This window comes from Cibotium barometz, chromosome 32 (genome assembly GCF_041138505.1).
Source record: "Cibotium barometz isolate CiBa-2024 chromosome 32, ASM4113850v1, whole genome shotgun sequence".
Classification (NCBI taxonomy): domain Eukaryota; kingdom Viridiplantae; phylum Streptophyta; class Polypodiopsida; order Cyatheales; family Cibotiaceae; genus Cibotium; species Cibotium barometz.
Window position 1 is genome coordinate 42549403 of NC_141077.1, and position 72089 is coordinate 42621491.

Consider the following 72089-nt stretch of genomic DNA (forward strand, 5'->3'; position numbering starts at 1 on the left):
CTCACCGATGCCTTGCAGAAGCAGCGTGTGCTTGAATTTTCTCCTTTATTTTATGGCAGGAAAATGGTACATGCTATGCCATGGTTCCCCAATAAGGACTATCAAAGTCTCATACGACATCATTGTCCTGTCTGGGTGGAGGTGGTTAATTTCCCAGACTATATGCGAGAAGAATTGCCAGGATTGGCCGCTGCACTAGGCAAAGTTATCTGCCCCCCTCGCCCTGCTGGGAATCGTAATAAATTTTGTTTTGTGGGACACAGATACCCCTACCCTCCCCTCCATTGCAGTCGAGGTTGAAGGTTTGCCAATGGGCCAAAAGTACTTTGAATTGAAATGGGGAATTTTTGCAGGTGCTTGTTTTTCATGCCATAAGTATGGGCATCTGGCCTCTGAATGCCCTACTGTCTTGCATCCCCCTCCAGCCACTACTATACCTTCTCCCCTGGTTCAGCCCACTCATAAGCAAGAGACTATTGGGTCCAAGAATTTGGATAAAAATGCCTCCAAAGTTGGGAAAGTGGCTTCGCAAATGCTAGCCATAGCTAAAGGCAAGGACAAAGGTAAAGAGAAAGAGAAGGCCCCTGATAATGATGGTTTTTTACAGCCCAAGAGGGTGTTGAGGCAAAGACCCCTTCAATCTCGCCACTAGGATGCATCTACTCCTACTCCAAGCCAAGCCTCTACCTCCACCGGTTCTTCTCAATTGGGTTGGAGTTCTCAAAAAACACATTCCTGTTTGTGAGTCTGAGGAAGGGCTATCCTTTGACCCAGGGAAGAAGGGCTACAGCCCATGATGGCTGATGCTTAAGCACTCTTTGGTTGTATATTCTTGGTCTGTTCCTTTGTATATATCCTCATGCTTGACAAACTCCATTGTGTCACTCTTAATGTACAGGGTCTCTGCAATCCTTCTAAGTGGAGGCTAGTGTGGAATTATGTTTTAACCAGGCAGCCGGACATTCTCTGTTTGCAAGAACATAACCAACATTCTATGGCTGGCCAGGCTGGCTATTTTGGGGGCTATGATATCCACTATGCAGGTACTAAGCATTTCTTGGGTCTTTGCATATTGGTCAGACATGAACTGCAGCCCCAGCTTGCCTTCAATGATTGTGATGGCAGATGGATGGTGATTCAATGTGATGTCAATGGTGATATTTGGGAATTTGCCTCTATTTATGCCTTGCAAACTTCTGCTTCTAGAGCTTCCATGTGGCATGCCATTGCTTCTTACCCATGGCGATCTTGTGCTCTTCTTGGCGGAGACTTTAATAACTCTCCCATGCCATCAGACAACACTACTCATAGATCTCATATGATCCCTTTTGAAAAGCGATCATGGGAGGAGTTACTTACCACGACACATGCACAAGATTTATGGACAGCCATGCACACTGGAATAGTGGGCTACACCTATCATCATAATGCCTTTACTAACTACTGGGCTCGCTTGGATAGATGGTATTTACTGCATTCTCAGCAATATACAGATTTCAGTCTTCATATTGAGGTTGATCACTCTCTTGGTCTCTCTGACCATGCTCCTTTATGGCTGAATATTCAGTTTGGCAGCCCTGGGATGACATGCCTTTACATTCCATTCGGATGAAGCATAACAATAAAGGATACTTGCAGCATGCACAATTTCAACAATTAATCCGATATGCCATAATTCCTCTTACAGCCCATGTCCATTATGACTGTAATTTTGCATGGCAACGCCTTGTGTGGACAGGCTTCAGCATGCTATTCATGAATATGGGAGTAATTTCATGCCTGACTGGAGAGCTAAAGTTCAGCATGCCAAAGCAGTAGTTCAGTCCTTGACTGCACATTCCCAATTGCAGCCCCTCTCCTCTCAACAAATGGACACTCTCTCTCAACAGCTCTCTTGCAAGCTAATGACCGATGGAAATTGGCCAAGTGGCAGGTTCGGGCAAGGATGACTCAATTCATGGATAAAGGCTGCTCTTCAAAATCTTTCTTTCAAGGGTTACATGCTTCCAGTAGGAAGACCTCTGCCTCAGAGTCCGTAAACTGGATGGTGAATGGACTCGGTCTTTCTCAGAGCTCCAACATGAATGCTTTTCTTATTTTCAGAAACTGTTTGCACCCCCTGCTACCACTTCTTTGCACAAATTACAAGCTCGGGATACTCTTTTACAGCATGTTCTTCCCATTCTCAACCCACAAGAAGCTCTCAAACTTGATATGCCTTTCACTGATGTGGAGCTTGATGATGCCTTGTCCCATCTCAGCACTGGTAAGGCACCAGGGTATGATGGCCTCACGGTGGAATTTTTCTTACACTTTTGGGAAGACCTTAAAGATGTTATCGTGCAAATGATTAATGAGGCTTGGCATACAGGAGTACTCCCCCAATCATGGAAGCATGGCATAGTTAAACTCATCCCCAAGTGGAATTTGTGTGTGCATCTCATGGATTGGAGGCCCATCACATGGATGCCTGTTGCAAGTGCTTTATGAGGGTCTGCATCCCTTGCAATATGGCTTTGTTCCTAGGCGCGGCAGATCCATGATAATATTGGCAATGCTCTCATGGCTATTGAATATGCAAAATATTCTGACCAGGATGTTTTTATTATGCAAGTGGACTTTGCTAAAGCTTTTGACACGGTCAACCGGGATTTTATCTCACAGACAATGGCTCAGATGGGATTCAGGCCAAAAATGGCTAATGTCATCTACTGCTTGTATGCTGACTCTACAACCCAATGCATCCTTGGCAATCATCTTTCTCAATCTTGGTCCTTGGGTCGTTCGGTCAGACAAGGGTGTCCACTCACTCAGTGCCCTCTTATATGCCATTGCCACTCACCCACTTCTCAGATACTTGGATCATCTTACCGCGCAGGACCTTCTCATTGGTCTTCAGATTCCTGAGCCCCTCACTACAAGGGATCGGGCTCATACCCGCGCTCCTAGCCGCTAAAAATGACTTGTGAAAAAAAGTAGCGGGCCCGTGTATCAGCGCGTGTATCATCGCGGCCAGAGACATGCGTGTAAAAGCGCGTGTATGGGACCTCCCAGACGCGCTTATACACGGGTGTATACACGCGTTCTGTTCATTTCAGATGTACTCAGATGCGTTGATACATGCGTCTATACACGCGTTTTTTTAATTTAGATGCGCTTATACACGCGTAATTGTTAGTTTTGCCGTGTTTATACACGTTTTTTACAGAGTATCCGCGTATATACACGCGATTTTTAGCAGTTCTGATGCGTTTATACACGCGAACAGAGAGCAAAAAAGAAAATCTAGAGAGTGCTATTTGGTGCCTGAATACTGTTCCAGCATTCCAACACACAATAACATTCTCTGGATTTTTTTTTTGTGCATTAGACCATCCACGAAGAACAAATGCACGAGGGAAATTAAGACAAGAACGACATGAATGCATACATTGTCAATACACGATTCAAGACAGACATGAATGTAATACTATCGATTCACGATTCAATATTACTATCAAAATTTCACACATATATACAAGGGAGTCCATATCTCGAAGTAGCCCATGGCTTCAGTTTACAAAAAAATATATACAACCACATCCTCAATATGGAATGTGATACTATAAGTTTGAGTACTACTCAGACCCAGATGATGACTCGGTGCTCCCTCCATGCTCAGATGATCTCACATCGGTTGGAATGTCCGATGAGTAGTGCTCACGTCCACCCTCTGCAGTGGCGGCGGGTGGATCATCAGCAGCTTGTGCCTGTTCAAGTAATATATAGTATATAAGTGTATATATATGTAATTCAATAAACCAAAATCATTCGTTTAGAATTTTCAAGTACCTGTCGACCGTATGGTCTCATGGCCATCTCAAACTGCGCGTCCGTAAATACGTCCCTCGGCTCTGAAGATGGCCCACGTGTCACGTCTGCTATGCCAGCGAGCATACGCAGTATCGTGGGTTGTGGGCTTCCTCCCCGTAACCCGTCGTTGTATCATAATCAATACAATTTGTAAGATTAAAACAATCATAGAATCAATGAATTAAGTAAACAATCAAATAAAGTGGCAAGATACTTACGAACTCTGCCTCCCATGACTCGACGCCGCCAGATCGGAAATGCAAAGATCCAATGGTCTCCATCTGGATCCGTCGTGCCTCCACATGCTGCCTGCTCTTCACGCCACCCTCTGCTCGTTTCTGTGCCTCCTTCCACTCGCGTTTGTGCGAAGTGGTGGCAGGTTTCTCGGCAGGATAGCCACCTGCAGCTACATTTAGCCGGTCATCGTACGCGAGTTTTTTAAGGTGAGATCTTTTATTACTTAAGATCTCCCTTATTCGCGTCCTTCCCCATACATCCGAGAATGTAGCATGTGGGGGATTGGGGTACCGACTATGTACAGCCTCTATCACCTCCCCAACTAATCGACTATTTTGATCTTTAAATTTAATAAAATAATTTCTATATGAGTTTGATACTACCCCACGCATGTACTCCATTACCTCCCTCCCCCTCGCATCCATCACTATCCCACACCTATCCGTCACATCATAGCAGACCACTCTCTCCACCTCTCTCATCTCCTCCTCTTCCGAACTGTCTCCTCTAACTCTTCTCCCTCTATCTCCTCTCTCACCGCGTGCCCTACTACCTCCCCCACCTCCCCCACCTTCCCCACCAAAGCACCCGCCGCATCCTCCACTCCCACTCTTCCTACTGCTGCTGCGGGTGGAGTCACGACTGGGGGATTGTCTACGTGACGGTGGCTGTGAGCCCTGACGTGACAGTGGCTCTGAGGGAGCACGTGATGGTGGCTGTGAGGGTGTGCGTGAGTGTGTCTGGGACGAGGTATGTCTCCTCGGTGGACGTGGAAGAGGAGAAGCTGCATGCCGTCTCGTCGGACTCGTAGGCATAGACGGCACTGGAGTGCCCTGGATACTTGCGATAGGGGTATAGACACCAGGCAGAGAAGAAGGGGGATGGGCATACATATACTCTGTAAGCTCAACTGGACCAGGATGGCGCCCAAAATGATTCAGCATCTCCATCAGCCAATTGCTGTACGCAAATGGATCGGATGAAGAACTTGGAATATCCATAAAGAACCTGCAAAAATAATCCTCATGTACATCATGGGCTGTCTCTTGACTCACACAAATATCATCATTCAAGTCAGTTGTGTTGCCTGCAAACCATAGAAAGAGGAAACGCAGTCTCGTGTATACACCCATGTAGAAACGCGTGTATAAACCCGTCAAAAAACGCATGTATACACCCATCCAGAAACGCGTGTATATTCGCGTGAACATACTCTGCAGACAGGATACACGCGCTTTTACACACGTTCCTACACGCGACCTGCGCAAAAAAAAAAATTTCAAAGAGACCGACCTCCGACAAACTGTCCTTATAAAAGATCCACTGTCGCCCCTGTCAGAATCATTCACCCAATCGTGTGCACAGAAGCAAAAGGACGGAGACAAACCCAAAAAGCAAAGAGAAAATAGCATAAACAAATCTGAGGAAGGAGACAAGGCAAAGAACAAACTGACTCACCTCTGAAAAAGTGAGTCTTCTTTCTTGCTCGGTTTCCTCCGTGTGTGCTCCTTCTCTGCTCCCTCCTTGCACTTAGGTTTCGTTTCTGTTGGAAGAGGCGAAAACGAAAGCAGTGTTGATATGTTAGTTCAAAATCTTTATTTTGGGGAAGGCGGGCTATTTTTAGTTTAAACAGACCGTCGCGTTTATAGTCGCGTTTATAAACGCGTGTATCTTCGCGTGTATGACAATTTAGCTGCATTTATACACGCGTTTTGCAGGAATTACCCGCGTTAATACACGCGATTTTTAGGAATTAGCCGCGTTAATACACGCAATTTTTAGGAAACAGCCGCGTCAATACACGCGATTTTTATACTTTCATTAAAAACATATTATGATTTTGTGTTTTCTGGATTGTACATAGGATGTCATCAACCTCTGCAAGCAGTTCTGGAGAACATGAGACAATGCGTCATTGTAATCACGATGTGTGGTTGGGACAACGGATCAAATGTATGTGTAATCGATGTCAAGGATGCATTGTACGAGCACGTCGAATTACCTTGAATCATATCTCCATGTATGGAGAATGGAATCAAACAGGTTTAGAGGTGAGTAGATGTAAATTGATGGTATTCAAATGACTCATGGTATCCAAATTAAATTAATAGAGTTGTAATATATAAACTCTAATTGAAGCAGGATGCAGTACCACACCCTAACATGGTGCCCTACGCGCGACGAGAGCACGCAAAGCGTCGACGAGATGATGCTGGAGCTTCGGGATCTATTGTTAGAGATGAGTGGGAAAGGAATGACAATAGCCCTGCACCCCACAAAGTTGTGGAAGAGGAGGTGCTTGATGATATGGTGCGGAATCTTTTTAAGGATGATCCCAAAGATATGGACGACGATGATATGGAACAAGAGCATCTTTACAAGGCTTCATCGACACCGGTGTTTGAAGGGTGCACATTCTCTGTTTTACATGCTTCACTTGAACTACTCAATATACAAACAGTTTATGGATGGAGCAATGCAAGTCTTGACGCATTATTGAAGTAAGCATTCTAACTTACAAATTTGAATTAGTGGTTTAAGGTTTAAGATTTAAGACTAATTATAATTGATGATATTGAATGCAGGCTATTATCAAACATGCTTCCAAAGAAAAATAGACTACCCACCTCAAGAGACATAGCGAGGCGTTATGTGACATCTCTTGGAGGATTGGATTATGATCGCATACATGCATGCGTCAATGATTGCATTCTCTTTCGTGGGACGCATAAGGAGGCTCGACATTGTCCCACTTGTGGTGAAGGAAGGTATAGAACAGATATGAAGAGTTTTGATGTACCTCGTAAAGTCTTGCGACACTTTCCTATAATTCCTCGCATCAAACACATGTTCAAGTGCAAATCCATAGCAGAGCTCATGTCATGGCATTCCTCACATCGATCGGATGGCATGTGGAGAATTCCCGCAGACACTCCTGCTTGGAAGCATATTGAAGATGAGTGGCCCAGCTTTAAAACAGAGCCCAGAAACTTGAGACTTGGCCTAGGTATGGATGGAGTGAATCCATTTGGTTTCAAAAGCACCGCATACAGCGTGTGGCTAGTTGTGTTGGTGAATTACAACCTTCCACCATCAATGGCGATCAAGAAGGGACATCTTATGTTATCTCTTCTAATTCCAGGGAAACATAAAGTCAAGCATATGGATGTTTATCTTGAACCGTTGATTGATGAGTTGGAGGAACTATGGAGAGGTGTTGCGGTGGTGGACATTAGTAGGCCTCCCTCCTCTCGACACTTCAACTTAAAAGCAATGTTGATGTGGACAATGCATGACTTTCCAGGATACAGCGATTGTTCTGGTAAGAATTCTAATTACCTCCCTACTCTAATACTATTGGCTATATATATTAATTATACATATTGACCTTATTATTCTAACTTTTATTTATATTTTAACAGGTTTGAAAACATCGAGTAAACATGCATGTCCTGTTTGTGGCCCTTCGTTAGTACATGAGTATGCTGACGGTTTGTGTAAGACCATATTCGATAATCATCATCGATTTCTCCCCTCAGATCATCCTAAATACGTTGCTAGTAAGAGTAACATTCCTCCACAAACACTTCGATGCAAAAGATTGGAAGCGTATTTGGGAGTCTACAACTATTCTTCCTCCAGATGGCATGAACAGGTATAGTAATGTTTTTTCAATCTTGTTTTGTGTAGTCTCTAATTGGATTAAAGGTCACATAGAGTAATCCCTTGTGTAGGTACTCCATTCTTTTCGGCTGCCATATTGGACCCATCTTAAGATCAACCATCTGCTTGATCCCATGAACATCTTCAAGAATGTGGGATCTGGTATTTGGGAACATATTATTGGTAAACGAGACAATGTTAGCATACGTGAGGACTTGCGGGTCGCAGGACGTATGCGTCAAGCTTGGCCACGAGAGGTGGGTGGGCACATTCGTCTTCCGCTTGCACCATGGATTATATCAAAGAAAGAGGAGAAGCAGGTAAAGCAGGCCATCACCACTTTGCGTACTCCCACTGGATGCATGAGATCATTGAAGGGAGCCTTTACAACCACTAAGAAAAGAGGCGTTGAGCAACTATATGGGTTGAAGTCCCACGATTGGCACAAGATGCTTCAAGTAAGTGTTTTCCAAGTCTTGTACATTGAAATTAAATTTTGTAATGCCATAAACCATACATACATGTGCTCTTATGTGCGCAGTTCATACTACCTACTAGCATCGACCATTATGCAAATAAGAGTTTGAAAAAATGTATTTATAAGATGGGCGAGCTTGTGAGGTATGTAAAACCCATGTCAGATCACCCTTCATTATACCTTGCAAAATGAACGTGCATGAGGTATAACGTACTATTTATTTATTTTTCAGATATGTTAGTTCCAAAGCAATTGATCCAGCCACGTTGGATGATGCGCGTGTTATGGCAGTGGAGGTGGTTTGTTTGGTAGAGGAGACTTTTCCGCGAACCATTCTCACAAGTCAACTACATCTCATTGTGCATTTAGTGGACGAAATCGCTTTATGTGGTACTGTGCATGCACGTTGGATGTTCTTCCTAGAGCGCTTCATGAAGACCTTAAAAGACTTTGTGAGGCAAAGTGCAAGGCCTGAAGGAAGCATGGCCGAGGGTTGGTTGATACAAGAGTCTCTTGTATATATTTCAGAATTTCTTGTTTAGGTGGACAGCTCTTTGCCACGACTATGGAGCAATAAAGAGGACTTGAGGATGACCTCTATTGTGCCTCAAGGAAAAGGATAGAGTAAAGTAATTGACAGAACATTGATTGATGATCTCAATTTCACTTGTATCCTTAATAGTGATGTGATGAGCAGATGGGTTACAAGAAATGAGGATGCAAAGACAAAAAGGCAAGCAGAAAGAGCTCTCTTTCGGAGGCAACATGGCTCTCGAAAGGCGTACCCTAAGCATCTAGCAACACTTCCGAATGATATCCATGTTGATTGGTTGCATGAGGAAATGGAGAGAGCAGAGAGCGATGAGGGAAAGTATATCACGGCGGAAGAATGGGAGTATGCACGAGGATGCATGTTAAAGGTACATAGAACTAATGTTTTGCATTAGTTGTAAGTGATTTGCTTTTAATATTTATTCACATTGCTTACACAAATATTGCTTCTGTTTTGGTCCAGTGCACTATGTTCAATGCTATATGGTGTGAAGGCAAGCATTTTCGAACACAAAGAATTGATGAAAAGAGAAATACACAAGATTGCGGTGTCATTAGTAGCTTTGAGGGAGCTAGTGGAAAAATGGATGATTATTGTGGCATAATCCAAGACATATTTAGGCTTGACTTTCATCGCTTCTTTGTGTATGTTTTGGATGTCAAATGGCAAATGAACATGGTGGAAAAAGGGCCTGATGCAACGATAAAATGCCATGCAAGTGGCTATGTAACTATTGACTCTACAAAGTTTTGGCAAACAAAGAAAGATAGGCTCGTATTGCCACAACAATGTGAGCAGGTATGCTTTTTTTTACTAATGTGTTTCATGTACATATATATCTAAGCTCGCGTACCCCTTGACTTTTGATATGCTAATTAATTACTGTACTATGTGTATTTGAGTAGGTTATCTATCTACCAATGGTGCATGACATTAAATGGTGGTACGTCATCCCTATTGCACCACATTCCAAAGTGATGTATAATACATTCACTTATATGGAGCATATGGAGGATGTAACAAGCCGCAATGAAGATGATGTCGAACATGCCAATGAAGATGTTGTGATTGATGATCAAGAAATAAGAGATGATCATGATAATGAGGATGAGCGTGCCATTTCTCATGATCATGAGAATGACCCTACCATTGAGGATGATGGTGATGTTGATGAGGATGATCAGGACATCGATACCATTATCAATGGAGTACAAAATATCGATAGTGGGATAAATTTAATCGTAGCCTTACAAATTGATCAAATGGATATTGATGTTGATCATTTGGCAAGGATGGATCTTATTGAAGATGAGATCGAACCCTAACCAATCCGTCACTGTACGTTCTAAATTGATGACATTTCTATCATCTCATATGCATGATTTATTTTTGAATATATTTCATTGTTGTAAATGCATGTAGTGGGATTGTGTAATGATGTATACTATAATGTACTATGAGATGGTTTAAAGAAAATAGTTCTTAATTTTGTAAAGGAATTCAGTTTTTCTTCAGTTTTTCTTTACCATGCGTGTATTAATCCGTGTATGGTAGCGTGTAGTATTGATTCTTGTATAGTAGCGTGTATTAATCCGTGTATTGATCCGTGTATAGTAGCGTGTATTGATCTGTGTATAGTAGCGTGTATTGATCCGTGTATGGTAGCGTGTATTAATCCGTGTATGGTAGCGTGTATAGATGCGTGTATAGATGCGTGTATTACTGCGTGTATATAAACGTGTTTATACACGCGTTGATAAATGCAAATATACACGCGACCTTAAATGATAAAATACACGCGCTCGATTCTATTCAAATACAGGCACGACCATACACACGCTCGTAATTTATCGCGTGTATGAAACGCGTGTATGGCAGCATTGTCTTGTAGTGCCTCCCTTTATGGCTCAGGCATATGCAGATGACTCCTTCTTTATGCAGCATAATTCTCCACAGCAGTTGAAGACTCTTATGGACACTCTCTCTATATATGGCATGGCTGCTGGCTTGCATGTCAATTTTGACAAATCTAGCCTCATACCTCTGCATTTATATGATTGGCATGTTCTTTTATGGCCCGGACCCATTATGCAACCCTATGATGTGGTCTGCCATCTTGGTTATCCTATTGGCTGGTACATCACTAGGAAACGACAGTTAAAGTGGATTTTTGACAAACTTCATGCCAAGCTCCACTACTGGAAGCTCTCCACCTGGCCACTCCATGTTAGGCTCCGGATTGTCCAGTCGATTATCATGGCCTATGTTCAGTACTATTTGCCTTTGATACATTGGACCTCTCAGGACACTTCTGCTTTCATGTCTCAGGCTATGGAGCTATTATGGAAAACAAAGTCTTCTGTGCTAAAGGTTTAAGACTTATGCGGATGGCAAAAGTTTGTTCCCCGAGGATGCATGGCGGATTGAATGTGCTGAATATTGCGCATCATGTCTTGGCAAGGAAAATTCCTCTCCTACTCACCTTTTTTCGTCAGACGCAGCCATGGACTCATATGCTTGCAACCATGTGCACGGCCTTACACACTTATAGACATGGTGCATGGATCACTGATCACTGGGAGGTCATTTTGGGCAGATTTGTAGGTTCTATCTCGGGCTGCCCTTTTGCCACTTCACTTATTTTGCGATTGGAAACAGGTCCTTTCGCATGCTCATTGGGCACCCTTCCTTTTGTCTCATGCCAATTCCCTTCGGCAGGAAAGCATTTACTGGAGTGCTGTTTTTGATTCTCCATTGGCCCTGCAAGAGCCGATTTGGGCAAACAATCTCAGCAAATTGGGGATTAGGTGCATAAATGATGTTGTTGATGCTACTGGTCAAATGCTTTCCTTCCCTCGGGCTATGGCTTCCTATCCACTAGCCATGCATCACAGGTTCATTTGGAGGAAAATTGCTGACTTGTTGCAGCCTTTTCTTCCCATCCCTCCTTTATCTAACAGGGACAGATTACAGGATTAGCAGTTACACCCGATGGGCTCAAATTCTCGTCTTGTTATTCTTTCAAACCTAACGGTTAGGATGACATACTCTTTCCTCCAGCCATCACCATGGATTCATTCACATGCTAATTCTCTTTGGCTATTTTGGAGGCTATGATATCCACTATGCAGGTACTAAGCATTTTTCGGGTCTTTGCATATTGGTCAGACATGAACTGCAGCCCCAGCTTGCCTTCAATGATTGTGATGGCAGATGGATGGTGATTCAATGTGATGTCAATGGTGATATTTGGGAATTTGCCTCTATTTATGCCTCGTAAACTTCTGCTTCCAGAGCTTCCATGTGGCATGCCATTGCTGTCACGTGCACACCATTCAGGTGTACAGTGACATGGCATTATTTTATGGCATGGCATCATCAGGCATTTAATCAGGCATTTTATGGACATTTAAATGAATGTTTTTAGCATGTACCACATGGTATGGGTTGGATTCAGCATTGTAGCATCATATTAACCATCTAGACAAAAGCATTGGGGCTTGTGGAGGTAGCCGACAGCATTCAAGTCAGCCGACCAGCCTTTAAAGCATTTATGGCATTTAAATGGCAGTCGTGAGCATATTCAGAGCTGGCCGACTGCTGCAGCCAAGCTGGCAGACCAGCACCAATTTCCCATATATAAAGAAACGCATCATTTCAGCATAGACATCTGGATCTCTTCAGCGTTTTCCTTCCTAGGAGCAAAGGGGGATATAGTTCAGCATCCAACAGTGTGTTCCTTCAGCGTTTCTTCACCAAGAGGGCTGGGAACAAGAGCGCATCCACACATCAGCATATTCAGCCATCTTCCCAACTCCTGCATAGAGGGATACCAGCATACAAGTGGTGGAACTCAACATTGGAGTCAGGACAGCCATCTTTCAGCCATCCTTCATCATTGTTCAGCATGTTTCCCACTCTTCCAGGGGTAGACATCATCTAGGACATCATAGATCCCTTTGGATCTCATTGTAACCGCATTCATCATCTAATATAGCTGCATTGCATTGCCACATATTTGTCTATCTCTTAAACTTTATTAAGTGTAGTTTAGTTAGACTAAGGTTGTGATTACTACGGTAGAAGCCTCACATGCCACATTGGTATCAGAGCGTTATAGGGTAACCAGACTTAGATCATGTTCATTCCATCAGTAATTCAGTCAGACATCATGTTAATCGCTTCCGCACAGTTAAACCCAGTTCTCAAAATCTTGCAGGCCACCCTTAGGGATTTTCCCTTAGGTATGCATTAGTAATCCATCCATCTGCATTCTTGCAAAGCATATAGGGTTGCACATGGTTTGCATAGCAGATATCTTAGCAGTCCATCTTGCATCTGCAAGGCATACATGTTTGCCCATGAACTCTCTGGGAAAGAATGGCATCCATCATCAAAGGAGGACATAAGTTTTGGGCTTCAACAACTGGCAGCAGGGGGTTTCTCTTCCACAGAAGACGGAAGTTTGCTCCAACATCGCCTCAAGAGGTTCAGAGCTTCAGGAACGACAGAGATGGTAGGTGAAAGGTTTCCACAGGCAGGTTAGGGGTGACTCAGGTATTTCCAAGCAGTTTTAGCAACATTTGCCATTCAGTTCCCGCAGTATATAGAGTCTTGGCTCAAAGGATTTCACTCCTTCAGACGACCTCAGTCCCGGTAGCAGAAGACAGAAGGGGGCAGCACTTCGGAGGAGAAGGATCACAGAGGAGTCGAAGGTTGCCAGGTATACCACCCAGCAACAGTTTAGCAGTCGGGAATGTCACGTGCACACCATTCAGGTGTACAGTGACATGGCATTATTTTATGGCATGGCATCATCAGGCATTTAATTAGGATTTATCAGGCATTTTATGGACATTTAAATGAATGTTTTCAGCATGTACCACATGGTATGGGTTGGATTCAGCATTGTAGCATCATATTAACCATCTAGACAAAAGCATTGGTGCTTGTGGAGGCAGCCGACAACATTCAAGTCAGCCGACCAGCCTTTAAAGCATTTATGGCATTTAAATGGTAGTCGTGAGCATTTAAATGGCAGTCGTGAGCATATTCAGAGCTGGCCGACTGGCTGTAGAGCCAAGCTGGCCGACCAGCACCAATTCCCCATATATAAAGAAACGCATCATTTCCAGCATAGACATGTGGATCTCTTCAGTGTTTTCCTTCCTAGGAGCAAAGGGGGATACAGTTCAGCATCCAACAGTGTGTTCCTTCAGTGTTTCTACACCAAGAGGGCTGGGAACAACAGCGCATCCATGCATCAGCATATTCAGCCATCTTCCCAACTCCTACATAGAGGGATACCAGCATACAAGTGGTGGAACTCAGCATTGGAGTCAGGACAGCCATCTTTCAGTCATCCTTCATCATTATTCAGCATGTTTTCCTCTCTTCCAGGGCTAGACATCATCTAGGACATCGTAGATCCCTTTGGATCTCATTTTAACCGCATTCATCATCTAATATAGCTGCATTGCATTGCCACATATTTGTCTATCTCTTAAACATCATTAAGTGTAGTTTAGTTAGACTAAGGTTGTGATTACTACAGTAGAAGCCTCACATGCCACATTGGTATCAGAGCGTTACAGGGTAACCAGCCTTAGATCATGTTCATTCCATCAGTCATTAATCTTGTGCTCTTCTTGGCGGAGACTTTAATAACTCTCCCATGCCATCAGACAGCACTACTCATAGATCTCATATGATCCCTTTTGAAAAGCAATCATGGGAGGAGTTACTTACCACGACACATGCACAAGATTTATGGACAGCCATGCACACTGGAATAGTGGGCTACACCTATCATCATAATGCCTTTACTAACTATTGGGCTCGCTTGGATAGATGGTATTTACTGCATGCTCAACAATATACAGATTTCACTCTTCATATTGAGGTTGATCACTCTCTTGGTCAGTCTGACCATGCTCCTTTATGGCTGAATATTCAGTTTGGCAGCCCTAGGATGACATGCCTTTACATTGCATTCGGATGAAACATATCAATAAAGGATACCTGCAGCATGCACAATTTCAACAATTGATCCGATATGCCATAATTCCTCTTACAGCCCATGTCCATTATGACTATAATTTTGCATGGCAACGCCTTGTGGACAGGCTTCAACATGCTATTCATGAATATGGGAGTAATTTCATGCCTAACTGGAGAGCTAAAGTTCAGCATGACAAAGCAGTAGTTCAGTCCTTGACTGCACATTCCCAATTGCAGCCCCTCTCCTCTCAACAAATGGACACTCTCTTTCAGTCAACAGCTCTCTTGCAAGCTATTGACCAACGAAAATTGGCCAAGTGGCAGGTTCGGGCAAGGATGACTCAATCCATGGATAAAGGCTGCTCTTCAAAATCTTTCTTTCAAGGGTTACATGCTTACAAGAGGAAGACCTCTTGCCTCAGAGTCCGTAAACTGGATGGTGAATGGACTCTGTCTTTCTCAGAGCTCCAACACTTTTCTTATTTTCAGAAACTGTTTACACCCCCTGCTTCTGCTACCACTTGTCATGTGCATCATAGATGCCATGGACATTCTCAGGGCTAGCTCCAGAAAAGGCAACTAGATAAAGAGTATGAACCAGTAGAAGATAGGTAGAACCAAAGTGTAGGAGCTTCAGGTGTAACATCTGAGGTGGACATGGAGCAGGACTTGGAGCAAGAAGCAGTCGGCTAGTTCTAGAAAGGACTGTCGGTTGACATCAGCAGGACAAGAGATGAGTAGGCTGGTTGCAGAAGGTGTCGGCTGCCCATAGCCATGGTCGGTTGAACCAGTACATAGAGGCAGCAGGCACTAGGGTGTGTGTGGACTGGAAAGCAGTCGGGAAGCAGCATGCGCAGGAGTGATCCAATCGACTGTGTTTAAAAGAGCATTAATAAATTTATGAACTGGCCGGCCAGTTCCCCATGCATTTAAAGGGGCTATAAATAGCCCAAGTGCTCCTTGTTTTTAATCATTCAACCCACTAGGGGTTTGAGTCAGTAGGAGTCCTAGTTTGGGACTGAATTTTGGGGTGTTATCACCTTTTCCAGAAGGCAACCAAGGGCTGCAGACATGTATCTTTTTGTACCATAGATTATACTGAATTTCCAGCACCTCTCTCTCTCTACTCTCTCTCTATATCTGCGTTTTTGCATCAGATGGTGCGTTTTTGCATCATATGGTTTTCAAGAGTGTTTAGGGCTGAAAGAAGACTATATACCCAGAGCTTCCGCGTGTTACATTAGTATCAGAGCATCAGGCTCAGCAAAGCTAAAAACTGAATCAGTCCCATATGATGGTGTATAGGTCCAAGGTACAGGAAAGTACACGGATTTGAAGCCCAAGGCGAGAACAGAGATCGGGAAGAACTCCCAGGAGGTTTGTTGGTGGTGTTCCACAGTGCCAAATGGGGATGGCAGTTCCGTGAGCCAGATAGGTTCTCAGGTAACGGTCCCAAGGGAGGTTGATCCTCCAAGGGTGATGTGAGAGTGCCAGACTCAGTTCCAGGAATGAAGACCAAGACCGTGTTTGGATTGTGGACTAGAGGAAGACCAGATGCATAGATCTTCATCAGAGACAGAGTGGTTTGGAGAATAGGCCGGGTTTTCGGAGAAAAAGGTTTGCCAGGAATGGATGATGATAGATGGACTTTGGGACAGGATTGGGATGATGACAGTCATCCAAGAGCAGGTTGGATTCCCGTCATCAAGTTTAGCAGAGGGGGATGTCATGTGCATCATAGATGCCATGGACATTCTCAGGGCTAGATCCAGAAAAGGCAACCAGATAAAGAGTATGAACCAATAGAAGATAGGTAGAACCAGAGTGTAGGAGCTTCAGGTGTAACATCTGAGGTGGACATGGAGCAGAACTTGGAGCAAGAAGCAGTCGGCTGGTTCCAGAAAGGACTGTCGCGGCTGACATCAACAGGAAAAGAGATGAGTAGGCTGGTTGCAGAAGGTGTCGGCTGCCCATAGCCATGGTCGGCTGAACTAGTACATAGAGGCAGCACCAACAGGCACTATGGTGTGTGTGGACTAGAAAGCAGTCGAGCAGCAGCATGCGTAGGAGTGATCCAGTCGACTGTGTTTAAAAGAGCATTAATAAATTTATGAACTGGCCGACCAGTAGTCGGCCACTTCCCCATGCATTTAAAGGGGCTATAAATAGCCCAAGTGCTCCTTGCTTTTAATCATTCAGCCCACTAGGGGTTTGAGTCAGTAGGAGTCCTAGTTTGGGACTGAATTTTGAGGTGTTATCACCTTTTCAAGAAGGCAGCCAAGGACTGCAGACATGTACCTTTTTGTACCATAGATTGTGGAGGCAGCCGATAGCATTCAAGTCAGTCGACCAGCCTTTATAGCATTTATGGCATTTAAATGGCAGTCGTGAGCATATTCACAGTTGGCCGACTGCTGCATCCAAGCTGGCCAACCAGCACCAATTTCCCATATATAAAGAAATGCATCATTTCAGCATAGACATCTGGATCTCTTTAGCGTTTTCCTTCCTAGGAGCAAAGGGGGATACAGTTCAGCATAACAGTGTGTTCCTTCAGTGTTTCTACACCAAGAGGGCTTGGAACACCAGCGCATCCATGCATCAGCATATTCAACCATCTTCCCAACTCCTACATAGAGGGATACCAGCATAAAAGTGGTGGAACTTAGCATTGGAGTCAGGACAGCCATCTTTCAGCCATCCTTCATCATTATTCAGCATGTTTTCCTCTCTTCCAGGGGTAGACATCATCTAGGACAGCATAGATCCCTTTGGATCTCATTTTAACCGCATTCATCATCTAATATAGCTGCATTGCATTGACACATATTTGTCTCTCTTAAACATCATTAAGTGCAGTTTAGTTAGACTAAGGTTGTGATTACTACGGTCGAAGCCTCACATGTCACATTGGTATCAGAGTGTTACATGGTAACCAGCCTTAGATCATGTTCATTCCATCAGTCATTCAGTCAGACATCATGTTAATCGCTTCCGCACAGTTAAACCTAGTTCTCATGATTACTGCGGGCTGCAGGGCGGGCATGATGGCACCGCGCAGCACGAGGGGGGGGCTATGGGGGTGTGACGGCAAGGCCCGTGGGGCCTGCGGGGGCGCGACGGCACGGCACCCCCGGGGGGGCTGCGGGCTGCGCGGCATGACGGCACGGCACCGCCGGGGGGGGGAGCGGGCTACGGGGGGCGCGATGGCACGGCCCGAGGGGCTGCGGGGCATGACGGCACGGCGCGGCACGAGGGGGGGGCGCGACAACACGGCACCACGGGGGGGTGGGGGGCGTGAGGGCACGGCTCCGGCGGGGGGCCGAGGAGGGTGTTCGGGCACGGCACCGCGGGGGCCGGGGGCATGAGGGCACCGCTCCGGGGGGGCTCGGGGAGGGTGTTCGGGCATGGCACTGCGGGGGCCGGGGGCGTGAGGGCACGGCTCGGGGGGGCTGGTCGGGGGGGCGTGAGGGCACGGCACCGGGGTGTGAGGGCACGGGGGGGCACGGCCTCGGGGGGGCATGAGGGCACGGGGGGGCACGGCCTCGGGGGGGGCATGAGGGCACGGCTCCGGGGGGTGTTCGGGCGCACGGCACCGCGGGGGCCGGGGAGGGTGTTCGGGCTCACCGGGGTGACGACACGGCACGGCTCCGCCGTGGGGGTCGGGGGAGGGTGTTCAGGGCACGGCACCGCGGGGGTTGGCCGGGGGGTGTTCGGGCACGGCATCGTGGGGGTCGGGGAGCGTGTTCGGGCACGGCACCGCGGGGGCCGGGGGGCATGAGGGCACGGCTCCAGGGGGCCGATCGGGGGGTGTTCAGGCACGACACAGCTCCGTGGGGGCCGGGGAAGGGTGTTTAGGGCATGGCACCGGGGGGTGTTCGAGCACGGCACCGCGGGGGCCGGGAAGCGTGTTCGGGCACGGCATCGCGGGGGCCAGGGGAGGGTGTTCGGTCACAGCACCGCGGGGGCCGGGGGGCGTGAGGGCACGGATCCGGGGGGGCGGTCGGGGGGTGTTCAGGCATGGCTCCGGGGGAACGGCTGGGGAGGGTGTTTGGGCACGGCTCCGGGGGGCCGGTCGGGGGGTGTTCGGGCACGGCTCCACGGGGGGCCAGCCGGGGGGGCGCCAAGGCACGGCTCGGCCAGGGGGGTGTCTAAAGGCGATTCTCAGCTTGGCTGGCCTCCTTCCTTTTGCGCTAAGCAAAAGGAGCCTTTCTCCTCACTTTTAGAGCTACGATTCACTTTTGGCATATGCCTTTCTGCTGATATAAATGACCTTAGCCAGTTTTGGTGTGCGATTTCCTTTGTAGGCTAGATCTAGCTCTAACAGGCACCCCCAGCCCTTATGCTCTCTCTCTCTCTCTCTCTCTCTCTCTCTCTCTCTATGATATGCCTTAGGGACATGGGCTGCCGTAGTGGCCTTTAGGTTTCCATACTTAGGAAATTGTAGAAGAGTTAATCCACAACAAGCTGCGAGGAGTTAATCCACAACAATCCACAAGCTGGCTGGTATTGAACTTATGTATCCTTCACTAGCTACTTGTAGCCATACCATCTCGCTGTACTTGTGCTCATATCAGAGCCTTACAATATCTTTAGGACTACCTCTCACTAAATAGCTTAGGAGCTTCTGGTGTCCATCCATGGTTCTTCTGGTAATTGTCCTTAATGTATGTATTAAATTTGATTAATACAGGTTGGTGACATCTTTTATACAGGATGAAGGGCCAGCACACATGGAACTGAGAGAGAGCATGTACACATGGTGCATCTTGCACAATTGGAACCTAGAGTAGCTATAGTGCTGGAGCACGAGGAAGAAGATGGTAAACATGAAGTCTATGTACATCATGTACATGATGAGCATCAGGCTCAACCATGGCAGCTGAGGCATGGGGATCTAAAGAGCTGCGTTTTTTTTAGAATACATGTTTGTTATTTTTAGAGCATATTGTAAATAAAGGCGAGAGTAGCAGGGGAACATAAAAGGGACAGTCCACGCATCACTTGAGCATAACTTGGGGGCAGAGTAGCTTTTGGTTGGCCTCTGTGCACCTTGGTTTCACGACTTTTTCTCTGAGGAAAAAGTTGACGTGTACTTGCTGGCTTTTTCAGCACTTCCTTAGTTCTTGCCCAAGCACATAACTGTGTTGTCCTTTACGCATGATCTCTATTGGCTCTCTCTTTCTCATGAGTTGACTACAATTTTTTTCCTTGAAATAGCTATGGCTGAGCAAGAAAAGGCTCCCCTCTTGATGGTCATCACAAGAGGATCTTGAGACAAATGGCGGTAGATAGAGAGTCCATCTAGGAGGATATGATTGAGTACGCTGCCATGACTGTACCCCAGCTTGAGTTAATCATCACTCACCTCTCGACACTAGTACGGCTAGTAGCCTTTGGGGAGGGGTCTTCGAGGGATCCTATTCCCGGAGGTGGCGGCACACCCCAACCCATGCATACGCTTTTGGTGCAGACGCAGGTGCAGTAGACGCCGGGCCCCAGTGTTTTGACATAGGCCGAGGGCACTCCCTTGGCACAGAGGCGCCGCCGTTCGAGGTATGCATTAATCTACTCCGTGTCTAGGTGTAATTTTCATGAAACCATCCAAAATGAATCTTAAAAATTATATGTGTTTTTTGTGCAGTAGTAGTAGTCAGCCATCACCATCACCAGTCCCTTCACCATGTGTGCCTCCTTCTGCACCTCCACCTGCCACCTCGGAGCTTCGCATGCTATCGGGGACGATGCCCATCAGCATTCAGGTGGATCAGAGTGGGCGAGTGCAGTATGTAGACGGTGGGGCACTTTTCCGTCACCGCTTGAGAGAGCTCGTGCACACATACATGCCCAAGATACACATCCACTTTCATGTATTTTTTAAAATCTCTATATACATTGATATCAAGTGATAAATCTAACTAAAGTGACTTTTTTTTTCAAATTGTAGGGATCAAGATGATAATGACAAGAAATATGTGTTGGCAATCCTCACGCAGGAGTTCGGCGTTGGTTGGGACGAGACTGCTGTATTGCATGAGATGCAAACGCTTCTAAAGCGTCGACGGAACAATGCACCGTACAATTATTTGCTTTGCTATGTTATTCAAGTCTACTTCTTTCTTTGCGTAATATGGTTGAATTATTGTTAAATTAAATAAAGAAAGTTTGGAACGTCAAACACCTGAAACGTTCTCTAGAAAGTTCACATACTCTCGCACTTACACACACACAAATCAGCCCACCAATTCTTCTTTTTGTGCATAGCTCTTCCTCGCCCATCTGAGGACAAGGGTAGCTTTACTGGTCAAAATGGCCAGCTTCTTCTAGCAGAAGCGAGTTCTTTCTGGCATAAAGCAGGTATAAAGGGTATGAGCAGTTTTATATACTCTCTCTCCTACTTGTCTCGGAAACCTCTCAAGTCCAGCCTTGCTAACTAGATGCTTGCACACCCTAACTAGATGTTGCTAATTTGCCACCTCAGCTCTTGATGCCACATCAGCATCGTCAGTTTCATCATCAGCCACGTCAGCTGCTCATTGCACATTAGCTTCACGATCAGCTCTTTTCACAACACTTTTGCCTGTAAGACAAAACACACACACGCATAGTACATGGACTCATGACTATAGAACACGAGCCTAAGGGGAATCGAACCCCTAAGTAGCAGCATAGGCCACTCTAAGACCAAGAGGCTCCCCCTACCACCCCACCCTATAGTTAGTATCATGTACAATCAAAACAAGCGATGAAAAAAAAGGATATCGAGATAGAAACACATTACCATTTTCTTTTGAATTGATGAGCCAAGCTGTTTATGAACAATTGGAAACTATGCCTCACCAAAGATATCAATCTCTAAGAACACCTCGTCGTTGTCAGCCATAGCCTCTTGAAGTTCCATCTCTGTTAGGCATATGCCGAGTCCATCAGGGAGTGGAGCATTGTTCGAGGTGGATTCTGAGATTTGCTCAATGTCAGCCTCTAGTAGATCTTCTCCTAGATCATCCGATAAATCTTTACCCAGATCATCCCCTTCGTCATCCGTTGAGGGTGGTGTGACATTTGTTTGTGAAATCAAATTTGCTTCTCTAATGCGAAGAATTGTATCTCCTTGCCCATGTGATATAGAGGTCATTGTTGTGTCTGGTGTATTGTCGGGCTCTGTAGAGGTCATTGTTGTGTGTGGTGTATTTTCACGCTTAGTAGAAAAGGTGGTATCAAACAATCTTCGGCTTCTAGGGTTCACATGAACAATTTGCCACCATGGATTGCCAGTTGGATTTTTGTAAAAGAAAGCTTGTTGCACATGCATCGGGAAGAGATAGGGCTCTTTAGTTGCTCGTAGGAGCTTCGATGAGTCAACGGACTAGAAGCCGCTTTGTTCGTGCCTCAAGGTGGCCCTTTTTCCTTTGTACTCCGCTCGAAACCAACGCACCTTCAAAATTACTTGCAATATTATAATGTATATAAACTTGTTACTCAAAGATGCTGAATATTTCAATCATTTGGTTTGCATAATATTTTGAAACGAATCATGCGTACCTGTTTCATAACACGATAGTTAATTTCGTATATGCCCTCCAGATCCCCTACGTAGTCGAGCTCATCCTCAATCAAATTTGTGTCACAAGCACTTGCACGAGAGAGTTGATGAAAGGATGCAACGATGCAAGAGTCCTGAGTAACACGAAGATCATCAATCCTCTTGACGCAGAGATGCTGACCACACACCCACATGTTGCTGTGAGCTCGGACCTAAAACCACATGGGAACCACATGAACATGTATGGTTAGAATCCAGAAAAACATGTAGTATTATTCAAATTAAAATATAACATTGGAGTAACTTACCATGGTGTCGCATCCTAGGCTAAGCTCAAATTCTTCTCATGAGATTTCAAACCCCTGCCCTCGCATCTCTCTGATATGTGTACTCAACCATTCTAGGCTCATCATTGGAGGTGCACTCCGACCCTTTTTGGATGCCCTACTTCTCCGGTTTCTCTCTTTGCATTCTTTGTCATGCTTGTCAATTGATTTTTGCATGCAATCTGAGTTATACACCACAAAAGTACTAAGCACTTCCATCTCCTCAGCACTTATCTTTAGTGGGACCCCTTGCCCACATAACATCTCTGTGGTTTCGTTGTCTGATTGTTCTTCTCTCCAACCAGGAGGAGCTTCGTTATCCACATGTTGCAAGTACTCAGATAGATAATACATGCACTCGTGAAGCAACCATCCCTCTGCCATGGATCCCTCGGGTCTTGCTCGCTGGCGCACAAATCCTTTCAATACCCCCATGTACCTTTCAACCCAGAACATCCATCGTGTACTCACGGTCCCAGCAATCTCTATCTCTTCAACGAGATGGATCATAACATGGACTTGAATGTCAAAAAAGGAGGTAGGTAACTCCTTCTCCATCAGACAAAGGAGCTCAATACACTCTAGCTTTCGTTGCGGGATATCACGTGAGTCGATCTCTTTGGATGTAATCCATCTATAAAGAGAAACAATGTGATTAGCATAAGATTTTTGTGACAAAGAAGTAAGAACAATATGATGTTCCACTGTCAATACCTTGTCAATGATCCCAATCGATATATAACATCCCTAATACCCTCAGTCAAATAACCGTCGATAACAAGTGGCAAGACATGCTGCACACAGATTAGCTCTAGTGTTAACAAATGATAATGTAATGGCACCTTCATTAGAAATTGACGATACATGTTAGAGAGGCACCATACCTTAATGAAGTTATGCCAGTCGTGTGTCTTTAGACCCGAAAGAGAGTTATCATCCATGGTAAACATGTTTTGCAATGAAGCACCATAGCCCGTAGGAGTACGTATGCATCGTATCCGCTCATTGATGACGCTTATCTCTTGCTTTGTGAGTATCCATGGTGCCTGTGAATAAGTAATATTTCCTGTCTCCTCATTGATTATAGGCCATAGTGATCGTTTGCAGTTGCAAATTTTTAGGTCTGCCCTTACAGCCTCTGTATCCTTGAAGCCCACAAGATGATTCCAAAGCGAGTGTGCAACATTTTTAAATATGTGCATGGGATCAAGCAAATGAGTTATTTTTAGATCTTTCCAATACTCCAACGTATACCATATGGAGGAATTCTGTGCCATTGATTTCTTGCCTCTTGACGACTGCCGCAAATCATATTCGTCATCGTTATCGCTTGCAAGTTCTGCCTCCGGATCTATTAGAGGTCCGTTTGTCCACTTGACGTACCAATCTCTTGGAGTCATTCACGTTGGACAACGTCCATTCTCCACTTTGCCATTAAAATGTCTCGCATTCGCTTTGGAACGTAGCACATGATCTGGAGGCAAAAATCATTGATGTCGAAGGTATATATTTTTACTCAAACTTCGACTATATTTGGAGCGTAGCCAATCACCACATGGTGGACATGCTTTGTAACCCTTTGTTGATAGGCCTGAGAGAAACAAAAATTGTTTTTATGTTTTCAACATCCAAATTTTTTGATTGTATAAACAAACAAACTAAAGAGCCCTGCTGTACCTGATGCAAAGCCATAGGCAGGATAGTCATGTATTGTCCATGCTAAAATGCCACGAACCTTGAAACTTCTATTACCCACAGGTTTTGAATCAATAACATTTACTCCTTTCTATATTTGTTGCAAGTCATCAATGAGCGGTGCAAGATATACGTTGATGTCTTTAACTTGCCGCTTCCTTACATTGATGCATCGTTTAAATTTGACATTTTTCAAATAGAAATGATTGTGCTATTTAGAAATGAGAATATTTGTCACATACCAGGAATCAACAAAGACAATATTAAATGCTCTTTCTTAATTGACATGAATGGTGGGATGTTGTAGTTGATAAGAACTACGGGCCAAGTTGACCACTTGCTCGATCGCATGGAAAAGGGATTGATTCCATCCAAGCCAACTCCCAATTTTATACGGCGAGGCTCCCAATGAAACTCTAGCCATGTAGCATCGATTTGCTAAAATGCTTTGCTATCGCTTGGAATCCTCATGATTCCATCCATACTTGCATTTCTCAAACTCCAATCCATAAGCTTGGCTATTTCGAGGCTGCGGAAAATGTGTTCAACTGGTGGTGCCAAGGGAAAGTGTCGCAGAACTTTCATAGGGACATTCAAGGTTCCTGCCTTGAAACGAGCAACACCGCATTTGGGACAAGTGGTTGCATTTTCATACTCTCCACGATACAAAATGCAATCATTGACACATGAATGAATTGTGTTGTATTCGAGTCCAAGGGATGCGATCATTTTCTTTGCCTCGTCCCTCAACTTTGGGATCACATTGTTTGATGGTAGAATCTTGTTCGAAAGAAGCCTACCACTCAATTGTAAATATTTAATGAGCACAAAAGTGATTGAGAGCCATTATTTTATGCAAACAAAATACAAATATAACTTACGATAGTAATGTAGAAACTGATGCATTACTCCATTGGTAGTGTGTTTGGAGATTCAAGATGAGTAAGGTCACACTCAATCTTGATATGGATGCACCATCGTAGATGGGCCTTGAAGCTTCTTCTCGTAGAAATTTTTCATGCGGACAAGTTTCTTCTTCACTACTTGCTTGGAACCAATCGTCGATAAACTCATTGATGTCATCATCAACATGTCCCTCATTGGTCGCTTTTTCTCTGCATTTTGCATTGTACTCATCTCTAAGTCGTTGATATGTACTTGGATCTTGTGTACGTAAAAGCCTCATGTACTCCTCTGGCAAGATATGGTGACTTCGGTGAGAGCTAGATACACCCTCAACATCTGGACACTACATGTATAAACATAGTCTACATGAAGAAATGCTTTAAGTAACAACAATCGAATTATTAAGTAATATAATCATAACATTAAAACCCTTTTTACAACACAATTCAAGCATATTAGCAGCAAAAGTCTATACTCAAGATAACCTTAGACAAGACACTAAAATACCCTTAGTTGTATTACTGACGAGACAATGAAATATATCATCAAATATTTGTCAAAATTAAATGCTGATTGGGCTACAAAGCTGGATACATTATTTGAAACATACATAATTTAAGAGGCCGACACTTTATCTCAAATTTCATTCTCAAAGAGGGGCTAGTGATGGCCAACGCCATCCATAATTTACAAATAATTCCTCGCCAGCTTGTAATGATCTTGTAGCACACACTACTATATATATGGGTACATCTCTAATCATATAACATAGCTCGTGAATATTCTCACACTCCATAAAGTTACAATTTGTTCTCTCATTTCTCCCTCTACTACTATTGATTAGCCTTGCTATATTTCCTTGAGCATAGGGTCTTCCATCAATATAAAGCCGCGATCCACAATTATATCTAATGTTTCTTTCGATGAGTGAGGCCGCATTAGCACAAAGCCCATATATTGTCATACTTCTGATAAAGCGAACAAGTGCATGCCATGCGCCCCAACCATAAATGGGCCCACAAAATGACATAAGAGTCACCTCTGAGTTTGCGAGCACGCGTAAATCCTGTGCAATAAAGAGACCTCGTCCACCATTGGGAATGGTAGATGGTGCAATCACATATCGAGCACCCCAAAAGCTGAAAACCTCTCCGTCTGCTAGAAGGGCTGCTCCCAACCATCCTCCATAGCATCTACGATCGTACGTTTGAATGAGAGATAGAAGACGATCAGGCAATGGATGATCACCCAATGTCTCTGACGAGGGGCAAAGAAGTTGATGATGCCTCCATTTGCAACTGAAAAACAACTTGACCATATCGTGTGCATGGAAGGAATGAAGGATCAATTCCATGGTCCTCACAATCCTCATGAAATCGAGGATGTAGAACTGGTACATGCTGAATAATGCATCATTGTTGATTATATGAAGGGTGAGACACACATGGAACACGATTAATAGTGCGGAGTAAACTTGGATATGAATTTATACATAGTTCTAAAATGACATCACTTACCATGGGATGCTCCCGTTCCTCTTGCGGTGGCATATCAGGACATGGACCATACTGCTCCATATGGGCAAAACATATGCGTCGCATTCGTCGATGAGTGCCATGGCATGCTGCACACCAACATGGGATTCTTTCAACGTAATATGTTTGTGAGTCGCCTAGTGTCGTAGATGATGTGGAAGAAGAGGAACCATCTCCTCTCACAACTACAGATGGATGCACAGGAAGAGTGGGAGGAGGCGGTGTCCCAGAGGATGACCCGGAATCTGCATTCATAAAATATTAATGTCATATTAATATCATTAAAAATCAAAGAAAAATTGAACAAAAATAATACACATACAAAATCATCCTAGAAGTGTTTGTAAATGCTATGGTAGCGCACAATGCATATTTGCTCATCCCCAGGCTAGGAATAATGTTCTTCCCTTAGCAGAAACTAGTTAATTTGTAATCATATCTTCTTAGTGTACTTATGTCCATAATAGAGGCTTACAGTAACCTTGCATAAAATAGTTCTTCAAGGTGTAATTGACATGCAGCCAAATGCGTTAGCATAGCATATACGGACCGTCGACCGGTCCGTATGCACTATGGATGTGCAATTGGTCCATTCAGAGAGCCAGTACGCTCTCCAAATGCACCCAATTGAGCATCCATAGCGCATACAGACCGCTACATTTATCTATTTATCTATCCACCTACCTATGTATATGTGTTTATATATCTATATGTTTATTGATCGTAAATTGTGAAACCTTGTAATAACACACTGTTGTTAAATGCTTAGGAAATTTGCGATCGTCCCTGAGCATACACGCCCACCTGCGATGTGCAGAGATTCTTGGCGGCACTTCAGGAAAGAGATTTGCTTGAGAGTGACATGGCCTCAACAGAAGGTACACAAAGTTGATTCACTCAATGCATATGATAGGTACTTCTCAAATAGCATTAATTATATATTTATATAAAAGTGCATTTAATTTGCAGGAGGTAGCACAGGCTCGTGTCCATTGTGGGCACACCTCTCGGCTTGGCCAGATGGGCTCTACTGGCTTTCGAGCACTCTTTGTAAGTGCATATTTTTTTTGTTCGTCTATCTATAGCTATTTGTATATATATATATGTATGTATGTATCCATGTATCTATGATCTCATATGCATTCAATTCACTTCTTACTTATATATATGTAATGTTTAAATGACAGAGAAAGGATTATGGTCGAGCACCATCTATAGACGAGATACGGAGAGCCACAATTTACGGCTACAGAGCGCTACAGAAGGAGATGCCGACACCCGATGCTTTTGTAAGTAATTCTATCAAATATTATTTTATGCCAATCAAGATCTGCATGTGTGTTATATGTTATGTGGTTTTTTTTATGCTAGACATTTTTAATTGCAGGAGCAACATGGTGAGAACGACATGGACGAGGTTGCTCGATAGGTAGCAGCAGGGTTGTCATCGCAACCACCCAAGAATGTACAAGAGGAGGACTCTTCCTCCGATGACTCCGATTAATGATAGAGCCATTTAGTTCTAAGTTTGTAGACATAACTTTTTGGTACATATAGTCGCTCATTCAAAATGATGGTGCTCTTTCATTAACATTTTCTTTATGTATGTGTGTTTTTGGCCATGATGCACATGTGTTACATCTGTCAAGAGTTTCTTGAAGTGTCTACCTCCCAAATCTACAGATTTAAATGTTAATTGATTTTGTAAAATTTAATTTATACTTATCGTAATCGATGTCGGCCATTGCTTTTTCAAGAGTCGATGTATGTCATTTCTTGGGTCTTTTGTCGTACACGAATGCGCGTGCGTATGCGTGTGTGAGAGAGAGAGAGAGAGAGAAAGAGAGATTTCTAATGATATTTGTATACGTACAGATGTGTGTGTGATAGAGGCAAGTGTGTATGAGAGAGAGAGAGAGAGAGAGAGAGAGAGAGACCAATGTTTATGTGAAGTGTGTGTGTATGTGTGAGAGAGAGAGAGAGAGGGAGAAAGAGAGAGAGAGAGAGAGACTAATGTTTATGTGAAGTGTGTGTGTGTGAGAGAGAGAGAGAGGGAGAAAGAGAGAGAGAATGTGTGTGCAAGAGACACAAGTGGAGATAATGTGTATGAGAGAGAGAGAGAGAATGCGCATCGGCTAAAAAAAAAACGTTCAGAACAAAGGTCTTTTAAGCGACCCCAACGGCTAAAAAAAATAATACAAATTGGGTCGCTTATGCCACCCAAACTTGGGTGTTTATGCCACTCAAAAAAGGTCGTTTATGCCACCTTCGTAAGGTCATTTATGCCACCCAAATAGGGTCATTTATGCCACCTTCGTAGGGTCGTTTATGCCACTCAAAAAGGGTCGCTTATGCCACCCAAACTTGGGTGTTTATGCCACTCAAATAGTGTCGTTAATGCCACCTAACAACATGGTTTATGCCACCCTCGAAACGTCATTTATGCCACCCAAATGCGATGTATATGCCACCCTAAAAACGTGGTTTATGCCACCCAAAAAGCGTCATTTATGCATCGCAAAAACGTCGCTATAGAGGTCGTTTAAACGATGGTCAAGAGCGACCTTTGGAACGACTTCTGTAGCGACCCCCGTAAGGGTCGCTATACAGGTTTCTACTCTTGTAGTGAGTATTGTGTTACTATTCAAGATATTCTTGAGGTTGGATTTAGATCATTTAGTCTATTCATCTTTAATGTCAAATGGTTCAAGGTGATATATAGAGGCGCTCAAGAAACCGTGAAGAAACATCCAAATGGATTCTTTCAAATTGATTCCACCAAGTTTTGGAATGATGAGAAAGATACTTTTGTACTACCTTAACACTGTCGACAGGTTAGTAACCCAACCAATCCTAAATAAAATCTTGATGTAGGATAATAAAAGTGTAACCTCTTTACTTTGTGATATTAGGTTATGGAACAACAAAAATTCACTGCTATAAACATTGCCTAACAGTGAAATCTCACTGGTGCGGATTGCTATTTTGCTATGGGGCAGTGACCGGAATCCCCACAACATCCCAACAAAATAAATGCTGCTATGTCCTCGATGTGTTGTAGTGATACTAAACATTGTTGAACTTGCGTGGATTTACTCAACAAAGGCCATCCCCTAAGCACTCTAAGAAGAAGTAGAAGTCCATGGACATGGAGAAGGAAGAGTATCAATTGAGGTAGACTTAGATGCACCTACCCTAAAGGAGGATTTAGAGAAAGAGCAATGCATACAAGCATGGAATGAGGCTTGGATGATCACATTCGAATGGGCTTAATTTGATACTAATGTTGCTAGGATATTTTACAAATACTCTAAGAACGATATTCGTTCTAAAAGTGAATCTAGAAAAGCTGGTTTAATTAATATACAACATAATGCATGCTAAGACTAGGGCACATAAAGATGCCAAGTATATACGTAATGACAAAAGGGTGTTGATTAATGATGGACTCACACAACATTTGATTTTCTATGCCTCTTTAATTGAGGATTTTCAGCCAATAATCATATTTCTCGGTTTGCTAGAAATATAAGGGGGTACAACACGTTATTTGTATAAGTATCACAGATTTTTCTTCACTCAATTAAATGTGGATAAAAACAACATGGTTTGTTTGGGCATTGACAGTGCTTCAACATTGATTGGGCATGTCAATGGGCTTTCTAGTTGCATGAAGAAGCGGATCAGTCCATACATGACATCAATTCATTGCATTGCTAATAGGACAAGTCTCTATGTGTGAGATGTGTGAAGAGGTCTCAATGTGCATAAGGAATTGACAAAGTAGTCAATGAGATTGCTAGAATTTTCTCTCGAAGTGCATTATTGAAGAAGTTAGAGGCAGAGTTTGGTTGTGTTGAGCTTAGTATGAGTCGTATCCATTAAGTGAGATGGTTGAGCAGATCCTCTACTATACTTAAAGTGTGAATCCTTTAAGCCACTTCTTATGCTCTTGAAATCTGAGAATCCAGATTTTTTCCAAAGAGTTGCCAACCTACAGTTTATTTACAGCATTGATTTCATGGTTGATATCTTGGAGAGGTTTTCTACAATGAGTAAAACTTTCCAGAGAAGCTTTTTGATATATCAGTAGAGTAGGTGGCCTCATAGAAACTGAGATACGCATGATTGGGAATGGTCACCGAGCGAGCTTGGTGGAGGGAGCTTTTCTTGGCTATCCTTTCTCCCTACAAGAATAATCTTTCTCGAACTATTGCCGCCACCACTGCCTAGCCCAGCCTAGCCCACACCACCCTCTCTCTCCTTCTCCCACCCTCTTCCCTCCTTCTCTCTCTCTTCGCTCCCTTTCCCTCTCTCACTCTCTCTAGGTGAGAGTGTGGTGTGGGCTGTATCCATCTCTATATCCTCCTCTCTCCTTCTCCCACCCTCCCTCTCTCTCTCCCTTTCACTCTCCTACCCTCCCTCTCTCTCCTTCCGTGACCTTACTTCTCTCTCCTCTCTCTCCCTTCCTTTCACTCTCCTACCCTCCCTCCCTCTCCTCTCCACCCTCTTCCCTCTCTTTCTCTCCTTGTCCCACCCACCGCCCAACCCACAACATCACCCTCTCTCTGTCTCTCCTTCTCCCACCCTCTTCCCTCCCTTTCACTCTCCCACCCTCCCTCTCTCTTCTTCTCTCACCATCCCTATCTCTCATCTCTCTCCTTCCCTTTCCCTTTCCCTTTCCCTCTCCCACCCTCCCTCCCTCCCTTTCACTCTCCCACCGTCCCTCTCTATCCTTCTCTATCCTCCTATCCTCCTATCCTCCTTCCCTCTCTTGCTCTCTACATCCTTCTCTTACCTCTTATGCCCCTTCCCTCTCTTGCTCTCTAGATCCTCCTCTCTCTCTCTCTATCCATCTCTTTGCTCACTCTCTCTATCACCCCCCTCTCTCTCTATCCTTCTCTTTGCTAACTCTCTCTATCCTTCTCTCTTTTATTTCTCCTTCTCTCTCTCTCTCTCTCTCTCTCTCTCTCTCTCTCTCTCTCTCTCTATCCTTCTCTTACCTCCCATCCTTCTCTTGGCTCTCCTTCTCTCTTTCTATCCCTCTCTCTCTCTCTCTCTCTCTCTCTCTCTCTCTCTCTCTCTCTCTCTCCCCTCTTTGCTAACTCTTCAGTCCTTCTCTTTTCTAACTCTCACCTCCCTGTCTCTCTTTAATGTTGAAATATTCGTTCCTATTTGGCACGTTTATGGTTGTGGTATTTTTAGATATAGATTGTGTTGTCTTGCATCAAAATGTATGCTAGGTTATAATGAATAGTCTCCCTTATATTTCATACACATTCTATCCTCTCGTGTTGGTGCATAAAGCTCAATGCTAGGTTATCATGCATGCTCTTGGTGATATCCTTGGTAGATGAAAGTGATCGCATGCATTAATCCACTCACATTATACCTTGAAATGATATCTCATGTGTCTCCATGCTAAAATTATGGATTTCATGGTTCAATCGTTCCCTTTGTGCTCATATAATTACCCATAGCATCTACAATGAGAAGGTAGTCATCTACAATGAGATGGAATTTCTCTTTTTAGTGATTGGGATTGCATAGATGCATGGTGTACTTCCTAGCAAAGATGAAGGTGGTCACCTTTATTAGGGTGGCAGACTCATCACAAATGTCATGCATCCTATTAGACTCAGGGTTTGTGTTGAAGTTCTATTGTGGTTTGGAAACAAAACAACCATTAGAAAAAATCCATTTTCTATCTTCAGAGAAGGCTATCCAAACAATATTACCAAATTAGCTTTATTTTGTTAACAATCCTAAAATTGGATTGATCATGGTGATAGACACAAGATTAAGCATAAGATTAAGGTGGATTATACCACACTTAAAACTCCATGACTAGAGAGAGAGAGAGAGAGAGACATTTCACACTCAACACAAGATATCTATTCTATTGAATTCACAATGAACCATACAATGATATAGGATTTCTAGCTATATCCCACTTTACACATCATCATCCACATGGCACTCCCTTTTTCACTCTTTTTGGTCAGTACTCACACACCATACAATATTACATGTGGCATTCTTATCTTACCACAATATCTTGCACCTCTAGGGTGCTTTCCCACATACACACAACACTCTGATTACATCTCTTAACACCCTCTCTTAATCGTGGTGTTTCACAACTCACCCATCAACCATAACATTGCAGCATTGTACAACCACAATTGCTACCTCTCAACACTCCCCCTCAATGATACATTGGAGTGTTCATCAAACGAACATGTGTGCGCGTGTCTACCATCTTAGATATCGAATCCATTTTGAGCCGACTCGCTCACAGCGGAACCTGTAACGTACCCATCTTCACTAATAAAGAAATGTCCATGTAATTATGAGTTTTTATAGTATAAATATCAATAATTTTATTATTTGAGTCATTTCCAATTAGAATCTTCAAATTCTGAGCCCAAATTTGGAATCTGCGCGCGATTTTACCCTAATATAGGATTTTACAGCATCCAAAACGGACACCGGATCAAGCCTATACGCTAATTTCAATCATTTTAGTTATAAAACGGCGACCTTTAAACCTTAATAAATGCACGACCGCACGTCCGTTTGACGAACGGTCTGAACCCCTGCGACCAGGAGAACCTCCCGGACAAAAAAAATTTTCGTCCCCCGGGGCGGTCCGGCACGCAAATCGAGGCAGGCGTCCCAAATTTGGGTACCCCACCCCAAAATTTGGTCCGTACACACTTGCTAGGGCGCCCGTACAATGGCCGCCCAAGAACCAAAGGACGGCCGCCCACTGTTTGGTCCACGCGTACCCTTGGGCGGACACCCAGACCGGATAAGGTACATGCGTACCACTCCTTTCCCAGACAGCCAGCACCGTACCTTTCCCGTAGACCCATGCAGACCACTGGTCCAGAGCCTTTAAAGGTACACCGTCCTTTCGTCCCTGCTTTGCGCAGCGCCCGCACCCTCACCCCTCAGCTATATAAACCCCCGGGGTGCTCCTCAGTCGGCACGCACTTCTGTGTAGCGTATGCCCTGTTGTGCTGCTGTCCGTACCGTCGTAGCGTATTTGCTGCAAGTACAGCCGCCCTTGCAGCCACCCCTCTCACAGCCCCTCATTTGGCTCTTTTCAGATAAGCCAATTTTCCTCCATCCTCCTCTTGCCATGGACCAGTGTCCTTAACTCTTCTCCCCCCCCCCCCCCCCCCCCCCCCCCCCGTGTGAATAGACTTAGAGAGAGGCTTGCAGCCACCCCTCCCAGCCCTCTCCACGTTTTTGCCTTTGGCCTTAAGGACACCCTCACAATTCCCCCCCCCCCCCCCCCCATTTGCGTAGACTTTAGTAAGGGATTTTTTACTCAAGCGAGGGTTCGTGCGCCATTTTCTTTTGCTCATACGGTGAGCAAACGAGCTCGGAATTCAGATCCGACTAAAGCGTTTCGATCGCAGCAGCGAGCTCTACAAGGCGACACCTACGATGGCCTCATCCCAGAGACGGCAAAATATTACCTCAAGAGGCGCACGTAACAACGAGATGGAGGGAGATGCGCCCAACGCGGCTCCAGTCCCTTTTCAAGCCGCTCAAGGAAACGGTGGCCAGGTTAGATTGGTTAATTTTCAAAAGAAGAGATTTTTTTTTTCTTAAAATTAGTATTAATGAATGGTGTCTTTTCATCTTAAAATGACGACATAAAAATTATATGAAATTATGAATTAGGTGATGTTGTTTTCGATAAATTACGTTGAAATTGCTATCTTCATGAATTGTGAATGCTATACTTAGAAAATTGCATTGAAGTTGTTATCTTTGGAATTCAAGATTTTTTTTTTGGCTTTAACGCTAACTCCGTTCCGTGCTTGTGTAGCCGGGCGGCGTCGTTAGTAAAGCCCGGTAATGGTCCAAGGTATCCCTCCTTTGGAGGAATAAGGATCGCCGATTGAGGCGAGAGATTATGAGGCTGCCTAGTTCTGAGGGCCCAGGCTAGTGCGGTAAATAAGCCCACCCTAGTGCGCAGACATCCCTCTGAGGGGCGGGAGGATCGAGCAATGGAGCCTGAGAGGGCGACAGGCCGGCTTGAGTCCTCGCCAGCGGCCGACGATGAGGTGTATGGTCCCGTAGGGTTTTGCCCAGCATGTAGAGGCTGGAAGGCCGAATTCTAGATCATCGGCAGAATAAGAATAAGAGAGCCGGATTGGCTTGTATGGAAATGGATTCATGTATAAACTTTTTATATAATTGCATCTTGTCTTTGGTATGATTGTATTGTGTAAGAAGGCTGTTATAACGAACCTTGTGAAGAAGGGCCCTAATTAAGGAATATGCTTATTTATGTCAAACAGTGTGGTAGTATTAATTAGAAAACAAATTGATGCGTGAGTAGGGTGGAAAGTGGGAGGATGGAATGCCCTGACGGCACCATCCTACGGATGGGTGGACCCGATTAGTCGGGTAGCTTTCCAACAAATTAAGTGGAAGCCCTACGTTAGATAGTTAGGTTCTTGGGCAACTCTATTCAAGAGACTAGGTCAACGGCTGTGCCTTGCATAAGATGAGGAAAAAAGCGTTGTCCCTAGAAATCAAGTCTAAGTAGTTGCCCAATTTTTGATCAATTGCCCTATGGGTGATTTGATGTTTAGAAAATCACGCTCCCCCTGCGGGATAGAGCTAGGTCATACCTATGAATCGTATCCTTGAATCTCTACAGGGTCAAGGTGTCGATGAATAGGAAATTTTTCCTAAGATAAGACTTAGCGGACTATCTTAAGTGTTTCTCCCATTTTTAGAGGGAGGAACCTTACAGAACCACTGAGTTCAATTTGAACATAGAAGTTCGGGTGGAAACCAACCCATGTGCATAGGGTAACCCTCATACCAATGGGTGAATAAACATCTCGTTTTGAGCACACAGGCTTGGGTACGGTTACCCCCATAAGCTGGTTGTAAAAATACAAAACCTTTTGGTCGAAATCGGGCCGATATTTCAAGGCAATCCATGGGTGAAAAATAAAATAAAATCCATTTTGGCCCGCAACCTGCATTCAAACATTTACCTCTTGAGTTCATATTTGTGTGTGTGAATATGTTTCAATGCTTCTTCATAGTTTTCAACTAATGAAGGTCTGTGTGAATCCTCCCTTAAATTTAATAAGAACGAATATAGAAATATAATTTCTTTTGTTTTCTTTTTTTTATAACGTGCCAGCCAAATCGCATCATTGCTGCTGGCAAATGCATAGTGCCAAGCCTTCTCTTCTTTGCTGCTACGCGCCAAACTCTCTCTGCAACCTTTAACTAGGGCATTAGGGACAACCTGCACATGGAACCCGCATGCCTTTCCATGCTTTCTTCTTCTTCAAGCTTCGCCAAGCTTCCATGATGATCTTCAGGAGACTGATGCTGCTACTCCAAGCTTTTCTCACTATTGCACCTCTGCACCTCTTGTGCCTGCAACCTTTCAATTTTCTTGCAACTACTGCTAAAGGCATTCGCCTGTCTCCTCCTAATGACCTCATTACCCCACTGATTCACAGGCAGGAGATGTTCCACACTTCAAAGTGTTCCCTACTATCTTTCTTGAGAGGATGGTAAGCTCCTCTATCTAGAGGAGGATGGTAAGCTCCTCTATCTTCACCTCGTATTGGCCTTTAGTGCTGCCACTGTTTGCTGATAGCTTTCTCTTCCATTGGTACATACTACGGATGTAGCTGTAAATGTCCAGGGCCAGTTACACTTACCAACTTGCAGCAGTTGCAGTAGCATGGCCTCTGAAAGTCTTTTTTTTTACACCAAGAAAAAACCCCACTTCAACCTCTCTCTTCTCGATAACTTCTAGCCTCTGGCTCCTCATCTCCGCCCTTTTGATTCTCTACATCCTTCGATTTGCATGAGTCTAGAGTGGTGTCAGCCTTGGCTTCCTTTGTTGGTTCTTGCTCTGCTTTGCTTCTCCCTGTGCAGCTCTCTCGTAGTGCTCACTCGATGGCAGTCCCTCTGAGGCCTTCTTCTCTGCAAACTCGTTGCTCTCTTTTCTTTCAAGACTTTCTATTGGCATTTCAGTATGCCAAGCTTGCAGCCTCCTTGATGAGCTGAATCTTTAGAGACAATGTTATCTTCATTGGCTTTGGCTTTGATGAAGCACCTAGTGTCCTAGTAATACTTACATTGTATCTTGGGATTATTTTTGTACCTACAATCTTTCATTACATGATCAGTTTTACCACAATGAGTGCAACTAGTGTTTTTACTACCATTTTTGTTGTTGATGAGGTATGCGCCTTCTTCAAAACCATGGTTCTCTTGCTTTTTCTTGAATTCTTCAAATAAGACAACTTCAATGCCTTCCAAGGTAGGTTCTTGATGATTTTGCAAGGTTAAAACAAGGTGACCATATTCCTCACTAGGCATGCTCTTGAGAAGCACTGCAATAGCAGGGTGGTTGCAGGATCAGGGTGCCCAATTTTTTCCACTCAGGCATCCTATATACAGTAAAAAAACAGGCATCTTGAGTGGCCAACCTCTCCTAGCTAACGAAGGAATTTCCTTTCAAGTTCTTTTGTTAGAGCATCACAACAACATAATTCATACTATAAATGTTTCCTAACAAAAGAGAAGAAAATTAAAAGTTATGGTGCGATTGAATTAGGGGTAGGAAAAGGAGGGGGGGTGTTGAGAGAGACGAGACAAGAGACACCACATACGCTCCACAAGAATGAATCGTATTAATCACAAGTCACATATATATAGGCAAGACCTAGAGTGAGTTAGGGCTAGCTATATATAGCTCCAACATGTTGAGAGAGATGAGACAAGAGATACCACATATGCTCCACAAGAATGAATCATATTAGTCACAAGTCACATATATATAGGGAAGACCTAGAATGAATTAGGGCTAGCTATATATAGCTCCAACATGTTGAGAGAGATGAGACAAGAGACACCAAATATGCTCCACAAGAATGAATCATATTAGTCACAAGTCACATATATATAGGCAAGACCTAGAGTGAGTGAGGGCTAGCTATATATAGCTCCAACACGGGGGTGGGAAGAGGAAATATGGAAAGGGGGGAAACGAAGTAAGAAGGTAGAAAAATTTTGAATTCCAGTAAAATCACCTTGTTGTTAGGAGTAGAAGCTATATGTACCACTTCCGAACATATTTAATATAAACCTCTTAATATTAAATTTACCTTGTCAAAGTTGGATATGTGTTCTCATTGGCTAGACCATTCTTTTTTTACTACTTTCTGTGTGTGTGTGTGTGTGTGTGTGTGTGTGTGTGTGTGGAGTGAGAGAGTATATATATACACATTATACTTCATATATATTGCCTTTGATTTAGTGAATATGTGTCCCAAACATTTTTTTAACATTCGTTAGTTTGGCAAGAGTGATAATAGAATTTTTTGGAACCTTAGTATTGGTGACTTAGGTATATTTTTTTGTTTGGTTGTGATGTGTGGTAGTGGAGGGTCCAAAATATCTCGAAGAAAGGGAGACATATAGGCACATACGACCGTGAGAGAGACAAGAGAGCACAAAGACCACGACATTTGAGAGAGAGGGAGAGAGCGCGACGAGAGCCTGCGGTGCTCTTCTCTTTTGCTTTCTCTGTCCTAGACTCCCTCTCTCTCTTGTGTAGAGGTTGGGCCTGCAATTTCCTCCCTCTCTCTCTTTGAGTCTGGTTGTTGATGAGGGATGTTGCTTGTCCTGAAACTCTCCTTGCATGCTCTCTCTCTCTCTCTCTCTCTCTCTCTCTGTGCTTCGGATGTTGCTTGTCCTGAAACTCTCCTTGCATGCTCTCTCTCTATCGCTTATGAAGAGCACACTAAAATCAATGCATGCGCAAGATGAGAAAATGTAAGAAAGCTTATTTGGAAGCTTATGAGCCACAATGGTGGTTATTGAAGGCTCAATATGGAAGACTACCGAGGTAAAACATTTAGTAGCTATTAGAAGAAGGTTTTGAAGCTCATGAAGAGCTCAACACACAATCCCTTTTAGGGCTTTGCCACTTTGCTTTTATTTGTTTATTGGCCATGATTGGACCATAGCGGTGTGTTGGAAGATAGTTCACCTATGGCCATACTCACACTCATTAAAAAAAAATATTTGGTGCATTAGGAAGTTTGACATTAGTCATGGGATATTAGTTGTATTTGACACATTAATTGTATTTAGAACATTTGATATATTTAAAGCATTAGGAGTCATTAGATATGTCTAAAGTAATTTTGGGTGAGTAAACATGAGAGAATCTGTTGAAATGTGTAATATAAAATGAATGGATTATTTGGTTGATGTGTGAATGCACCCTAGAGGTGCAAGATATTGTGGAAAAATAAGAATGCCACATAAGATATTGTGTGAATGGTGAGAACCACATACAAGAATGTGAAAAAGGAGTTTCCACATGGCATGATGATGTGTAAAGGATATTAGGTCAATGGCTTTCTATATTAGAAGCCTTACTTTGTATGATTCATATCATATATAATAGAGTACACTATTACAGACGGGTTAATTTTTGACATTTTTTCCAATGGATTTGAACATGTAAAAAAACCTTGAAAGTTTTGATATGCACATCAAAAAAGTGTTGATATAGAACCATCGATATGTGGATTGATATACACGTCGATGTGTGCGTCGATGTACACGTCGATATACTCGTCAAAAAATAATAGTTATTTTTTGACCACGATTTCGATGCTTATTGGGACATAGGTTTCGACGCTAACCAACGACACTTATTTCGATGATTATTGGGACACTGGGTTTCGACAGTTATATCAACGGATGTAGGTTTTATTTTTATTTTCAATAATGGTACACTTAGGTGCAATCCTACAGCTCAGTGTACCTGTATAACAGTTTTACAAATTACATCCCTGTTCTCTACTAAAAGGTCAGGAAATGGTAATTTTATTAACTAACAAAAGTTACATAACTCATAATGGAACCGAAAAAAAGTACACAAAAAGAGACATAGAGCCGCAAAAAAGTACACAAAAAAGGCACGACTCCTGTACATTGGACCTAATCATCATCATTAGCCCTAGGGTCTAGCAGTGGTCCCTGGAAAAGAGTATTCAAGGGGCCAAAACTTAGAAATAACAAGGAAAAAACTAATTGATGGGTGGAAAATGTAGAGGTTTACCATATTCACCACATCTATCCAATTCACGTTGTGGCCCTCTCACTCAAGTTGCTTGAGAATGGCATACATCCCATGCATTAGGGCATTCCTTTCCTCCACATCACTCATAGCACGATCGACCACTCGTAGCTAGAAGCATGAAGCATGTGTACTTATTTAAAAAAATGAAATGTCCACTATGCCAAAAAAAGTCAGTGATAATGCAACCTCCTACTGCTTATACCTTTGGGGATTTACATGGTGCTTTCTACACTCCTCTTCCCAAACCTCTTGTGAGCAATTCCAAGGCTTTTGTCCCCCTGACTTTAGGTTGCATGTGATGTCACTACACTAGTGCTTCATAATGTTCCATGTGATCTTTTATCCATCTAGGATGGACCTCTTCACTACCTGGTGCTGGCATAAACTCACTTTTGATTTGAATCATGACTCGTTCCTTCTTGACGCTATCAAGTTTATGCCATGTAGTCATGCAGTTCCTGAGCAAAAGGCTACATGGCATAACTCGCGGATTTCAGACTTCATCTTGTTGCCAACATCATCCAAGACTACATTTTCATCCACTACTTGTGATAGTAGGAAACAAGCTAGGATTGGGGGTAGAGGAATTTGTGTCAAAGAGAATGGGATGAGCATGAGCGTGGTGTCCCCTCACAACTGGCAATGGGTGGGCGCTCGTGACGCTGAGGGGAAGAAGTGTCTGTGGAGTCACCACACCACGGCAGCAACCCGTCGAAAGATCTCGTCTTCTACGACACTGGAAGTAGTCGAGCAAGCTGTAGTAGGCAGGGTTTGTGTGACATGCCGTGGAGTGTCCGAGGGTGTAGCCACCTACTCACGGATAACCACTCCTAACTTAACTTAAACAGCATTCTAGATGGCCTACAATAATGCCCATATCTCTATGCATACACTTAAACCCTAAACCCGATAGCCAAGGGTGCAATAAACATGAGGTGTCATGAATAAGAGAGCTTACCTCGACAATGTCAAGCTGAAGGAGATGACAACAATATATGAATTCTCTAACAGATGAATTCTTAAAGCTTAAACAAACAAGGCAACATGTGATATTCAAACATTGTTGATACCTTCCACAATATTGCTTAGACAAGCACGGTGGACAATGCTCCTTTTGGATGATAGCTTCTGCGGACTTTCTACATGCTCCCCCACTATTAAAGCCAAAGACAACTTCTCTTTTACAAGAGAAGGATAGTGAAAAGATTGAGGGCTCCCCCTCCACTATAACCACCTAATCACGGATAACCACACCTAACTTGACTTAAACAACATTCTAGATGGCCTACAATAATGCCCCATATCTCTATGCATAAACATGAGGTTGCAATAAACATGAGGTTGCATGAATAAGAGAGCTTACCTCGACAATGTTAGCCAAAGGAGAGGACAACAATGCAAGACCTACAAAACATAACATGAGAAAAAGTGATTAATTACACATTTAAACTTCATGCATGCATAGCCTATGCATAAGGCTATTGCATAAGTCTATGAATAAGGGCTTATGCATAAGCCTATTGCATAAGGGCTTATACATAAATCCTAAACCCTAGGCCTATATATAACCCTAGATGCATTAAGCATGTATGCATAGAGCAGCATGCATTAAGCCACCACTTGCAATGCTAGATAAGTATGCGAGAAGCCATTCAGTAGTGCTGATAAGCAAATGGAAGAGTGCAGTCTCATACCCGATTAAAGAAGGTTTCCGGACAACCAGCCACACAAGTAATTCTAGCAACTCCCTCGGGGCGACATTCGTTTGAGACATCATTTCAGCTAGTTCACCTCGTGAGGTTACTTCCCATTGGAGACATCATGAAAAAACTTCATGGAATTGCGGTTGTAGATGATACGTGCAAAACCCAGCTAGATATTTTTCTGGTAGGTACATAATAGAGCTTATAAGAGCATAAAGTACATAGTAGAGATCTCATGCATAAACAAGATCTGACACTTGGCTTTTCTTTGTAAACTGTTCTATGAATATTCGTAGTACTTTCTTATACTTCTTCTCCCTGAGCATCTGGCCTACCATCTTTAAAGATAAAAGCATGCAATATTGTCTGGTTGCTAGATCAAATCCCATGTTTTCTTTATTTGGATGTTTGAGACATCTGAAATGAATTCGTCTTGTAATAAATTTACAAGTTACATGCACTAAATGTTGTATCATAGAAATATAGAAGTTTATTACCATGCAGCTTCTATTCTTTTTTTGACGACTCCACCACTTGGATTAAGTTGCTCTATGTTCCTCAGATTCCTTTTTCTTGCTCTCCTACCAATGCATGTTGCTTTTACATGTGCAACTTGTAATTTCTTGTAAAGCTCATGTATTGTTTTAGATTGAGACTCTATTTTGCACAAGAGTTGTGAACTTCTTTCTTGAAGAGAGGTGTACATTTGTTGAAAATGACTATAATCCAACTATGTTGCAGAATTCAAGTCTTTTAGAACTCTATTAGATTGGCTTAGTTCATTGCAATAACCAAGCAGTCCTTGTTGGTGACCATCGCCAACATATCTAATCAATGAGGTTGGATTTGAGAATGAGGGTGTGCTTGAGGTTAGAGGATTATTTGGATGCATAGATCCATCACACTATAGGTCTATATGCTTTGAGCCTGAAGCTCTCATCTCTTCCTTCTCTCTTCCATTGATTGAAAGCTAGGGCTGCTTTCTTTTCTTCAAAGGTGCATATTCTTCTTCAAGATCAATATGCATATGATATGGCTTCCTCTTCTCTCCCATATCAACGTGATGCGACTAAGTCACAATGTAGCACAATGATGAGCGTGCAATAGCATGATTTCACGAGAAATGCACTTAAATGCCTAAAATGGGAGGGAAAAGTCACTAGAAGGGAAATCCTTCACCCAAGAGGAAATAAACAAACTCAAAAAGTGCATTAATGAGAGCTCGTTTACCTATAGATACATATTGCGCCTTTATTCCTTTGATATTTATTATGCACCCATAGGACGATGATATATTCTTGAGCATTTAAGAAGGTCTGGACCACCATGTTGATTATCTCTCTCTACAAAAATACACAAAAGGGTTGAAAATCCTTCCTTTTCCTAAATTTTGGGCCACAAAAATAGGGTGACCTGGATTATCTTACAAGGCCCCAAAATAAGTCTCAATTTTCCCTAATGGTAGTGTCATACTAGTTCCTTAGAATCAACCAGGTTTTTGAAGTACAATTCATGTGCTGAATCAAAGTCAAAAAAATAGAATTTGTGATGCTAGTGACAATGGCACATAGAGCATTTCAATCCTTTTTTCTCTACACCAAAACAAAACAAGATATGGATTTGCTAAAATTATTTATGTTAGGGATCCATAATACACTATGGCCTCCTATCAAGCCCAATAGCGATCTCCAACATTGTGGTACAACACTATGGTACGTTGATCTTAACTTGAGCTTCTAGAGTGTATAATTTGGTCCCATCTAACTTTTCTGCAACAATCAGTGGTGGTGAAACCCTTGTGATTGTGTTATTTGTAGGTTGAACTATTTCACAAAATCTATTACCACAAAGCCACTTGCAAACAATCCTTGTCTACAGCTTGCACTCAATACCATGTTTTAAAAATATAACTTGTGCATTCACACAAACACAAAGCAATCTTCTAAGAGAAAAAACTTAAAGCAAGACAGATGGACAACAATATTGAATTACTATTGCAAACTAAATCACAAATTGATGGTGTGTACCCACATGTGCTCTCTAGCAACAAGCTTTGATATCGATCTTGGTAGACTTTGCACATGATACTTTCCTAAATGGGTGCTATTATCTATAGAAGGTCCCTTTCATTATAGCATCTACGTGAGAAATGAAACTTTGTATCTTTTATTTATCAATATGCTAGTTTGTTCTCCATCTCTATGTAGTTGGAAATAGATTTTTTTTAACAAGTGTTCAACGATCTATAGTGTATGTGGATGAAGGTGGTTGTGATCCGTAGTCATCATGCCATGCATAGTTGCTTTTTTATGGGCGTCATGCCAGTTTTTGAGCATTTTAGCAATAAAATATTTGCAAAATTTTAAAATACCAGTCAAAAATTACACTAAAATATAAAACTACTTGCTATATTCAATTTTGAAGGGCAAGGGTGCCCATCAAAAATCAAGCATGATGCCATGCATTTGGGGTTGTTGCCAAATCTTCCTAGTGGTGGTTTAGTTGGGTCTCTAGAGAGATGAGGTTTTTCACTGTACTACACATACTATTGCAGACTCCTACTACATCTAAAAGGTTTCTCTTTAACCTTTCACCTCAGCAAAGCTCACATAACCTAGCTTGTAGTGTAAAAATCCTAGTTATAATTGAGAAATCTTGGTTAAGGACAAGATACGCTTTTTTTCGGTAAGGGCCAAAATAATAAGGTAGCCTTTATCTTAAAGGTGTACATAAAAACATACTTTATACGAAGGGTTGGGAATGTGAAGAGTCTTTAAATTAAAGTTTTATTTAAATAATATCTTTATTTAAATATATAATTATATAATTATTAACATCATTATATCATGTATATAATATATATTATTAATAGGTACATTTAACATATTAGTAAAATAGTAAACTTTAATTACTAATTACAAGGGCATGCCCGGGGGGGCCTCAGGAGTTAGCTTGCTACCCTAGGTGCTAGGCTCCTAGCCCTTCAGGCTTGAGGACGCACTCGGCCGAGGCTTGAGCCTTGAAGCTTTGAATCGTTATTCATGACTTCTTGTAAATTGTCAACTTTATTGTGGGCCACGGGTGCGGGCATAGGTTCTGGTTCTTGTAGTCTCGCGAGACTACAAGGCCTAGGCTACAACTGGCAAGTCTGCGCAACAGAGAGCAAGGGTGAACTGAGAGAGAGAGAGAGAGAGAGAGAGAGAGCGAGAGGGATTGATTTAACATTGGTGCTTTAAACATTTCCAAGTTTCGCCTGGGTCGCCCATGGCCTCATGTTCTAACTTTTGCCTGCACAGTGCACTCACTCAGGTAAATGCTCTTGGATCTCCATCTCTTTTCAAATTTTGCACATGCATGTGCATTGCCATTATCAATATGTATCTTGCTAATGTATGTATATGAAAGATACATATTGATAGCAATAGGTACAAGAAAGATGCATATTGATGTTGAAATTTCCATTCCTAATTGGCATGTTTATGGCCATGTTGTATTTATCAATATGCACCTTGCCATTATCAATATGCATCTTGCTTATGTATGTATGTATATCAATATGCATCTTGCTTATATATGTGCATGCTCCCATATGCAAATGTATACATGCACATAGGTATTTTGACCCATATGCTTTGATCACATAAGAAGTTTTTTCACTATGGGAAATCAGGTTTCTATTGAGGACACTGCAATCCGCACCCACATCAAACCTGAGCTATTGTGGTGTTTCTCAGAAGCCATCATCGCTTATTTTATTCTTCAGTAATGCTCTCCATTGTCTCTTTTGCACATGCATGATCAAAACTTTACATTATCAATATACATCTTGCTTATGTATGTGTATGAAAGATGCATATTGATAATGAAATTTCCTTTCCTATTTGGCATGTTTATGGCTATGTGGTATTTATGGATACGTAGTGTGTTACTTGCATCAAGATGAATGTTAGGTCATAATGCATGCTCTCCCTGCTGATATCTAATACACAGTCTACCCTCTTGTGCTGGTGTATAAAGATCAATGCTAGGTTATCATGCATGCTGTTGGTGATATCCTTGTGGTAGCAAGTGATCTCATCTCTTGATCCACTCACATCATGCCTTGCAATCATATCTCATGTGTCTCCATGCTAAGATTCTACCTTACCATGGCTCAATCGTTCCTTGTGTGTTCATATAACTACCCATAGCATCTACAATGAGGAGGCAGTAATCAACAATGAGATGGTATTTCTCTTTCTAGTGATTGAATGGTGTAGATGCATGGTGCACCTCCTAGCGAAAATGACTAGGGTGGTCACGTATATTGGATACTCATCACAAATGTTGTGCATCCTATGTCATTGGTGCACTACAAGACAATGCTGCCATACACGCGTTTCATACACGTGATAAATTACGAGCGTGTTGTCGTGACGTGTGCGGTCTAGCCGGGAACACACTGGGTGTCTGGCTGTGAGAGTAGTGGTTGAACTTCAAGGGGTATCACCTGCAGAAGCTTGATACATGGCTTTAGCACATGGTGTACAGGAGATCATTTGGTTTCAAACCTTTCTCAATGAAACTAACTTGCTCATCGTTGCTGTTTACATAGACGATCTCATTATCATCAGCAATCATATGCTTACCATCATGCAAAGCTTCAAAAACCTCATGTATGAGTAACCAAATCTGCAAGACTGATTTAGGCCTGATAACATACTGCATTGGCATCAATATTATTCATGACAGAGCACAACACACCCTCATCATGCACCAAGCCATTACATACAGCATATCCTTCATAAATATAACATGTATGAATGCACTCCTGACCCCAACACAAAGCTCCTCCCATACACCTTTCAATGACTCTTGAAGTTGAGGAGACTGTTCACCCTGAGGAACAACTTGAATCACAGAGTTATCATTGCTCTTCTCCCCACCTTTCAATGACTCTTGAAGTTGAGGAGACTGTTCACCCTGAGGAACAACTTGAATCACAACCCATACTCTGTGACCAAACTTCTGCCCTGATGGTGATGTCAAGCGCCAGTGAGAAACGTAACGCCCAGCTTTGTTAGGTGCTGTGAGGTCAACTGATACTTCCACATCTTCCCCACAAGGAAGCCCACCTTCAGGTAACTCCAGGTTTACAGCCGCCTCCGTGCACAAAACATCTCCTCCAATATGTACCAGCTGAGTGCTTTGGGACCAAGGAAGGGTGCCAATGTTAGACATGCGCCATATCTTGGTAAATTTGGTGCCGGGAGCCAGCTCTGTCCCATCAAAGATAGTCACATCCTTCACAAATCTAGCATCCAACTTCCTGTGCTCTTCACCTGCTGGAGACATATTCAATTGCTGCCCACTGAATGCACACTCAGGCTTCCAGCCATATGGTCCACGAGCAAAGGAAGCTCTGCAAACTGGAGGACCCCCAAATGGTCTAGGCCCTCTTTTGAAGCAGGGACGCCGATAATGGCCATGGACGGGAGGATGATAAGCCGGGCGCTCCAGCTTCTGGAAGTCAGTTTCATTCCCATGATCTTTGAAACAAGTGGAGCAAAGATCATAGTTGAACGTCTTGGTCGATTTGTATCGAGGACCTTCAATTGGAGTCATGCCACAGCCATCGCATTGAACACCGCGGTGAAGAGCAGTAACTCCACTATGAGGGTTGGGCACGCCAGCAGAGGGGTGCTCGTATGGGTGATGCGGGGCAGCCTTCTCAGAGGAGTTGGATTTGTAAAGGTGATGGACCACCAAGCTATCCAAAAATTCCTTAAAGTCATCCTGGGCTTTTTGCAAGAGGGCAGGAAACTTGCGGTCAATCGATTGGGTGTGTGTGTGTAAGAAGCCCTTCTCGACCTTCAGCAAGCCCCTCCTCGTCTCTGCCCTCGCCTGTTCAAATACCCAGCCCTCCAACTTCACGGCGGCTACCTCTCTTTTTCTCTGCAGCAGCCGCCGCCCGCCTGAGAACCGCCTTCCTCCCCCCCTTTCTTTCCAATTGACCAGTGCTTCCCTTTTACGGCTACTGCAAACGCTGCTCCTCGGTGACCTTCCAGCCCGCCTTCGAGAATCCACGTTGGCAGCAGCTCATTGCCTCCACGCCACCTTTCCACGTTCATTTTTCCTATTTTATTTAACTTTGAAAAATGGCCACTATATTATTTCCTTTCACACCAAGTCCAAGGTATATGGCCCCTCTTTACTTTTTTCTACCTTTCCTTCCATACACACTTCAATAAAGCTTCAAGTGCCCCTTCTTTCTTTGACGCGCCCACACATTCGATGCCAAGTAGCTGATATCATCTGCAGCCAACCACGTTCCGGACAGGCCTGCAACAAATCCAGATTCCACATAAGTTGTTCCATGAACATGCTTTCACTGCATAGACGTGCCACAGCACGACATCGACCCCCTCTAAACCTGCACATCCTCCGGTATGTGCCACCAAGTTGCTATATAGGCTAATCTTCATTCAAATTTATACTGATTTGCCTTCAGCTTTATCAAATTTTGGCACGTTATCTTCAGCTTTTTCATCCTCTGAACCCACATTCTCATCAAGGCTTTCCTGACTGGTTGAATTTCCTGTATTGATCATCCTGCTCATAAGAAGCCTATTTTCAAGGGTTGTTAAAACTCCATCTCCATTCTCTTTGCCAGCTAATGCAGCTTGCACAAGTGTTGGTTTGGCATCCCCCTAGTTGAAATTCTCACAGCTTTTACTTTCGTAAAATACAGTTTGATTGTTCTTAGAGCAGTCCACAACTGTGTTTCTAGATTCCCCATGAGTGTCGAGAATATCTGCAAAAGATAGCATTGCATCATAGTATTGCCCATCTTGCATGGTTAAGCCAACATCATCCTCGTTCAAACCTTCTAGTGATAATGAGGTTGAACCCCCATTGACATTAACCTTCCCTGTTGTCTCAGAAGCTGGTGCCTTACGCTCAGGGTAGTCCATATCTCTTATCTTTGATATGCCAAGTTTTGAACACCCTGGCTGCACTCTCCAGACCCCCACATTTTGTATACATATTGATAAGGGCAATCCTTATAATGACATCTGACTGCAATCCTGCATTTCTGATGCTTGCATGGATCTCCTTGCCCTCGGGTAGATCTGCCAGAACAGAGCATGCACTAAGAATGGTACTAAATGTCACCTTGTCTGGTTCAAGATCCTTCTTTTGCATGCGTCGATAAAGTTGCATGGCCTCTTTTTCATCCCCATGCTGGATATAAGCAGCCAACATGGTGTTCCATAAGCCCACATTTTGTACATGCTTCTTGTCAAAGACCTTCACTGCGGCCTTGATACTCTCACACTTGCCATACATACTGATAAGGGAAGTCTATAATTCTACATCATGCTCAAACCCACTATCAACCATTCTAGCATGGATCCTTCTGCGACAATATCACAGCTCTTCTCAAGTTCGTATTGAAGAATCTCCATGTCTCCCCTCTGGCGGTCCACCTCAGCCTTGAGCTCTAGATTTGAAATTTCCAACTCGTCCACATTTAACAGCAACCCTGTTGGGCTACCAGCAAGTTGTTCGAGTTGTGTTTCCTCAATAAAATGAGAATCACCTGTATCAGCAGACTGGCATAGCATATCTTCCTGCAGAGAATCTTTTGTTCTGATATCCAACTCCTCCTATAAGAACTGTTTTGCAACTTGTAGGGAAGACCTCAAGTCAATACAAGATCCTCACCTTCTTCAGCTATCAAAAAGGTCGAGTGTCGTAAGCCCTTGAGACAAAGGGTTAGCTTCAAGTCACTACAAGCTCCTCTCTATCCTTGGTTATTGGAATAGATGAGTGTCATAGGCCCTTGAAGTGGCAAGAATGGATCAAGTCATTGCAAGCTCCTCTCCTTCCTCAGCTGTCGAGAAGGATGAGTGTCACAAGCCCTTGTTGCCATTCTACAGTTCTAAGAGAGAACTACAAGTCTATACAAGCTCCTTGCCACCCCCTTCTCCTGAGGTGAACAAGTGTCATAAGCCCTTGTAATCCTTCTTCTTCCCTAATAGTTTTATTATGGAAGACTACAAGTCCTATAAGCTCCTGGCTCTCTCTTTTCGAGAAATGCATCAGTGTCATAGGCCCCTATAGCCTTCTTTGCTTTGTCTGCCATTATTTTTTTACCTCCTTTGCATCCTTGTCATGCTTTAGAAGTTCTCCAAGCAGCTAAGATATAGCATCATTATAGTATATTTCCTTCATTTTTGTACCTGCCTTTCAGAAAGCCCTGATTGTGTATCTATTTGCTCTAATTTTCCTCAAGCATCATCTTGATTTGTATGTCATCTTGCATGTATCCATACATTCCAGATATCATATCGTTTTTCATCCAGCATTCAAATCAGATAACATTACCTTTGTTTTCCCACTTCACCCAGCCTTCTTTCGACTGCCTGTTGCTGTTGCATGTAGAGCACAAATGCCTGAAACATCTGCATGGTGTTGACGTCCGGAGGAAATCCTTGCTGCTCCTATTGATCACCCATGATTCCCCTTCTACTCTCACCCCAGCTGTTTCACGTCGGGTTCACCAAAGCTGTCGTGACGTGTGCGGTCTAGCCGGGAACACACTGGGTGTCTGGCTGTGAGAGTAGTGGTTGAACTTCAAGGGGTATCACCTGCAGAAGCTTGATACATGGCTTTAGCACATGGTGTACAGGAGATCATTTGGTTTCAAACCTTTCTCAATGAAACTAACTTGCTCATCGTTGCTGTTTACATAGACGATCTCATTATCATCAGCAATCATATGCTTACCATCATGCAAAGCTTCAAAAACCTCATGTATGAGTAACCAAATCTGCAAGACTGATTTAGGCCCGATAACATACTGCATTGGCATCAATATTATTCATGACAGAGCACAACACACCCTCATCATGCACCAAGCCATTACATACAGCATATCCTTCATAAATATAACATGTATGAATGCACTCCTGACCCCAACACAAAGCTCCTCCCATACACCTTTCAATGACTCTTGAAGTTGAGGAGACTGTTCACCCTGAGGAACAACTTGAATCACAGAGTTATCATTGCTCTTCTCCCCACCTTTCAATGACTCTTGAAGTTGAGGAGACTGTTCACCCTGAGGAACAACTTGAATCACAACCCATACTCTGTGACCAAACTTCTGCCCTGATGGTGATGTCAAGCGCCAGTGAGAAACGTAACGCCCAGCTTTGTTAGGTGCTGTGAGGTCAACTGATACTTCCACATCTTCCCCACAAGGAAGCCCACCTTCAGGTAACTCCAGGTTTACAGCCGCCTCCGTGCACAAAACATCTCCTCCAATATGTACCAGCTGAGTGCTTTGGGACCAAGGAAGGGTGCCAATGTTAGACATGCGCCATATCTTGGTAAATTTGGTGCCGGGAGCCAGCTCTGTCCCATCAAAGATAGTCACATCCTTCACAAATCTAGCATCCAACTTCCTGTGCTCTTCACCTGCTGGAGACATATTCAATTGCTGCCCACTGAATGCACACTCAGGCTTCCAGCCATATGGTCCACGAGCAAAGGAAGCTCTGCAAACTGGAGGACCCCCAAATGGTCTAGGCCCTCTTTTGAAGCAGGGACGCCGGTAATGGCCATGGACGGGAGGATGATAAGCCGGGCGCTCCAGCTTCTGGAAGTCAGTTTCATTCCCATGATCTTTGAAACAAGTGGAGCAAAGATCATAGTTGAACGTCTTGGTCGATTTGTATCGAGGACCTTCAATTGGAGTCATGCCACAGCCATCGCATTGAACACCGCGGTGAAGAGCAGTAACTCCACTATGAGGGTTGGGCACGCCAGCAGAGGGGTGCTCGTATGGGTGATGCGGGGCAGCCTTCTCAGAGGAGTTGGATTTGTAAAGGTGATGGACCACCAAGCTATCCAAAAATTCCTTAAAGTCATCCTGGGCTTTTTGCAAGAGGGCAGGAAACTTGCGGTCAATCGATTGGGTGCGTGTGTGTAAGAAGCCCTTCTCGACCTTCAGCAAGCCCCTCCTCGTCTCTGCCCTCGCCTGTTCAAATACCCAGCCCTCCAACTTCACGGCGGCTACCTCTCTTTTTCTCTGCAGCAGCCGCCGCCCGCCTGAGAACCGCCTTCCTCCCCCCCTTTCTTTCCAATTGACCAGTGCTTCCCTTTTACGGCTACTGCAAACGCTGCTCCTCGGTGACCTTCCAGCCCGCCTTCGAGAATCCACGTTGGCAGCAGCTCATTACCTCCACGCCACCTTTCCACGTTCATTTTTCCTATTTTATTTAACTTTGAAAAATGGCCACTATATTATTTCCTTTCACACCAAGTCCAAGGTATATGGCCCCTCTTTACTTTTTTCTACCTTTCCTTCCATACACACTTCAATAAAGCTTCAAGTGCCCCTTCTTTCTTTGACGCGCCCACACATTCGATGCCAAGTAGCTGATATCATCTGCAGCCAACCACGTTCCGGACAGGCCTGCAACAAATCCAGATTCCACATAAGTTGTTCCATGAACATGCTTTCACTTCATAGACGTGCCACAGCACGACAGCGTGTATGGTCGCGCCTGTATTTGAATAGAATCGGGCGCGTGTATTTTATCATTTAAGGTCGCGTGTATATTTGCATTTATCAACGCGTGTATAAACGCGTTTATATACACGCAGTAATACACGCATCTATACACGCTACCATACACGGATTAATATACGCTACCATACACGGAACAATACACGCTACTATACACGGATTAATACACGCTACTATACACGGATCAATACACGCTACCATACACGGATTAATACACGCATGGTAAAGAAAAACTGAAGAAAAACTGAATTCCTTTACAAAATTAAGAACTATTTTCTTTAAACCATCTCATAGTACATTACAGTATACATCATTACACAATCCCACTACATGCATTTACAACAATGAAATATATTCAAAAATAAATCATGCATATGAGATGATAGAAATGTCATCAAAAATAAATCATGCATATGAGATGATAGAAATGTCATCAATTTAGAACGTACAGTGACGGATTGGTTAGGGTTCGATCTCATCTTCAATAAGATCCATCCTTGCCAAACGATCAACATCAATATCCATTTGATCAATTTGTAAGGCTACAATTAAATTTATTCCACTGTCGATATTCTGTACTCCATTGATAATGGTATCAATGTCCTGATCATTCTCATCAACATCACCATCATCCTCAATGGTAGGGTCATTCTCATGATCATGAGAAATGGCACGCTCATCCTCATTATCATGATCATCTCTTATTTCTTGATCATCGATCACAACATCTTCATTGGCATGTTTGACATCATCTTCATTGCGGCTTGTTACATCCTCCATATGCTCCATATCAGTGAATGTATTATACATCACTTTGGAACGTGGTGCAATAGGGATGACGTACCACCATTTAATGTCATGCACCATTGGTAGATAGATAACCTACTCAAATACACATAGTACAGTAATTAATTAGCATATCAAAAGTCAAGGGGTACGCGAGCTTAGATATATATGTACATGAAACACATTAGTAAAAAAAAGCATACCTGCTCACATTGTTGTGGCAATACGAGCCTATCTTTCTTTGTTTGCCAAAACTTTGTAGAGTCAATAGTTACATAGCCACTTGCATGGCGTTTTATCGTTGCATCAGGCCCTTTTTCCACCACGTTCATTTGCCATTTGACATCCAAAACATACACAAAGAAGCGACGAAAGTCAAGCCTAAATATGTCTTGGATTATGCCACAATAATCATCCATCTTTCCATTAGCTCCCTCAAAGCTACTAATGACACCGCAATCTTGTGTATTTCTCTTTTCATCAATTCTTTGTGTTCGAAAATGCTTGCCTTCACACCATATAGCATTGAACATAGTGCATTGGACCAAAATAGAAGGAATATTTGTGTAAGCAATGTGAATAAATATTAAAAGCAAATCACTTACAACTAATGCAAAACATTAGTTTTATGTACCTTTAACATGCATCCTCGTGCATACTCCCACATTCTTCCGCCGTGATATGCAGCCCCTCGTCGCTCTCTGCTCTCTCCATTTCCTCATGCAACCAATCAACATGGATATCATTCGAAAGTGTTGCTAGATGCTTAGGGTACGCCTTTCGAGAGCCATGTTGCCTCCGAAAGAGAGGTCTTTCTGCTTGCCTTTTTGTCTTTGCATCCTCATATCTTGTAACCCATCTGCTCATCACATCACTATTAAGGATACAAGTGAAATTGAGATCATCAATCAATGTTCTGTCAATTACTTTACTCTGTCCTTTTCCTTGAGGCACAATAGAGGTCATCCTCAAGTCCTCTTCATTGCTCCATAGTCGTGGCAAAGAGCTGTCCACCTGACCAAGAAATTTTGAAATATATACAAGAGACTCTTGTATCAACCAACCCTCGGCCATGCTTCCTTCAGGCCTTGCACTTTGCCTCACAAAGTCTTTTGAGGTCTTCATGAAGCGCTGTAGGAAGAACATCCAACGTGCATGCACAGTACCACATAAAGCGATTTCGTCCACTAAATGCACAATGAGATGTAGTTGACTTGTGAGAATGGTTCGCGGAAAAGTCTCCTCTACCAAACAAACCACCTCCACTGCCATAACACGCGCATCATCCAACGTGGCTGGATCAATTGCTTTGGAACTAACATATCGGAAAAATAAATAAATAGTACGTTATACCTCATGCACGTTCATTTTGCAAGGTATTATGAAGGGTGATCTGACATGGGTTTTACATACCTCACAAGCTCGCCCATCTTATAAATACATTTTTTCAAACTCTTATTTGCACAATGGTCGATGCTAGTAGGTAGTATGAACTGCGCACATAAGAGCACATGTATGTATGGTTTATGGCATTACAAAATTTAATTTCAACGTACAAGACTTGGAAAACACTTACTCGAAGCATCTTGTGCCAATCGTGGGACTTCAACCCATATAGTTGCTCAACGCCTCTTTTCTTAGTGGTTGTAAAGGCTCCCTTCAATGATCTCATGCATCCAGTGGGAGTACGCAAAGTGGTGATGGCCTGCTTTACCTGCTTCTCCTCTTTCTTTGATATAATCCATGGTGCAGGCGGAAGACGAACGTGCCCACCCACCTCTCGTGGCCAAGCTTGCCGCATACGTCCTGCGACCCGCAAGTCCTCACGTACGCTAACATTGTCTCATTTACCAATAATATGTTCCCAAATACCAAATCCCACATTCTTGAAGATGTGCATGGGATCAAGAAGATGGTTGATCTTAAGATGGGTCCAATATGGCAGCCGAAAAAAAATGGAGTACCTACACAAGGGATTGCTCTATGTGACCTTTAATCCAATTAGAGACTACACAAAACAAGATTGAAAAAACATTACTATACTTGTTCATGCCATCTGGAGGAAGAATAGTTGTAGACTCCCAAATACGCTTCCAATCTTTTGCACGAAGTGTTTGTGGAGGAATGTTACTCTTACTAGCAACCTATTTAGGATGATCTGAGGGGAGAAATCGATGATGATTATCGAATATGGTCTTACACAAACCGTCAGCATACTCATGTACTAACGAAGGGCCACAAACAGGACATGCATGTTTACCTAGTGTTTTCAAACCTGTTAAAATATAAATAAAAGTTAGAATAATAAGGTTAATATGTATAATTAATATATATAGCCAATAGTATTAGAGTAGGGAGGTAATTAGAATTCTTACCAGAACAATCGCTGTATCCTGGAAAGTCATGCATTGTCCACATCAACACTGCTTTTAAGTCGAAGTGTTGAGAGGAGGGAGGCCTACTAATGTCCACCACCGCAACACCTCTCCATAGTTCCTCCAACTCATCAATCAACAGTTCAAGATAAACATCCATATGCTTGACTTTATGTTTCCCTGGAATTAGAAGAGATAACATAAGATGTCTCTTCTTGATCGCCATTGATGGTGGAAGGTTGTAATTCACCAACACAACTGGCCACACGCTGTATGCGGTGCTTTTGAAACCAAATGGATTCACTCCATCCATACCTAGGCCAAGTCTCAAGTTTCTGGGCTCTGTTTTAAAGCTGGGCCACTCATCTTCAATATGCTTCCAAGCAGGAGTGTCTGCAAAAATTCTCCACATGCCATCATCCGATCGATGTGAGGAATGCCATGACATGAGCTCTGCTATGGAGCAGAGAAGGAGCACACACGGGAGGAAACCGAGCAAGAAAGAAGACTCCCTTTTTCAGAGGTGAGTCAGTTTGTCCTTTGCCTTGTCTCCTTCCTCAGATTTGTTTATGCTATTTTCTCTTTGCTTTTTGGGTTTGTCTCCATCCTTTTGCTTCTGTGCACACGATTGGGTGAATGATTCTGACAGGGGCGACAGTGGAACTTTTATAAGGACACTTTGTCGGAGGTCGGTCCCTTTGAATTTTTTTTTTTTTGCGCAGGTCGCGTGTAGGAACGCGTGTATCCTGTCTGCAGAGTATGTTTACGCGAATATACACGTGTTTTTGGATGGGTGTATACACGCGTTTTTTGACAGATTTATACACGCGTTTTTGCACGGGTGTATACACGAGACTGCGTTTCCTGTTTCTATGGTTTGCAGGCAACACAACTGACTTGAATGATGATATTTGTGTGAGTCAAGAGACAGCCCATGATGTACATGAGGATTATTTTTGCAGGTTCTTTATGGATATTCCAGGTTCTTCATCCGATCCATTTGCGTACAGCAATTGGCTGATGGAGATGCTGAATCATTTTGGGCGCCATCCTGGTCCAGTTGAGCTTACAGAGTATATGTATGCCCATCCCCCTCCTTCTCTGCCTGGTGTCTATACCCCTACCGCGAGTATCCAGGGCACTCCAGTGTCGTCTATGCCTACGAGTCCGACGAGATGGCATGCAGCTTCTCCTCTTCCACGTCCACCGAGGAGACATACCTCGTCCCAAACACACTCACGCACACCCTCACAGCCACCATCACATGCTCCCTCAGAGCCACCGTCACGTCAGGGCTCACAGCCACCGTCACGTAGACAATCCCTCAGTCGTGACTCCACCCGCAGCAGTAGGAAGAGTGGGAGTGGAGGATGCGGGGAGGTGGGGGAGGTGGGGGAGGTAGTAGGGCACGCGGTGAGAGAGGAGATAGAGGGAGAAGAGTTGGAGGAGACAGTTCGGAAGAGGAGGAGATGAGAGAGGTGGAGAGAGTGGTCTGCTATGATGTGACGGATAGGGGCGGGATAGTGATGGATGCGAGGGGGAGGGAGATAATGGAGTACATGCGTGGGGTAGTATCAAACTCATATAGAAATTGTTTTATTAAATTTAAAGATCAAAATAGCCGATTAGTTGGGGAGGTGATAGAGGCTGTACATAGTCGGTACCCCAATCCCCCACATGCTACATTCTCGGATGTATGGGGAAGGACGCGAATAAGGGAGATCTTAAGTAATAAAAGATCTCACCTTAAAAAACTCGCGTACGATGACCGGCTAAATGTAGCTACGGGTGGCTATCCTGTCGAGAAACCTGCCACTGCGCACAAACGCGAGTGGAAGGAGGTAAAGAAACGAGCAGAGGGTGGCGTGAAGAGCAGGCAGCATGTGGAGGCACGACGGATCCAGATGGAGACCATTGGATCTTTGCATTTCGGATCTGGCGGTGTCGAGTCATGGGAGGCAGAGTTCGTAAGTATCTTGCCACTTTATTTGATTGTTTACTTAATTCATTGATTCTATGATTGTTTTAATCTTACAAATTGTGTTGATTATGATACAGCGACGGGTTACGGGGAGGAAGCCCACAACCCACGATACTGCGTATGCTCGCCGGCATAGCAGACGTGACACGTGGGCCATCTTCAGAGCCGAGGGACGTATTACGGACGCGTAGTTTGAGATGGCCATGAGACCATACGGTCGACAGGTACTTGAAAATTCTAAACGAATGATTTTGGTTTATTGAATTACATATATATACACTTATATACTATATATTACTTGAACAGGCACAAGCTGCTGATGATCCACCCGCCGCCACTGCAGAGGGTGGACGTGAGCACTACTCATCGGACATTCCGACCGATGTGAGCTCATCTGAGCATGGAGGGAGCAGCGAGTCATCATCTGGGTCTGAGTAGTACTCAGACTTATAGTATCACATTCCATATTGAGGATGTGGTTGTATATATTTTTTTGTAAACTGAAGCCATGGGCTACTTCGAGATATGGACTCCCTTGTATATATGTGTGAAATTTTGATAGTAATATTGAATCGTGAATCGATAGTATTACATTCATGTCTGTCTTGAATCGTGTATTGACAATGTATGCATTCATGTCGTTCTTGTCTTAATTTCCCTCGTGCATATGTTCTTCGTGGATGGTCTAATGCACAAAAAAAAAAAATCCAGAGAGTGTTATTGGGTGTTGGAATGCTGGAACAGTATTCAGGCACCAAATAACACTCTCTGGATTTTTTTTTTGCTCTCTGTTCGCGTGTATAAATGCGTCAAAACTGCTAAAAATCGCATGTATATACGCGGATACTCTGTAAAAAACGCATGTATAAACGCGGCAAAACTAACAATTACGCGTGTATAAGCGCATCTAAATTAAAAAAACGCATGTATAGATGCATGTATCAACACGTCTGAGTACATCTGAAATGAACAGAACGCGTGTATACACCCATGTATAAGCGCGTCTGGGACGTCCCATACACGCACTTTTACACGCATGTCTCTGGCCGCGATGATACACGCGCTGATACACGGGCCCGCTACTTTTTTTCACAAGTCATTTTTAGCGGCTAGGAGCGCGGGTATGAGCCCGATCCCTTGTAGTGGTGCATTGGACCTATGCTCTACTGTATGCTTGCATTTGATGTTGAAGTTTATGTTCCTATTTGGCATGTTTATGGCTGTGTGGTATTTATGGATATGGATTGTGTTGTCTTGCATCAAGATCAATGCTAGGCCATAATGCATGCTCTCCCTGATATCTAATACACATTCTATCCTCTTGTGTTGGTGGATAAAGATCAATGCTAGGTTATCATGCATGCTCTTGGTGATATCCTTGGTAGATGCAAGTGATCTCATGTGTTGATCCACTCACATTATGCCTTGCAATGATATCTTGTGTGTCTCCATGCTAAGATTATGCCTTGCCATGGCTCAATTGTTCCATGTGTGCTCATATAATTACCCATAGCGACTACAATGAGGAGGTAGTCCTCTACAATATGAGATGATATTTCTCTTTCTAGTGATTAGGATGGCATAGATGCATGGTGTGCTTCCTAGCAATGACCAAGGTGATCACCTTTATTGTGGTGCAAGACTCATTCACAAATGTCATGCATCCTATGTCATCGATGCATTAGACCTATGCTCTACTATGTATACTTGCATTTGATGTTGAAATTTTCATTCCTATTTGGCATGTTTATGGCTATGTGATATTTAGATATGGATTGTGTTGTTTTGCATCAAGATGAATGCTAGGTTATAATAAATGGTCTCCCTGATATTTAATACACATTCTATCCTCTTGTGTTCGTGCATAAAGATCAATGCTAGTTTATCATGCATGCTCTTGGTGATATCCTTGCTAGATACAAGAAATCTCATGCATTGATCCACTCACATTATGCCTTGCAATGATATCTCATGTGTCTCCATACTGAGATTATGCTTTGCCATGGCTCAATTGTTCCCTCTGTGCTCATATAATTACCCATAGCATCTACAATGAGGAGGTAGTCATCTACAATGAGGAGGCATGCACAATTAGGAGGCATTTCTGGCACCCTAATTACAATGAGGAGGTAGTCGTCTACAATTGTAATTAGCATCTACAATGAGGTAGTCATCTACAATGAGGAGGCATTTCTCTTTTTAGTGATTGGGATGGCATAGATGCATGGTGCACTTCCTAGCAAAGACCAAGGTGGTCACCTCTATTAGGGTGCCAGACTCATCACAAATGTCTTGCATCCTATTGGACTTAGGGTTTGTGTTAAAGTTCCATTGTGGTTTGGAAACAAAACAACCATTAGAACAAATCCATTTTCTATCTTAAGATAAGGCTATCCAAGTAATATTGCCAAATCAGCTTTATTTCTTGTGTCTATTTCTTTAAATCTATGTCGTGTTATAGAAATTATGTTGATTGGGCAATAACTCGTGCAATCTATAGGCATAATGATATGTTTAAAATCACATCTTAGAATAGCTATAGGTATGATGTGTGGCGATATAATTTTGATTGGGTTCTTTTAATTCTAGAAAAATATCTCCTAAACACACTACAACAGAATGAGGGTGTAGCTGTGAAAATAGTAGCGTTTTTATAACTAGAAGGGTAGGTAGATGCCGAGCTATTTTCACTGCTAGAAATGCTGTTATTTTTGTTGCTTAGTAGCGATAACACTACATAGCAAAAAAAGAGCTTGGGCGGACTGGGGAGTCTGAATAGGACTCCCCAGCTCTTTTTTTAATATTAAAATAGTCACAGTTTCAGTTTTATGACACAAACACAAACATAAGAAACACATAGATTGTGAAGAATACAATTAGACGTAGAAAAGAGAAGGGTTTAGTCTCACATACCTCATCTGCTTGAGTCTCCAAAATGAACTCATCCAAGTGTACACCTCGTGTACGCATCCACGCCCACAATTATAGATGGGGGGGGCTCTATATCCATAGTTGTACTCCTTCTTTGTTGGGTCATGCCCAACAACATCCCTCTACAAAAAAAATTTAAGAAAATATACAATTAGTTAAAGAAAACAATATAGTACAAAAAAAAATGAAAGAGGAAAAGAAATGATTACTAAAAATGGTACATATACGAAACGAGCAATGAAGAAGGACTTTCCTCCCGAGCCAAAGTGTGAAGTCCTCACTTTCGTAGTCGGAAAGCACTCATTTCCCACTTGTTGTTCAAAAGCACGTGGGTGCTTTCTCATGAAGTTATGTGCATGCCTCCACTCCTCTCAGCGGTACAAACGCTGGGCTTGTCCAAATTATTCTTTGCTGATCTCTTGATATTTGATCTCCTATTAGAGAGTAAAAGCTTGATTCGTCTCTTCATCCACTCCTCGAAGATGCAAGACCCACATGTGGAACAAGGAACTCTGACTTAAGACCCACATTAATGACGTATTACTTTGAAAGTTCATCTTGTGCTTTCCACTTTTTGAAGGAGTTCATGAACTCTAGGTTTGCAAGTGCATGCATGCGGGTAATGACTTGCTTTCCTCATGCATCCATGATGAGGGCACCATCAACATCCACGTTGTATGGTAGGGTGCATGGATCAAATGGTGGAATGGGTCTCCTGGGGGTTAGCTCATAATGTGTAGATGAAGAGCCCCCCTATTGGGGAGACGCAATGGGAGACCTAGTGCTACTTTTGCTAAAGTAAAAGTAGCCTTCTCCCCCCTGCTAGCACATCTACAGGTCCCCCCAAACTCCCTAGTATGTCGTTGTCATGGTGAAGACAGACGTGAGGGAGCAAGGGTGGGTCTAGTCAAGGAAGGTGGTGTGGGCTCATCTCACAACCATATCGTGATGGGCCTTCATCACTCGGCCCCACACCTATCAAAGGCATGGTCTACCCTGACTTACCAAAAGTGGGATAGATTGCTCCCATGGCATCGATTGGCCCGATTGTAAGCCCGCCTACATATAAGATTAAAAAATAAGACTTATAGAATGCATAAAATATTAACTTTGTGTATATAAAAAGGTTTGATGGAACCATACATGTGCCTGAGTAAACTAAGACCAAGCTTGTTACCCATATCGTTCGTTTATAATAGATAATAAATTTGCCACATCAGAGTCTTGTGAGGGGTCGATCGACATTGCCTATAAATACATGCATGAGGCAACAAAACATAATTTCTCTAACAAAAGGCATGCTTAAAGCTTAGACAAAAAAGGTAACATGTGATATAAGAACATTGTTAAGACCTCCTACAATACTGCTTAGATAAGTAGGAAAGGCAGTGCTCTTTTCTGATGATAGATTCTGAGGACTTTCCTCAAGCTCCCCACTATTAAAGCCAAAGTCAACTCCTCTTTTACAAGAGAAGGATAGTGAGAAGATGGAGGGCACCCCCTCCACTATAACCACCTTCTCGTGGATAACCACTCCTAACTTGACATAAACAGCATTCTAGATGGCCTATAACAATGCTCCATATCTCTATGCATAAGCCTATGCATAGCCCTTACGCATAGGCTATACATAACCTATGCATAGCCCTTACGCATAGGCAATGCATAGCTTATGTATGCCCTTACGCATAGGCAATACATAGCTTATGCATGCCCTACGTATAGCCTATTGACCTAACCCTAATCCCAGGCACTCAAGGGTGCAAAAACTTAAAGAGAAGAAGAATAAACAAAGAATGAAAAAAGAGGGCTTACCTCTTCTTTGAGAATTCGTATGAGCCGCCGCGTGGCCTAATCCCTTGGTAGTTGTTCACTTGAATAGACCTACAAACAATTATCATAATAAATCAAAACATTAGTTCATTTTAACATATTATGCAATAGGCCTTATGCATAAGGCTTATGCATAAACCTATTGCATAAGCCCTATGTATAAACATATTGCATAAGCCTTATGCGCATAAGACTTTTGCATAATGGCCTAACACATATGCTTATGCACAAGCCTATTACATAAGGGTTTATGAAATAGGCTATGCATAAGACTATTGCATAAGGCTTATGCAATAGGCGTATGCATAGCCTATTGCATAAGGTTATGCATAAGGCTTATTGTAATAGGCTATGTATAAGGCCTATTGCATAAGGCTTATTGCATAGGCTATGCATAGCCCTTATGTAATAGGCTTATGCGTAGCCTATTACATAAGGCTATGCATAAGGCTATTACATAAGGCTATGCATAGCCCTTATGTAATAGGCTTATGCATAGCCCTTATGTAATAGGCTTATGCATAGCCTATTACATAAGGCTATGCATAAGACTTATTGTAATAGGCTTATGTATAAGCCTATTGCATACGCTTATTGCATAGCCTATTGACCTAACCCTAATCCCCGGCACCCAAGGGTGCAAAAACACAAAGAAAAGAAACATAACAAAAAATGAAAAAAGAGGGCTTACCTCTTTAATGAGATGCCGTATGAGAGGATTATCCTAAACCCTTGTTCACTTGAATAAACCTACAAAAAAGAAACATAGTAAATAAAAAAGTTAGTTCTCATTAACACATTTGTTTGAACCCTTAATCAGATTTTGGCAAGTTGAAGATGTTTGACAATGATCATCAAGGGTCAGAAGTTGATTCGGAGGCATGGTTGAGAGAAAAAATTCATTATGTGTGTTAGCGATGCAAGGACCAATATATATGACAATGTCATATAACAATTGAGCATGTCCGGACATATAGTTTTCATGAGGCATTGACACGACTAAGTGCAGATGATGAAATGGAGGAGAACCATATGAGAGTGCTAGGTAACATGCCACACCATTCAGTGACATCGGGTAGAGTATGGAAGGTGGCAAGGCTTCATATGGAAGGCATGGCCAAGACTCATCTTTCCCAACCAATGAATGAGGTGCCTCCACCATTGCCACATGAGGAGGAAGAGAATCTCATGATGGACTACATGGTGAATGACTTCTTTGGACGGGAGGTCATAGATGATAGTAGTGAGCAAGCTCCAATGTCACAAGAGGAGGAAACCTTGCATAGAGAGGCAAGCACCCCTTTGTAGTATGAGGGATGCTCGTACTCCACACTATGAGCAAACTTGGAGCTATTAAACTTGCAAACAACTTATGGATGGAGTGATGCAATTGTCACTAGTCTTCTTTGGTAAGACCGCCTCATTCTATTCTCTCAAATAGAAAATGGGTCATGTTCTATATACTCAGGCCTTGTTAATATTCTGACATATGATGTCTTATGTTATATTGTGGGCTTCTCAAGAATATTCTTCCCCCTCAAAATCTATTACCAAACTCATGAGATGGGTGTCGTGAATTGCTCTCTATGCTAGGTATGGATTACACAAAATACACGCATGTTTCAATGATTTCATGTTATTTAGAGGAGTTAATAAAGATGCAACACAATGTCTACAATGTGGGGAGAGCCGCTATAGGGATGATTTGCAACAAAAAGATAAAGTTCCTCGGTTTTGAGACACTTCCTTATTATTCTTTGCCTTCAAAGTGTATAGCCAATTGAAAGTGAGAGTGAAAACATAGTCCTACCAAAGGCACCATGGGTATTAACCAAGATGGAGCACAATAAGGTGAAAAGTGTGATTGACTCTTTTTGTACACCAATGGGAGTAATGCATTCATTGAAGGGTGCCTTCACAAAGACCAAAAAGAAAGGAGAGGAACAATTATATACCCTCAAGACATATGATTGGCACAAGGTATTACAACTATATAAATATTCGTTTATTCATTTTCTCTTTGTGGTACATAATTTGTAGGCTCATATACTAACTTCCATTTTTTTCTATGCATAGTTTATTTTACCAATTACTATAGTTGGTTGTGGAGATAAGAAGGTGAGAGAGGCTATTTACAAAATGGGAAGCTTGGTGAGGTATGAATCTTCTCTTCAATTCACTAGCTAAGAAGTTATATTGCTTATTTGGTATTCTCATGCGCTCACAAGTTATGTATTGGTAAATAGTACACATGATTGCTATGTATGTAGGTACATATCCTTATAGGAGATAGATCCTACATCCATTAAGGCTTGTCTCAATGCTATTGAGGAAGTGTGTATGATTGAGGATAACTTTCCTAGAATAATTCTCACTAGCCAATTGCATCTTGTGGTTCATTTGGTTGATGAAGTGGCGATGTGTGGTGTTGTTTATGTTTGATGGATGTTTTTCCTTGAAAGGTTCATGAAAACCTTAAAGGAGTTTGTGAGACAAAGAGCAAGGCCAAAAGCAGGCATGGATGAGGGATGGTTGATGCAAGAGTCTCTTGTGTATATCTCAAAACATCTATCTCGCATAGATCTTTCCTTGCCACGATTATGGAGCAATGACGAGGATGATCGACTAATCACTAATGTGCCTCAGGGAAAAGGAGGGCAACACAGACGGGATGAAGCATTATGCCACAAGGTGAATACATTCTACATTATAAATAGTTCCATCATGGAGAAGTAGATTGGGAGATACAAGGATGCAATCAATAGATGAAAGGATGAGAGAAGAGCTTTCAGAAGAGCAAATAGATGCTTGCCATTCTCGCCCAACTCTTGGAAACTCTACCAAATGTGATCAATATAGAATGGCTTCGTATGGCAATATCGATGACATTGCAAAATGGAGAGATGATCACAAGAGAAGAGCATGAGTAAGCAAGATGATGTGACCCCTAAGTAAGTGCATTCTTCATCTCTGTCTCATGTATATACCTTGTTGAATGCACTATACTAAATGTCATACTTTTGTTTAATATTAGTACAAACTATATAATGCAATATGGTCAGAGGGAAGGTACTTTTTCATGAAGCGTGTGGATTCTAAAAGAAACACATTTGATTGTGGTGTAATAGAAACTTTTGAGCAAGAAAGTCGAGCTAGTAGACATGATACCAATGCCGTAGAGGATAATCTTGAGTCACTACAAGAATGGTCTATACATAGTGACCCTCATATAAATATGAAGAAAATAGCGGGGGTCGCTTTCGTGGATGCTTATGCGACCTTTAAAATGCAGTTGTGTATGCCACCATAGTAGCGACCCTTGCAAACTAGAAATGAGTGGTTTATGCATCGAACTTGCGATGCATAAGCCACCTTTTTTTTTGGGTCGTTTATGCATCGTGAATCTTTAAAAAAACTAAAACGTGTTCATTTTCTTCGTCCGTTTCGCGCGCACTGTAGCAGCTTCAAACGTTTGATTCCACGCTCACGGCGGCGCGCACTTGGTCTCTCAATCCAAGCTCACAGCAGCCAGGTAGGGTGTGTGTTGTTGGGGTATCGATAGCACCAAAAGGAAAGGCACAGTGTTAGGGAGTGTAGGCTGTGATTATTCTTAGGGTAGCTTATTCTAGAGTCATTCTGGCTCTTGACTCACAATTTTGTCCCTCCTCTGTTGGCTGAATCCACTTGAAGATATGTTTTACAAGAATGGTGCACAAAAGCTTCTTGGTGTAATGATCACGATTGGTGAGGCTGTTGCCTATGTGCTTTTGGGCATGTATGGTGATGTGAGGGATTTGGGTGGTGGTAATGCCATTCTTATCATTGTACAGCTGTTCTTTGCTGGAATCATTGTGATCTGCTTGGACGAACTTCTGCAGAAGGGATATGGCTTAGGTTCGGGCATCTCTCTGTTTATTGCCACCAACATCTAGTAAATTTTACTTGGGTTGAGTTTGTGAGCTTTACTATCACACGTGCAACATGATGCTCACGTGCCTTTGCTACCATCTCTGTAGTGAAAACATCATTTGGAAGGCTTTCAGTCCAACTACGATTAACAGTGGCCGTGGTGCCGAGTTTGAAGGGGTTGTAATTGCCTTGTTCCACTTGTTAATCACCCGCACAAACAAAGTTGGGGCTCTTAGGGAAGCCTTCTATAGGCAAAATCTTCCAAATGTGACAAACTTGCTAGCAACAGTACTTGTTTTCCTCATTGTCATTTACTTTCAGGGGTTTCGAGTTGTTTTGCGAGTACGGTCCAAGAATGCTCGAGGGCAGCAGGGGTCCTACCCGATCAAACTATTTTATACCTCTACCTACAACAATAGAAGAAGCATGTTGCTCTTATTGGTATGTACTTGGGTGAAGAGCTAGCATGTTCTTCCTTACTGGGACAACATGGTAGTTAAGCGTAGTTTTTAAGGAATTTTTCCAAGGCTTGTCCCGGTAGCAGCAGGCCAACAGCCTTCTGGACTGGCCGACCAGCTCCCTTCCTCACATTGTGGCAGCCTTGCAAGTAGATCACGTGGCCTTGAGGCACACAATTGAATTCTCCAAGAAGATGATAGGTAATCTAGATATCAATATCTTTTGATTCCTTTTACCACTATATCTCCCTATAAAACTCTAATTTTATAAAGAGCACTTCTTGCAAGTTTTTGAGGATGGATTCATTGTCAGCCCTAGATACCCTCATCGGAAGATCACATGCCATATTATCATCGGCCAATAAAGAGTATCATCCCACTATGTGTAGATTGAATCAAATTGAATTTGGTAGAGCAAAGGGCATTACTTGAGAGGCATAGTTATGCAAGGTCCACAGTTAGGGAGGTGCAGATTGAGAAGCATTATATGTTCAGATGCCCACCCTATTATTTGATTCAAGGGAGATTCCATTGTCTCAAGATGGATTCAACCCTCTCTCATAAGTTATACACTATAAGGAAAAGATGTGCTTGGGTCTGTACTTACTAGAGATTTAACACCATCATGAGGTTGTGCTAGGATAGTACCTATGGAGTTAGATCCAATGAGATGCTTCTCATGTTTCCATTACATACGTCTTTCGATTATATATGCTTTGTCATTGGTTGTCAACCAGGCTCCATAAGGATAGAGGAGTCATAGAGATCATCAACTACATACTCGATCGTAGACTCCTTTAGCCTCCACTTGTGCAGGTAGTTCTTACTCCTCTTTTGGCACCACTAACAATGTCGCACCATAAGAGGATCAATATGTTTTTGATACTCTGAAAGAGGACTTCCATCAATCTCGCCAGGATTGGAGCAAGCCTATTCCTCAGGTTACTTATAAATTGCAACTACCATCTCTGGTACAACCGCTTTAGAAGCTTGCACAAACTGCGGTCATTATCTTCTTTCTGGGAAAGATACCATCTGCCAATGATGTTGCGCAATGGATTCAGTCTATCCTTGGTGGCTCTTTTGTGGAGGGGGTGTACTTTGCCTCCCGTGGGTTTTATGAAGTTCACCTCATCGATGCCTTGCAGAAGCAGCGTGTGCTTGAATTTTCTCCTTTATTTTATGGAAGGAAAATGGTACATGCTATGCCATGGTTCCCCAATAAGGACTATCAAAGTCTCATACGACATCATTGTCCTGTCTGGGTGGAGGTGGTTAATTTCCCAGACCATATGCGAGAAGAATTGCCAGGATTGGCGACTGCACTGGGCCAAGTTATTTGCCCCCCTCGCCCTGCTGGGAATCGTAATAGATTTTGTTTTATGGGACACAGATACCCCTACCCTCCATTGCAGTTGAGGTTGAAGGTTTGCCAATGGGCCAAAAGTACTTTGAATTGAAATGGGAAATTTTTGCAGGTGCTTGTTTTTCATGCCATAAGTACGGGCATCTGGCCTCTGAATGCCCTGCTGTCTTGCATCCCCCTCCAGCCACTGCTATACCTTCTCCCCTGGTTCAGCCCACTCATAAGCAAGAGACTATTGGGTCCAAGAATTTGGATAAAAATGCCTCCAAAGTTGGGAAAGTGACTTCGCAAATGCTAGCCATAGCTAAAGGCAAGGACAAAGGTAAAGAGAAAGAGAAGGCTCCTGATAATGATGGTTTTTTACAGCCCAAGAGGGTGTTGAGGCAAAGACCCCTTCAATCTCGCCACTAGGATGCATCTACTCCTACTCCAGGCCAAGCCTCTACCTCAGCCACTCCCCCGGTTCTTCTCAATTGGGTTGGAGTTCTCAAAAAACACATTCCTGTTTGTGAGTTTGAGGAAGGGCTATCCTTTGACCCAGGGAAAGAAGGGCTGCAGCCCATGATGGCTGATGCTTAAGCACTCTTTGGTTGTATATTCTTGGTCTCCTCCTTTGTATATATCCTCATGCTTGACAAACTCCATTGTGTCACTCTTAATGTACAGGGCCTCTGCAATCCTTCTAAGTGTAGGCTAGTGTGGAATTATGTTTTAACCAGGCAGCCGGACATTCTCTATTTGCAAGAACATAACCAACATTCTATGGCTGGCCAGGTTGGCTATTTTGGGGGCTATGATATCCACTATGCAGGTACTAAGCATTTCTCGGGTCTTTGCATATTGGTCAGACATGAACTGCAGCCCCAGCTTGACTTCAATGATTGTGCTGGCAGATGGATGGTGATTCAATGTGATGTCAATGGTGATATTTGGGAATTTGCCTCTATTTATGCCTTGCAAACTTCTGCTTCCAGAGCTTCCATGTGGCATGCCATTGCTTCTTACACATGGCGATCTTGTGCTCTTCTTGGCGGAGACTTTAATAACTCTCCCATGCCATCAGACAACACTACTCATGATCCCTTCTGAAAAGCGATCATGGGAGGAGTTACTTACCACGACACATGCACAAGATTTATGGACAGCCATGCACACTAGAATAGTGGGCTACACCTATCATCATAATGCCTTTACTAACTACTGGGCTCGCTTGGATAGATGGTATTTACTGCATGCTCAACAATATACAGATTTCAGTCTTCATATTGAGGTTGATCACTCTCTTGGTCTCTCTGACCATGCTCCTTTATGGCTGAATATTCAGTTTGGCAGCCCTAGGATGACATGCCTTTACATTCCATTCGGATGAAACATAACAATAAAGGATACCTGCAGCATGCACAATTTCAACAATTGATCTGATATGCCATAATTCCTCTTACAGCCCATGTCCATTATGACTATAATTTTGCATGGCAACGCCTTGTGGACAGGCTTCAGCATGCTATTCATGAATATGGGAGTAATTTCATGCCTGCCTGGAGAGCTAAAGTTCAGCATGCCAAAGCAGTAGTTCAGTTCTTGACTGCACATTCCCAATTGCAGCCCCTCTCCTCTCAACAAATGGACACTCTCTCTCAGTCAACAGCTCTCTTGCAAGCTAATGACGGATGGAAATTGGCCAAGTGGCAGGTTCGGGCAAGGATGACTCAATTCATGGATAAAGGCTGCTCTTCAAAATCTTTCTTTCAAGGGTTACATGCTTCCAGGAGGAAGACCTCTTGCCTCAGAGTCTGTAAACTGGATGGTGAATGGACTCGGTCTTTCTCAAAGCTCCAACATGAATGCTTTTCTTATTTTCAGAAACTATTTGCACCCCTTGCTACCACTTCTTTGCACGAATTACAAGCTCGGGATACTCTTTTACAGCATGTTCTTCCCATTCTCAATCCACAAGAAGCTCTCAAACTTGATATGCCTTTCAATGTGGAGCTTGATGATGCCTTGTCCCATCTCAGCACTGGTAAGGCACCAGGGTATGATGGCCTCACGGTGGAATTTATCTTACACTTTTGGGAAGACCTTAAAGGTGTTATCCTGCAAATGATTAATGAGGCTTGGCATACAGGAGTACTCCCCCAATCATGGAAGCATGGCATAGTTAAACTCATCCCCAAGCGGAATTTGTGTGAGCATCTCATGGATTGGAGGCCCATCACATTGATGCCTATTGCAAGTGCTTTATGAGGGTCTGCATCCCTTGCAATATGGCTTTGTTCCTAGGCGGCAGATCCATGATAATATTGGCAATGCTCTCATGGCTATTGAATATGCAAAATATTCTGACCAGGACATTTTTATTATGAAAGTGGACTTTGCTAAAGCTTTTGACATGGTCAACCGGGATTTTATCTCACAGACAATGGCTCAGATGGGATTCGGGCCAAAAATGGCTAATGTCATCTACTGCTTGTATGCTGACTCTACAGCCCAATGCATCCTTGGCAATTATCTTTCTCAATCTTGGTCCTTGGGTCGTTTGGTCAGACAAGGGTGTCCACTCAGTGCCCTCTTATATGCCATTGCCACTCACCCACTTCTCAGATACTTGGATCATCTTACCGCGCAGGACCTTCTCATTGGTCTTCAGATTCCTGGAGCCCCTCCCTTTATGGCTCAGGCATATGCAGATGACTCCTTCTTTATGTAGCATAATTCTCCACAGCAGTTGAAGACTCTTATGGACACTCTCTCTATATATGGCATGGCTGCTGGCCTGCATGTCAATTTTGACAAATCTAGCCTCATACCTCTGCATTTATATGATTGGCATGTTCTTTTATGGCCCGGACACATTATGCAACCCTATGATGTGGTCCACCATCTTGGTTACCCTATTGGCTGGTACATCACTAGGAAACAACAGTTAAAGTGGATTTTTGACAAACTTCATGCCAAGCTCCACTACTGGAAGCTCTCCACCTAGCCACTCCATGTTAGGCTCCGGATTGTCCAGTCGATTATCATGGCCTATGTTCAGTACTATTTGCCTTTGATACATTGGACCTCTCAGGACACTTCTGCTTTCATGTCTCAGGCTATGGAGCTGTTATGGAAAACAAAGTCTTCTGTGCTAAAGCTTTAAGACTTATGCGGATGGCAAAAGTTTGTTCCTCGAGGATGCATGGCAGATTGAATGTGCTGAATATTGCGCATCATGTCTTGGCAAGGAAAATTCCTCTCCTACTCACCTTTTTTCGTCAGACGCAGCCATGGACTCATATGCTTGCAACCATGTGCACGGCCTTACACACTTTTGGACATGGTGCATGGATCACTGATCACTAGGAGGTCATTTTGGGCAGATTTGTAGGTTCTATCCCGGGCTGCCCTTTTGCCACTTCACTTATTTTGCGATTGGAAATAGGTCCTTTCGCATGCTCATTGGGCACCCTTCCTTTTGTCTCATGCCAATTCCCTTGGGCAGGAAAGCATTTACTAGAGTGATGTTTTTGATTCTCCATTGGCCTTGCAAGAGCCGATTCGGGCATACAATCTCAGCAACTTGGGGATTAGGTGCATAAATGATGTTGTTGATGCTACTAGTCAAATGCTTTCCTTCCCTCGGGCTATGGCTTCCTATCCACTACCTAGCCATGCATCACAGGTTCATTTGGAGGAAAATTGCTGACTTGCTGTGCAGCCTTTTCTTCCCATCCCTCCTTTATCTAACAGGGACAGATAACAGGATTGGCAGTTACACCCGGTGGGCTCAAATTCTCGTTCTGTTATTCTTTCTGACCTAACGGTTAGGATGACATACTCTTTCCTCCAGCCATCACCATGGATTCATTCACATGCTAATTCTCTTTGGCTATTTTGGGGGATATGATATGCACTATGCAGGTACTAAGCATTTGGCTATTTTGGGGGCTATGATATCCACTATGCAGGTACTAAGCATTTCTCGGGTCTTTGCATATTGGTCAGACATGAACTGCAGCCCCAGCTTGCCTTCAATGATTGTGATGGCAGATGGATGGTGATTCAATGTGATGTCAATGGTGATATTTGGGAATTTACCTCCGTTTATGCCTCGCAAACTTTTGCTTCCAGAGCTTCCATGTGGCATGCCATTGCTGTCACGTGCACACCATTCAGGTGTACAGTGACATGGCATTATTTTATGGCATGTCATCATCAGGCATTTAATCAAGC

The 72089-nt window shown here is 43.1% G+C and overlaps 1 protein-coding gene across 1 annotated transcript; it reads right to left on the reverse strand.

Moving 5' to 3' along the window:
• Positions 1 to 40637: 40637 nt before the first annotated feature.
• Positions 40638 to 51907, reverse strand: LOC147620216 (uncharacterized). Its single transcript, XM_086772604.1, has 6 exons — positions 51809 to 51907; positions 50639 to 51680; positions 46469 to 46578; positions 46223 to 46354; positions 40909 to 40923; positions 40638 to 40760 (listed from the first exon to the last, which is right to left on the reverse strand). The coding sequence occupies exons 1-6, from the start codon at positions 51905 to 51907 to the stop codon at positions 40638 to 40640; spliced, it is 1521 nt and encodes a 506-aa protein (XP_086628730.1).
• Positions 51908 to 72089: the final 20182 nt, after the last annotated feature.

What these genes read in the sequence shown, in the direction of transcription:
- LOC147620216 (XM_086772604.1), bottom strand. Translation starts at nt 51,907, where the DNA reads ATGAACGTGGAAAGGTGGCGTGGAGGTAATGAGCTGCTGCCAACGTGG. An exon ending in ACTTCAAGAGTCATTGAAAG is followed by an intron (nt 46,579 to 50,638) that starts GTGTATGGGAGG and finishes AGTCATTGAAAG; the next exon opens with GTGGGGAGAAGAGCAATGAT. An exon ending in GGGAGGAGCTTTGTGTTGGG is followed by an intron (nt 46,355 to 46,468) that starts GTCAGGAGTGCA and finishes ATGCCAATGCAG; the next exon opens with TATGTTATCAGGCCTAAATC.